This window comes from Heterodontus francisci, chromosome 27 (genome assembly GCF_036365525.1).
Source record: "Heterodontus francisci isolate sHetFra1 chromosome 27, sHetFra1.hap1, whole genome shotgun sequence".
NCBI classification, from domain to species: Eukaryota; Metazoa; Chordata; class Chondrichthyes; order Heterodontiformes; family Heterodontidae; genus Heterodontus; species Heterodontus francisci.
In genome coordinates this window covers 50,306,212-50,378,300 of record NC_090397.1, presented here as the reverse complement: position 1 = coordinate 50,378,300, position 72,089 = coordinate 50,306,212, and the positions used below count along the sequence as shown (strand labels likewise).

The 72,089-nt window shown below is 46.0% G+C and overlaps 2 protein-coding genes across 2 annotated transcripts in view; one reads left to right on the top strand and one right to left on the bottom strand.

Moving 5' to 3' along the window:
- Nucleotides 1–17,645, bottom strand: part of LOC137385021 (lectin-like) — a 93,884-nt gene extending 76,239 nt beyond the window's left edge. Inside the window, exons 1-2 of the mRNA XM_068059761.1 lie at nt 17,568–17,645; nt 17,407–17,489 (exon numbers count right to left, since the gene is read on the bottom strand). Of these exons, the coding sequence (XP_067915862.1) occupies nt 17,407–17,461 (55 nt within the window). The 5' untranslated portion in view covers nt 17,462–17,489; nt 17,568–17,645. The remainder of the gene's footprint in view (nt 1–17,406; nt 17,490–17,567) is intronic.
- Nucleotides 17,646–21,024: 3,379 nt separating this feature from the next.
- On the top strand, nt 21,025–58,545 carry LOC137385020 (C-type lectin BjL-like). The gene is made up of 5 exons (XM_068059760.1): nt 21,025–21,103; nt 26,825–27,009; nt 35,394–35,534; nt 35,964–36,072; nt 58,433–58,545. Exons 1-5 carry the CDS (start codon nt 21,049–21,051, stop codon nt 58,495–58,497), a joined length of 555 nt encoding a protein of 184 aa, XP_067915861.1. The 5' UTR covers nt 21,025–21,048; the 3' UTR covers nt 58,498–58,545.
- Nucleotides 58,546–72,089: the final 13,544 nt, after the last annotated feature.

Genomic DNA, 72,089 nt, shown 5'->3' with positions numbered 1-72,089 from the left:
TTATTAGACACTATTCCCCCCACCCGGTGTTATGAGACACTATTCTCCCAACCTCCGGTGTTATTAGAAACTATTCCCCCCCCCCCACCCCGGTGTTATTAGACATTATTCCCCCACTCCGGCGTTAATAGACACTATTCCCCCCCACCCCGGTGTTATTAGACACTATTCTCCCCACCCCGGGTTGTTAGACACTATTCCCCCACACCCTGGTGTTATTAGACACTATTCCCCCAACCTCCGGTGTTATTAGACACTATTCCCCCACTCCGGCGTTATTAGACACTATTCCCCCCCACCCCGGTGTTATTAGACACTATGCTCCCCACCCCGGGTTGTTAGACACTATTCCCCCACACCCTGGTGTTATTAGACACTATTCCCCCAACCTCCGGTGTTATTAGACACTATTCCCCCACTCCGGCGTTATTAGACACTATTCCCCCCCACCCCGGGTTATTAGACACTATTCCCCAACACCCTGGTGTTATTAGACACTATTCCCCCAACCTCCGGTGTTATTAGACACTATTCCCCCACTCCGGCGTTATTAGACACTATTCCCCCCCACCCCGGGTTGTTAGACACTATTCCCCCACTCCGGCGTTATTAGACACTATTCCCCCACACCCTGGTGTTATTAGACACTATTCCCCCACTCCGGCGTTATTAGACACTATTCCCCCACACCCTGGTGTTATTAGACACTATTCGCCCCACCCCAGTGTTATTAGACACTATTCGCCCCCACCCCGGTGTTATTAGACACTATTCGCCCCCACCCCAGTGTTATTAGACACGATTCCACCCACCGCGGGGTTATTAGACTCTGTCCCCCAACCTCGGTGTTATTAGACACTATATTCGCCCCCACCCCAGTGTTATTAGACACTATTCCCCCCCACCCCCGGTAATTAGAAACTATTCCCCCCGACCCCGGTGTTATTAGACACTATTCCCCCATTCCTTGGGGTTATTAGACACTGTTCCCCCACAGCCTAGTGTTATTTGACACTATTCCCCCAACCTCCAGTGTTATTAGATAATATTCCACCCCACCCCGGTGTTATTAGACACCATTCCCCCCCCACCCCGGTGTTATTAGACACTATTCCCCCATTCCCTGGGGTTATTAGACACTATTCCCCCCCACCCCGGGGTTAATAGACACTATTCCTCCCACCCCGGTGTTATTAGAAACAATTCCCCCACCACCCCAGGGTGAATAGACACTACTCCCCCCCATTCCCCGGGGTTATTAGACACTAATCCCCACACCCCGGGTTATTAGAAACTGTTGCCCCGCATCCCGGGGTTATTGGACACTATACCCCTCCACCCCTGTGTTATTAGACACTATTCCCCCCACCCGGTGTTATGAGACACTATTCCCCCCCCACCGCGGGGTTATTAGACTCTATTGCCCCAACCTCCGGTGTTATTAGACACTATTTGCCCCCACCCCGGTGTTATTAGACACCATTCCCCCCCACCCCGGTGTTATTAGACACTATTTCCCCCCACCGCGGGGTTGTTAGACTCTATTCCCCCAACCTCCGGTGTAATTAGACACCATTCTCCCCCCACCCCGGTGTTATTAGACACTATTCCCCATCACCCCGGTGTTATTAGACACTATTCCCCCCCACCCCGGTGTTATTAGACACGATTCCCCCCCCACCACGGTGTTATTAGACACTATTCCCCCACAGCCTGGGGTTATTAGACACTATTCCCCCACAGCCTGGTGTTATTTGACACTATTCCCCCAACCTCCAGTGTTATTAGATAATATTCCCCCCCACCCCGGTGTTATTAGACACTATTCCCCCATTCCCTGGGGTTATTAGACACCATTCCCCCCCCACCCCGGTGTTATTAGACACTATTCCCCCATTCCCTGGGGTTATTAGAAACAATTCCCCCACCACCCTGGTGTTATTAGACACCATTCCCCCCCCACCCCGGTGTTATTAGACACTATTCCCCCATTCCCTGGGGTTATTAGACACTATTCCCCCCCACCCCGGTGTTATTAGACACCATTCCCCCCCCACCCCGGTGTTATTAGACACTATTCCCCCATTCCCTGGGGTTATTAGAAACAATTCCCCCACCACCCCGGTGTTATTAGACACCATTCCCCCCCCACCCCGGTGTTATTAGACACTATTCCCCCATTCCCTGGGGTTATTAGACACTATTCCCCCCCACCCCGGTGTTATTAGACACCATTCCCCCCCCACCCCGGTGTTATTAGACACTATTCCCCCATTCCCTGGGGTTATTAGAAACAATTCCCCCACCACCCCAGGGTGAATAGACACTATTCCCCGCCATTCCCCGGGGTTATTAGACACTATTCCCCCCATCCCGGGTTATTAGAAACTGTTGCCCCGCATCCCGGGGTTATTAGACACTATACCCCTCCACCCCTGTGTTATTAGACACTATACCCCTCCACCCCTGTGTTATTAGACACTATTCCCCCACACCCCTGTGTTATTAGACACTATTCCCCCACACCCCTGTGTTATTAGACACTATTCCCCCCATCCCGGGTTATTAGAAACTGTTGCCCCGCATCCCGGGGTTATTAGACACTATTCCCCCACACCCCTGTCTTATTAGACACTATTCCCCCACTCCCCTGTGTTATTAGACACTATTCCCCACACCCGGTGTTATGAGACACTATTCTCCCAACCTCCGGTGTTATTAGAAACTATTCCCCCCCCCCCACCCCGGTGTTATTAGACATTATTCCCCCACTCCGGCGTTAATAGACACTATTCCCCCCCACCCCGGTGTTATTAGACACTATTCTCCCCACCCCGGGTTGTTAGACACTATTCCCCCACACCCTGGTGTTATTAGACACTATTCCCCCAACCTCCGGTGTTATTAGACACTATTCCCCCACTCCGGCGTTATTAGACACTATTCCCCCCCACCCCGGTGTTATTAGACACTATGCTCCCCACCCCGGGTTGTTAGACACTATTCCCCCACACCCTGGTGTTATTAGACACTATTCCCCCAACCTCCGGTGTTATTAGACACTATTCCCCCACTCCGGCGTTATTAGACACTATTCCCCCCCACCCCTGGTTATTAGACACTATTCCCCAACACCCTGGTGTTATTAGACACTATTCCCCCAACCTCCGGTGTTATTAGACACTATTCCCCCACTCCGGCGTTATTAGACACTATTCCCCCCCACCCCGGGTTGTTAGACACTATTCCCCCACTCCGGCGTTATTAGACACTATTCCCCCACACCCTGGTGTTATTAGACACTATTCCCCCACTCCGGCGTTATTAGACACTATTCCCCCACACCCTGGTGTTATTAGACACTATTCGCCCCCACCCCAGTGTTATTAGACACTATTCGCCCCCACCCCGGTGTTATTAGACACTATTCGCCCCCACCCCAGTGTTATTAGACACGATTCCACCCACCGCGGGGTTATTAGACTCTAGTCCCCCAACCTCCGGTGTTATTAGACACTATTCGCCCCCACCCCAGTGTTATTAGACACTATTCCCCCCCACCCCCGGTAATTAGAAACTATTCCCCCCGACCCCGGTGTTATTAGACACAATTGTCCCATTCCCCGGGGTTATTAGACACTATTCCCCCCCACCCCGGTGTTATTAGACACTATTCCACCAACCTCCGGTGTTATTAGACACTATTCGCCCCCACCCCAGTGTTATTAGACACTATACACCCCCACCCCAGGTAATTAGAAACTATTCCCCCGACCCCGGTGTTATTAGACACAATTGTCCCATTCCCCGGGGTTATTAGACACTATTCCCCCCCATTCCCCGGGGTTATTAGACACTATTCCCCCCCACCCCGGTGTTATTAGACACTATTCCACCAACCTCCGGTGTTATTAGACAATATTCCCCCCCACCCCGGGGTTATTAGACACTATTCCCCCAACCTCTGGTGTTATTGGACACTATTCCCCCAACCTCCGGTGTTATTAGACACTATTCCCCCCCACCCCGGGGTTATTAGACACTATTCCCCCAACCTCTGGTGTTATTGGACACTATTCCCCCAACCTCTGGTGTTATTAGACACTATTCCCCAACCTCCGGTGTTATTAGAAACAATTTCCCCCCACCCCGGCGTTATTAGACACGATTCCACCCCACCCTGGTGTTATTAGACACCATTCCCCCCCCCACCCCGGTGATATTCGACACTATTCCCCCCCACCGCGGGGTTATTAGACTCTAGTCCCCCAACCTCCGGTGATATTAGACACTATTCGCCCCCACCCCGGGTAATTAGAAACTATTTCCCCCTACCCCGGTGTTATTAGACACTATACACCCCCACCCCGGGTTATTAGACACTATTCCCCAACCTCCGGTGTTATTAGACACTATTCCCCCACCCCGGGGTTATTAGACACTATTCCCCCCCACCCCGGGGTTATTAGACACTATTCCCCAACCTCCGGTGTTATTAGACAATATTCCCCCCCACCCCGGGGTTATTAGACACTATTCCCCCAACCTCCGGTGTTATTAGACACTATTCCCCCAACCTCCGGTGTTATTAGACACTATTCCCCCAACCTCCGGTGTTATTAGACACTATTCCCCCCCACCCCGGTGTTATTAGACACTATTCCCCCACCGCAGCGTTATTAGACACTATTCCCCCCCACCCCGGTGTTATTAGACACTATTCCCCCAACCTCCGGTGTTATTAGACACTATTCCCCCCCACCCCCGGGGTTATTAGACACTATTCCCCAACCTCCGGTGTTATTAGACAATATTCCCCCCCACCCCGGGGTTATTAGACACTATTCCCCCAACCTCCGGTGTTATTAGACACTATTCCCCCAACCTCCGGTGTTATTAGACACTATTCCCCCCCACCCCGGTGTTATTAGACACTATTCCCCCACCGCGGCGTTATTAGACACTATTCCCCCCCACCCCGGTGTTATTAGACACTATTCCCCAACCCCGGGGTTATTAGACACTATTCCCTCACCACCCCGGTGTTATTAGACACTATTCCCCCACCGCGGCGTTATTAGACACTATTCCCCCAACCTCCGGTGTTATTAGACACTATTCCCCCAACCTCCGGTGTTATTAGACACTATTCACCCCCACCCCAGTGTTATTAGACACTATTCCCTCCCACCCCGGGTTTATTAGACATGATTCCCCCCCACCCCGGGGTTATTAGACACTATTCCCCCCCACCCCAGGGTTATTAGACACTATTCCCCCACCCCGGGGTTATTAGACATGATTCCCCCCCCACCCCGGTGTTATTAGACACTATTCCCCCCCACCCCGGGGTTATTAGACACTGTTCCCCCCACAGCCTAGTGTTATTTGACACTATTCCCCCAACCTCCAGTGTTATTAGATAATATTCCCCCCCACCCCGGTGTTATTAGACACCATTCCCCCCCCACCCCGGTGTTATTAGACACTATTCCCCCATTCCCTGGGGTTATTAGACACTATTCCCCCCCCACCCCGGTGTTATTAGACACTATTCCCCCCCATTCCCCGGGGTTATTAGACACTATTCCCCCCCCACCCCGGTGTTATTAGACACTATTCCCCCCCATTCCCCGGTGTTATTAGACACTATTCCCCCACACCCCTGTGTTATTAGACACTATTCCCCCCACCTGGTGTTATGAGACACTATTCTCCCAACCTCCGGTGTTATTAGAAACTATTCCCCCCCCCACCCCGGTGTTATTAGACATTATTCCCCCACTCCGGCGTTATTAGACACTATTCCCCCCCACCCCGGTGTTATTAGACACTATACCCTTCCACCCTTGTGTTATTAGACACCATTCCCCCACACCCCTGTGTTATTAGACACTATTCCCCCCACCCGGTGTTATGAGACACTATTCTCCCAACCTCCGGTGTTATTAGAAACTATTCCCCCCCCCACCCCGGTGTTATTAGACATTATTCCCCCACTCCGGCGTTATTAGACACTATTCCCCCCCCACCCCGGTGTTATTAGACACTATACCCCTCCACCCTTGTGTTATTAGACACCATTCCCCCACACCCCTGTGTTATTAGACACTATTCCCCCCACCCGGTGTTATGAGACACTATTCTCCCAACCTCCGGTGTTATTAGAAACTATTCCCCCCCCCACCCCGGTGTTATTAGACATTATTCCCCCACTCCGGCGTTATTAGACACTATTCCCCCCCACCCCGGTGTTATTAGACACTATTCTCCCCACCCCGGGTTGTTAGACACTATTCCCCCACACCCTGGTGTTATTAGACACTATTCCCCCAACCACCGGTGTTATTAGACACTATTCCCCCACTCCGGCGTTATTAGACACTATTCCCCCCCACCCCGATGTTATTAGACACTATTCTCCCCACCCCGGGTTGTTAGACACTATTCCCCAACACCCTGGTGTTATTAGACACTATTCCCCCAACCTCCGGTGTTATTAGACACTATTCCCCCACTCCGGCGTTATTAGACACTATTCCCCCCCACCCCGGTGTTATTAGACACTATTCTCCCCACCCCGGGTTGTTAGACACTATTCCCCCACACCCTGGTGTTATTAGACACTATTCCCCCAACCTCCGGTGTTATTAGACACTATTCCCCCACTCCGGCGTTATTAGACACTATTCCCCCCCACCCCGATGTTATTAGACACTATTCTCCCCACCCCGGGTTGTTAGACACTATTCCCCAACACCCTGGTGTTATTAGACACTATTCCCCCAACCTCTGGTGTTATTAGACACTATTCCCCCACTCCGGTGTTATTAGACACTATTCCCCCATACCCTGGTGTTATTAGACACTATTCTCCAAACCTCCGGTGTTATTAGACACTATTCCCCCACACCCTGGTGTTATTAGACACTATTCCCCCAACCTCCGGTGTTATTAGACACTATTCTCCCAACCTCCGGTGTTATTAGACACTATTCCCCCACAATCCGGTGTTATTAGACACTATTCACCCCCACCCCAGTGTTATTCGACACTATTTCTCCAACCTCCGGTGTTATTAGACACTATTCCCCCCCAACCCCTGGTTGTTAGACACTATTCCCCCACACCCTGGTGTTATTAAACACTATTCCCCCAACCTCCGGTGTTATTAGACACTATTCCCCCATACCCCGGGTTATTAGACACTATTCCTCCACACCCTGGTGTTATTAGACACTATTCCCCCACACTCCGGTGTAATTAGACACTATTCACCCCCACCCCAGTGTTATTAGACACTGTTCCCCCAACCTCCGGTGTTATTAGACACTATTCACCCCCACCCCAGTGTTATTAGACACTGTTCCCCCAACCTCCGGTGTTATTAGACACTATTCCCCCATACCCCGGGTTATTAGACACTATTCCCCCACACCCTGGTCTTATTAGACACTATTCACCCCCACCACGGGTTATTCACACTTTTCCCCCAAACTCTGGTGTTATTAGACACTATTCACCCCCACCCCAGTGTTAGTAGACACTGTTCCCCCAACCTCCGGTGTTATTAGACACTATTCCCCCATACCCCGGGTTATTAGACACTATTCCCCCCCACCCTGGTTTATTAGACACTATTTCCCCACACCCCGGTCTTATTAGACACTATTCCCCCAACCTCCGGTGTTATTAGACACTATTCCCCCACACTCCGGTGTTATTAGACACTATTCCCCCATACCCCGGGTTATTAGACACTATTCCCCCACACTCCGGTGTTATTAGACACTATTCCCCCAACCTCCGGTGTTATTAGACACTATTCCCCCACACTCCGGTGTTATTAGACACTATTCCCCCACACTCCGGTGTTATTAGACACTATTCCCCCACACCCTGGTTTATTAGACACTATTTCCCCACACCCCGGTCTTATTAGACACTATTCTCCAAACCTCCGGTGTTATTAGACACTATTCCCCCATACCCCGGGTTATGAGACACTATTCCCCCATTCCCCGGGTTATTAGACACGATTCCCCCCCATCCCGGTGTTGTTAGACACTATTCCCCCCCCCACCCCGGTGTTATTAGACACTATTCCCCCATTCCCTGGGGTTATTTGAAACTATTCCCCCACAGCCTGGTCTTATTAGACACTATTCACCCCCACCACGGGTTATTCACCCTTTTCCCCCAAACTCTGGTGTTATTAGACACTATTCCCCCAACCTCCGGTGTTATTAGACACTATTCACCCCCACCCCAGTGTTAGTAGACACTGTTCCCCCAACCTCCGGTGTTATTAGACACTATTCCCCCATACCCCGGGTTATTAGACACTATTCCCCCCCACCCTGGTTTATTAGACACTATTTCCCCACACCCCGGTCTTATTAGACACTATTCCCCCAACCTCCGGTGTTATTAGACACTATTCCCCCACACTCCGGTGTTATTAGACACTATTCACCCCCACCCCAGTGTCAGTAGACACTGTTCCCCCAACCTCCGGTGTTATTAGACACTATTCCCCCATACCCTGGTGTTATTAGACACTATTCTCCAAACCTCCGGTGTTATTAGACACTATTCCCCCACACCCTGGTGTTATTAGACACTATTCCCCCAACCTCCGGTCTTATTAGACACTATTCCCCCAACCTCCGGTGTTATTAGACACTATTCCCCCACACTCCGGTGTTACTAGACACTATTCACCCCCACCCCAGTGTCAGTAGACACTGTTCCCCCAACCTCCGGTGTTATTAGACACTATTCCCCCATACCCTGGTGTTATTAGACACTATTCTCCAAACCTCCGGTGTTATTAGACACTATTCCCCCACACCCTGGTGTTATTAGACACTATTCCCCATACCCCGGGTTATTAGACACTATTCTCCAAACCTCCGGTGTTATTAGACACTATTCACCCCCACCCCAGTGTTATTAGACACTGTTCCCCCAACCTCCGGTGTTATTAGACACTATTCACCCCCACCCCAGTGTTATTAGACACTATTCCCCCACACCCTGGTGTTATTAAACACTATTCCCCCAACCTCCGGTGTTATTAGACACTATTCCCCCATACCCCGGGTTATTAGACACTATTCCTCCACACCCTGGTGTTATTAGACACTATTCCCCCACACTCCGGTGTAATTAGACACTATTCCCCCAACCTCCGGTGTTATTAGACACTATTCACCCCCACCCCAGTGTTATTAGACACTGTTCCCCCAACCTCCGGTGTTATTAGACACTATTCCCCCCCACCCCGGTGTTATTAGACACTATACCCTTCCACCCTTGTGTTATTAGACACCATTCCCCCACACCCCTGTGTTATTAGACACTATTCCCCCCACCCGGTGTTATGAGACACTATTCTCCCAACCTCCGGTGTTATTAGAAACTATTCCCCCCCCCACCCCGGTGTTATTAGACATTATTCCCCCACTCCGGCGTTATTAGACACTATTCCCCCCCACCCCGGTGTTATTAGACACTATACCCCTCCACCCTTGTGTTATTAGACACCATTCCCCCACACCCCTGTGTTATTAGACACTATTCCCCCCACCCGGTGTTATGAGACACTATTCTCCCAACCTCCGGTGTTATTAGAAACTATTCCCCCCCCCACCCCGGTGTTATTAGACATTATTCCCCCACTCCGGCGTTATTAGACACTATTCCCCCCCACCCCGGTGTTATTAGACACTATTCTCCCCACCCCAGGTTGTTAGACACTATTCCCCCACACCCTGGTGTTATTAGACACTATTCCCCCAACCACCGGTGTTATTAGACACTATTCCCCCACTCCGGCGTTATTAGACACTATTCCCCCCCACCCCGATGTTATTAGACACTATTCTCCCCACCCCGGGTTGTTAGACACTATTCCCCAACACCCTGGTGTTATTAGACACTATTCCCCCAACCTCCGGTGTTATTAGACACTATTCCCCCACTCCGGCGTTATTAGACACTATTCCCCCCCACCCCGGTGTTATTAGACACTATTCTCTCCACCCCGGGTTGTTAGACACTATTCCCCCACACCCTGGTGTTATTAGACACTATTCCCCCAACCTCCGGTGTTATTAGACACTATTCCCCCACTCCGGCGTTATTAGACACTATTCCCCCCCACCCCGATGTTATTAGACACTATTCTCCCCACCCCGGGTTGTTAGACACTATTCCCCAACACCCTGGTGTTATTAGACACTATTCCCCCAACCTCCGGTGTTATTAGACACTATTCCCCCACTCCGGTGTTATTAGACACTATTCCCCCATACCCTGGTGTTATTAGACACTATTCTCCAAACCTCCGGTGTTATTAGACACTATTCCCCCACACCCTGGTGTTATTAGACACTATTCCCCCAACCTCCGGTGTTATTAGACACTATTCTCCCAACCTCCGGTGTTATTAGACACTATTCCCCCACAATCCGGTGTTATTAGACACTATTCACCCCCACCCCAGTGTTATTCGACACTATTTCTCCAACCTCCGGTGTTATTAGACACTATTCCCCCCCAACCCCTGGTTGTTAGACACTATTCCCCCACACCCTGGTGTTATTAAACACTATTCCCCCAACCTCCGGTGTTATTAGACACTATTCCCCCATACCCCGGGTTATTAGACACTATTCCTCCACACCCTGGTGTTATTAGACACTATTCCCCCACACTCCGGTGTAATTAGACACTATTCACCCCCACCCCAGTGTTATTAGACACTGTTCCCCCAACCTCCGGTGTTATTAGACACTATTCACCCCCACCCCAGTGTTATTAGACACTGTTCCCCCAACCTCCGGTGTTATTAGACACTATTCCCCCATACCCCGGGTTATTAGACACTATTCCCCCACACCCTGGTCTTATTAGACACTATTCACCCCCACCACGGGTTATTCACACTTTTCCCCCAAACTCCGGTGTTATTAGACACTATTCCCCCATACCCCGGGTTATTAGACACTATTCCCCCACACTCCGGTGTTATTAGACACTATTCCCCCAACCTCCGGTGTTATTAGACACTATTCCCCCACACTCCGGTGTTATTAGACACTATTCCCCCACACTCCGGTGTTATTAGACACTATTCCCCCCCACCCTGGTTTATTAGACACTATTTCCCCACACCCCGGTCTTATTAGACACTATTCTCCAAACCTCCGGTGTTATTAGACACTATTCCCCCATACCCCGGGTTATGAGACACTATTCCCCCATTCCCCGGGTTATTAGACACGATTCCCCCCCATCCCGGTGTTGTTAGACACTATTCCCCCCCCCACCCCGGTGTTATTAGACACTATTCCCCCATTCCCTGGGGTTATTTGAAACTATTCCCCCACAGCCTGGTCTTATTAGACACTATTCACCCCCACCACGGGTTATTCACCCTTTTCCCCCAAACTCTGGTGTTATTAGACACTATTCCCCCAACCTCCGGTGTTATTAGACACTATTCACCCCCACCCCAGTGTTAGTAGACACTGTTCCCCCAACCTCCGGTGTTATTAGACACTATTCCCCCATACCCCGGGTTATTAGACACTATTCCCCCCCACCCTGGTTTATTAGACACTATTTCCCCACACCCCGGTCTTATTAGACACTATTCCCCCAACCTCCGGTGTTATTAGACACTATTCCCCCACACTCCGGTGTTATTAGACACTATTCACCCCCACCCCAGTGTCAGTAGACACTGTTCCCCCAACCTCCGGTGTTATTAGACACTATTCCCCCATACCCTGGTGTTATTAGACACTATTCTCCAAACCTCCGGTGTTATTAGACACTATTCCCCCACACCCTGGTGTTATTAGACACTATTCCCCCAACCTCCGGTCTTATTAGACACTATTCCCCCAACCTCCGGTGTTATTAGACACTATTCCCCCACACTCCGGTGTTACTAGACACTATTCACCCCCACCCCAGTGTCAGTAGACACTGTTCCCCCAACCTCCGGTGTTATTAGACACTATTCCCCCATACCCTGGTGTTATTAGACACTATTCTCCAAACCTCCGGTGTTATTAGACACTATTCCCCCACACCCTGGTGTTATTAGACACTATTCCCCATACCCCGGGTTATTAGACACTATTCTCCAAACCTCCGGTGTTATTAGACACTATTCACCCCCACCCCAGTGTTATTAGACACTGTTCCCCCAACCTCCGGTGTTATTAGACACTATTCACCCCCACCCCAGTGTTATTAGACACTATTCCCCCACACCCTGGTGTTATTAAACACTATTCCCCCAACCTCCGGTGTTATTAGACACTATTCCCCCATACCCCGGGTTATTAGACACTATTCCTCCACACCCTGGTGTTATTAGACACTATTCCCCCACACTCCGGTGTAATTAGACACTATTCCCCCAACCTCCGGTGTTATTAGACACTATTCACCCCCACCCCAGTGTTATTAGACACTGTTCCCCCAACCTCCGGTGTTATTAGACACTATTCCCCCATACCCCGGGTTATTAGACACTATTCCCCCACACCCTGGTCTTATTAGACACTATTCACCCCCACCACGGGTTATTCACCCTTTTCCCGCAAACTCTGGTGTTATTAGACACTATTCACCCCCACCCCAGTGTTAGTAGACACTGTTCCCCCAACCTCCGGTGTTATTAGACACTATTCCCCCATACCCCGGGTTATTAGACACTATTCCCCCCCACCCTGGTTTATTAGACACTATTTCCCCACACCCCGGTCTTATTAGACACTATTCCCCCAACCTCCGGTGTTATTAGACACTATTCCCCCACACTCCGGTGTTATTAGACACTATTCCCCCATACCCCGGGTTATTAGACACTATTCCCCCCCACCCTGGTTTATTAGACACTATTTCCCCACACCCCGGTCTTATTAGACACTATTCCCCCAACCTCCGGTGTTATTAGACACTATTCACCCCCACCCCAGTGTTAGTAGACACTGTTCCCCCAACCTCCGGTGTTATTAGACACTATTCCCCCATACCCTGGTGTTATTAGACACTATTCTCCAAACCTCCGGTGTTATTAGACACTATTCCCCCACACCCTGGTGTTATTAGACACTATTCCCCCAACCTCCGGTGTTATTAGACACTATTCTCCCAACCTCCGGTGTTATTAGACACTATTCCCCCACAATCCGGTGTTATTAGACACTATTCACCCCCACCCCAGTGTTATTAGACACTATTTCTCCAACCTCCGGTGTTATTAGCCACTATTCCCACACCCCGGTGTTATTAATCTTTATTCCCCCCTCCCCGGGTTTTAGACTCTATTCCCCCAACCTCCGGTGTTATTAGACACTATTCCCCCACACTCCGGTGTTATTAGACACTATTCACCCCCACCCCAGTGTTAGTAGACACTGTTCCCCCAACCTCCGGTGTTATTAGACACTATTCTCCAAACCTCCGGTGTTATTAGACACTATTCCCCCATACCCTGGTGTTATTAGACACTTTCCCCCCCCCCCCCCACCCCGGGTTATTACACACTATTCCGCCACACCCTGGTGTTATTAGACAGTATTCCCCCCACCCCGGTGTTTTTAGACACTATTCCCCCACCCTGGGTTATTCACACTATTCCCCCAAGCTCCGGTGTTATTAGACACTATTCCCCCACACCCTGGTGTTATTAGACATTATTCCCCCCACCCCGGTCTTATTAGACACTATTCCCCCAACCTCCGGTCTTATTACACACTATTCCGCCACACCCTGGTGTTATTAGACACTATTCCCCCACCCTGGGTTATTCACACTATTCCCCCAAGCTCCGGTGTTATTAGACACTATTCCCCCACACCCTGGTGTTATTAGACACTATTCCCCCCCACCCTGGGTTATTCACACTATTCCCCCAAGCTCCGGTGTTATTAGACACTATTCCCCCACACCCTGGTGTTATTAGACATTATTCCCCCCACCCCGGTCTTATTAGACACTATTCCCCCACACCCTGGTGTTATTAGACATTATTCCCCCCACCCCGGTCTTATTAGACACTATTCCCCCAACCTCCGGTCTTATTACACACTATTCCGCCACACCCTGGTGTTATTAGACACTATTCCCCCACCCTGGGTTATTCACACTATTCCCCCAAGCTCCGGTGTTATTAGACACTATTCCCCCACACCCTGGTGTTATTAGACACTATTCCCCCAACCTCCGGTCTTATTAGACACTATTCCCCCAACCTCCGGTCTTATTAGACACTATTCCCCCACACTCCGGTGTTATTAGACACTATTCACCCCCACCCCAGTGTCAGTAGACACTGTTCCCCCAACCTCCGGTGTTATTAGACACTATTCCCCCACACCCTGGTGTTATTAGACACTATTCTCCAAACCTCCGGTGTTATTAGACACTATTCCCCCACACCCTGGTGTTATTAGACACTATTCCCCCAACCTCCGGTGTTATTAGACACTATTCTCCCAACCTCCGGTGTTATTAGACACTATTCTCCCAACCTCCGGTGTTATTAGACACTATTCCCCCACAATCCGGTGTTATTAGACACTATTCACCCCCACCCCAGTGTTATTGGACACTATTCCCCCCCAACCCCTGGTTGTTAGACACTATTCCCCCACACCCTGGTGTTATTAAACACTATTCCCCCAACCTCCGGTGTTATTAGACACTGTTCCCCCAACCTCCGGTGTTATTAGACACTATTCACCCCCACCCCAGTGTTATTAGACACTGTTCCCCCAACCTCCGGTGTTATTAGACACTATTCCCCCATACCCCGGGTTATTAGACACTATTCCCCCACACCCTGGTGTTATTAGACACTATTCACCCCCACCACGGGTTATTCACCCTTTTCCCCCAAACTCTGGTGTTATTAGACACTATTCACCCCCACCCCAGTGTTCGTAGACACTGTTCCCCCAACCTCCGGTGTTATTAGACACTATTCCCCCATACCCCGGGTTATTAGACACTATTCCCCCCCACCCTGGTTTATTAGACACTATTTCCCCACACCCCGGTCTTATTAGACACTGTTCCCCCAACCTCCGGTGTTATTAGACACTATTCCCCCACACTCCGGTGTTATTAGACACTATTCTCCAAACCTCCGGTGTTATTAGACACTATTCCCCCACACCCTGGTGTTATTAGACACTATTCCCCCACACTCCGGTGTTATTAGACACTATTCTCCAAACCTCCGGTGTTATTAGACACTATTCCCCCCACACCCTGGTGTTATTAGACACTATTCCCCCACAATCCGGTGTTATTAGACACTATTCACCCCCACCCCAGTGTTATTAGACACTATTTCTCCAACCTCCGGTGTTATTAGCCACTATTCCCACACCCCGGTGTTATTAATCTTTATTCTCCCCTCCCCGGGTTTTAGACTCTATTCCCCCAACCTCCGGTGTTATTAGGCACTATTCCCCCACACCCTGGTGTTATTAGACACTTTCCCCCCCCCACCCCGGGTTATTACACACTATTCCGCCACACCCTGGTGTTATTAGACAGTATTCCCCCCACCCCGGTGTTTTTAGACACTATTCCCCCACCCTGGGTTATTCACACTATTCCCACAAACTCCGGTGTTATTAGACACTATTCCCCCACACCCTGGTGTTATTAGACATTATTCCCCCCACCCCGGTCTTATTAGACACTATTCCCCCCTACCCCGGTGTTATTAGACATTATTCCCCCCCCCCACCCGTGGGTTATTAGACACTATTCCCCCAACCTCCGGTGTTATTAGACACTATTCCCCCCCACCCCGTTGTCATTAGACACTATTCCCCCAACCCCCGGTGTTATTAGACTTTATTCCCCCCCACCCCGGTGTTTTTGGACACTATTCCCCCCCACCCCGGTGTTTTTAGACACTATTCCCCCAACCCCTGGTGTTATTGGACACTATTCCCCCCCACCCCAGTGTTATTAGACACTATTCCCCCCCACCCCGTTGTCATTAGACACTATTCCCCCCCCCACCCCGGTGTTATTCGACACTTTGCCCCCGACCTCCGGTGTTATTAGACACTATTCCCCCCCCACCCCAGTGTTATTAGACATTATTCCCCCACACCCTGGTGTTATTAGACACTATTCCCCACCCCCCCCACCCCGGTGTTATTCGACACTATTCCCCCAACCTCCGGTGTTATTAGACACTCTTCCCACACTCCGGTGTTATTAGACACAATTTCCACCCTCCCCCCCCATCCCAGGGTTATTACACAATATTCATCCCCAGTCCTCTCCACTACAGCAGTTTAATCAGCTGATCAGTGAATGAAATCCAGTCGTCTGAACTCATCCAACATCAAATGAGGAATCTACTGGATCAGTTTCTACTGGTCGTTGCGATGGTAACTTGAGGCACAAATTAATAGTGAACTTTGACCCCACACTTGCACAGCTTCCCAACGCATTCCTGTTATAATTCCACAGGATTCGGACACAGGATTTTGGCCCAACAGGGGCCTGGAATCCAGGCCAGAGAATCAGTCTGGACCCAAAAGATCGAGTAGTGGGGCTGAAGGAGACACAGAAATGTATGTGGAGGGGAAGGAAGTGGGAACACCCTGGATGACAGAGGTTCCCATGTGTCAGGCTGTGTGGGGCCTGAGATGTTCCTAAAGTGGCACTACTGACTGTTGACTCAATGCAAACAAGGGGCCTCCCATTTACCCCCACCCCCTACTCAGGACAGGGTCAGTGCTGGAGTCACAGCGTCAGAGTCCAGATCGTGGACTGTGGCATTTCAGAGAATATTGCTTCACAGTGGATGGTGAGAATGTGCAACTCTGTGCCACAATTTGTAAAAGAAACAGAGCCCATCAATAATTCACAAACTAGAATTAGGTAACTGCTTAAAAATAGACTATTGGCGGTTGTGAGCAGGAGGGTGGGAGTGGACTGAGTAGGGTATTGAAATTGAAATGGAGTGAAGAGGAGAGTGGGATTGGACTCGGTGTGAAGTGAAAGGGTGCAGGGAATTAGTAGGTGAGTGATTTAGGCTGTGTGTGATATTAAAGGGCATGGGGAGTGAGAAGGAGAGTGTGTTCAAACAGGGTGTGATATTAAAATGTAGCAGATTGAGCAGAAGAATGAAATCAGACGAGACGAAAGACTTTATGTTATGCATAGGTGAGTGGAATTAGATTAGTAGAATATTGAAGGTTTGCAAAGTTATATTTGGTTCATTCTGGGACATTCTGTCAGGTGCTGCCCCTTTCCGTTCCCTGTAATTTACACAGCAGGTAAACCACTAACTCCTCACCTCACAGAACTAACCAGTCCTCACACATCATGTTTAATTGGCCCTACCTGTCACATCACTGATGAGCAATTCACTTAGCACCAAAACCATCACCAGCATCATGTCTGCAGTGAAGATCCTTTCCTCAAACCTGAAACACAGCAAAAAGATTCAACATTAGTGTGAAAGTTTCAAATTAAAGGTGGGGATTTCCTGCTCCCATTCCTACCTCTCTCTCTCCCAGTTGTCTGATGTGATGAGGTTTCGAGTGTTACTGTAAATATATAAATATCACAGATTGTGAAGACCTTTGGAACCATTGAAATCAGATCCAATTGGCTGGACCATTAATGATGTCAAAATTACTGCTGACCAATCAGTGACTGGCAGCTCAGAACAGGATGGAGTGGAAACCATGGGAATGTTCTGTGAGCTACACATGAGATTGTACAACGTGGCACTGTAACTGCTCAGTGAGAAATGGAAACTGCAGTCATGGTTCCTGACCCAGTTCATCGCCTGTAACAGAATGTATTTATGACAGTGGTTATCAAACTTTTCATCTGTGGACCTTTCAGGTGGGGTAAAAGACCCCATGGACCCACCTACTGGTCCTACCACACCCGCTTTCACTTGCCACAGCAAAAAAAGTATCAGAATGAATGGGATGAATGGTGCTGCTTTTGATGGACACCAATGAGGTGATGTCAGGTACCAGGCTGGAGAGCTTCAGTCTCATATCGGGCTCCACGTTCAGCTGGTTCCTCTCTTGTTTTCAGCCCCACAAGTATTGAAAATTCGATCTTGCAGTTGTATGTTGTAACAGTAAACTAAATCTGGCTTATAAACCTCATTGTTGTTGCTCACACTTATGATGACTCATGCCGCGCACGTGGGAGCCAGTTTAAATGTGTCATGCCATGCAAGTGGTGGTGGGGGTGGTGAGGGTTCTGGCCTGTCCTGTCGTATGGCCTCAACCTGGTGCGGCGCATCAGTGACCTGCATTTTTTAACAGCCTGCAGACCATCTGGATGACCCTTGTGGACCACCAGTGGTGTGCAGACCACACTTTGAGAACCACTGATTTATGATATAAGAATCTAATTATCATGGAGAACTTTTAGGTTTGGGTGACCATTATATTGATGTGAAGACCTCACAAATAAGGTGATATTAAAAGGATAGGGGGAGTGCAGAAAAGTCAGATTAGACTGAATTGGATATCTACGGCTTGACAAGATTGATATTTGCTCATTTTCAGACATTCCTTCAGTTGCCACTGCTTTCTGTTCCCTCTAAATTACACAGTAGGTAATCCACTAACTCCTCACCTCACAGCACAAACCTGTCCTCACACATCGGGCAATATTTTGTGGAGTCAGCAGGTGTCCTGACACTGGGTCAAAAGGTTGAGGGGAATCCTTGGGCCTTTGGAGACCCCTGGCTCAATTTAGTGGCACCCGGGCTATTAACTGCCCAGCGCCATGGTCCCTGTCCCTTTAAGGACTGGAATCCCACCCCCCAGAGATGTCAGCCAATCAGAAGGCCGGCAGCTCAGTAGTATCAGCAGCACCACTGGGTGAGGTGGCCATTGCTGGTACTACTAGAGGCCCAGGATCAGGCCCATCGCTGGAGCCCTGGACCCCAGATAACTGCAGCAGGGTCGCCGGGGCAGTGGGATGAGGGCTTAAGGGCCTCAATCAGCCTCTGGGTGAGAAGGGTGTCTTCGGCCTTTCGTTCTCCCAAACTAATCATAGGGTGACAGGAAGGTGACAGGCACACCACCCCTGCCTTCTGTCGCTATTTTATGGGTCCCCACGCTCCCATCCCATCTCCTAGGGGCCCATAAAATTCAACCCATCGTGTTTGGTTAACCCTACCTGCTCACTGATGAGCAATTCATTTAGAACCAAAACCATCACCAGCATCATGTCTGCAGTGAAGATCATTTCCTTAAACCTGAAACACAACAAAAAGATTCAACATTAATTTTAAGGTTTCTAACTAAAGGTAGGAATCTCAAAAACATGAGAATTTTTATGCCATTCAATCCAATCCTTTTTGTAATAGATCTAAACTCCCCCTGTTTCTCTCTCTGGCTGAAGGGCTGCAGTCAGATTGACCCTGTTCTTTGCAGCCAGAGCATGAAGGAGACCTTCTGTCACAGTAAAAAGCAGGGGAGTAGATGGAGTTCAGCTCCATTACAAAAGGATTTGGATTGTTCCGCATAAAAATTCTCATGTTTTTATGAATATTATCCCTTGATTTGGAGGTCTTTGCCACCATATAATGTTCACCACATTGTAAATGTTCTGATTGATAACATTCATTAAACCCTAATATGAGAAGATAAGGAATAAGAGCAGGAGTAGACCTTATGGCCCCTCGAGCCTGTTCACCGTTCAGTATGACCCTGGCTGATTTCTAGTCTCAACTCCATTTCCCACCTGCTCATTTGATTCACTGAGAGACCAAAAAATCTACCTCAGACTTAAATATATTCAATGATGGAGCATCCACAACCCTCTGGGGTACAGAATTCCAAAGATTCACAACCCTTTGAGTGAAGAAATTTCTCATCTCAGTCCTAAATGATCGGCCCCTTTTCCTGAACTGTGCCCCTGTGGATTTGAGTACTGGAGTAAAGAAGTCTTGCTGCAATAATATAGAGCCTTGGTAAGACGGCACCTGGAGTACTGTGCACAGTTTTGGTCTCCTTACCTAAGGAAGAATCTACTTGCCAGAGAGGTAGTGCAATGAAGGTTCACCAGACTGATCCTTGGGATGACAGGACTGTCCTATGAGGAGAGATTGAGGAGACTGGGCCTATATTCTCTAGCAGTTAGAAGATTGCAAGGTGATCTCATTGAAGCATCAACAGGGTAGATACAGAAAGGATCTTTTCCCTGGCAGGGGAGGCTCCAGAACCAGGGGACGCAGTCTCAGAATATGAGGTAGACCATTTAGGACTGAGATGAGGAGGAATTTCTTCACTTGAATGGGGTGAATCTTTAGAATTCTGTACCTCATAGGGCTGTGGAGACCTAGTCATTGAGTATGTGCAAGACAGAGATCAATAGATTTCTAGATATTAAAATTATCAAGGGATATGGGAATAGTACGGGAAAATGGCATTGAGGTAGAAGATCAGCCATGATCTAGTTGAATGGTGGAGCAGGCTTGAGGAGCTGAATGGCCTACTCCTGCTCCTATTTCCTATGTTCCATGTTCCAGATACCCCAGCCAGGGGAAACAACCTCTCCGTGTCTACCCTATCAAGTCCCTCTAGAATCTTATATGTTTCAATGAGATAGCATAAATGCATTCTCTTACAGGTTGATGACTGGGTCAGGAACCGTGACTGCAGTTTCCATTTCTCATTGAGCAGTTACAGTGCCACGTTGTACAATCTCATGTGTAGCTCACAGAACATTCCCACGGTATCCACTCCATCCTGTTCTGAGCTGCCAGTCACTGATTGGTCAGCAGTAATATTGAAATCATTAATGGATGATTCCAAAGGTCTCCACAATCTGTGATATTTATATATCTGCAGTAACACTCGAAACCTCATCACATCAGACACTAGGAGAGAGAGAGAGAGGTAGGAAAGGGAGCAGGAAATCCCCACCTTTAATTTGAAACTTTGACACTAATGTTGAAACTTTTTGTTGTGTTTCAGGTTTGAGGAAAGGATCTTCACTGCAGACATGATGCTGGTGATGGTTTTGGTGCTAAGTGAATTGCTCGTCAGTGATGTGACAGGTAGGGTCAATTAAACATGATGTGTGAGGACTGGTTAATGCTGTGAGGTGAGGAGTTAGTGGTTTACCTGCTGTGTAAATTACAGGGAACAGAAAGGGGCAGCACCTGGAGGAATGTCCTGAAATGAGCAAATGTATAACTTCAAAAATCTTCAATATTTCCCACAGTCCAATCCCACTTTCTGCTCATTCCCCCTACCCTTTAATATTCCCACTCATTCTAAAACAACTTCCCATACCTTTAATATCCCACCTAGTCTCATCCAAATCTACTTGCTCATAGCCAATTCCCTTTAATATTCCACCTTTCTTTCTTTGGCCTTCTTGTCTCGAGAGACAATGGGTAAGAGCCTTGAGGTGGTCAGTGGTTTGCGGAGCAGCGCCTGGAGTGGCGATAAAAGCCAATTCCAGAGTGACAGACTCTTACACAGGCACTAGCAGTTGGCAGGAAAAAAGACAGAAGTGCAAGGAGAGAGCCAATATCCCATCTGGTCTCATCCAAATCTACTTGCTCATAGCCAATTCCCTTTAATATCCCACTCAGTCCAATCATACTCTGCTACTCACTCCCCATACATTTTAATATCCCCCTCAGTCTAATCCCACTCTCCTGCTCACTTCCTATACCCTTTAATGTACCACCTAATCTAATCCTACCCACTTGCTCACTTTCCATCCTTTTAATATCTCACCCTGTCTGATCCTGTTCTCTTGATCACTCCCCAAACCCTCTAATTTTTACACAATCTACTTTTAACTTATCTTCCTTTGTAAATAATTCATGGGTTCTGCTTGGGGGCACCTCAGGCCTTACATTGCCCAAAGCAAACGCCTACTGCCATCCAGGGTGTACCCATTTCCTTCCCCACCAAAAACATTCTTGAATCCCAAATACTTGATCTGATGGAGCCCAGGTTGCGTCTCCTGCTTCTGGGTCCTGGATTTCCAGCCTGTGGAGGGCCCAGATTCTGTGAAATTACAGCCAGAATGTGTTGGGAAGCTGTGCCAATTTGGGGAGGTAGTTTATTATTCATGTGTGCCTCTTGTTACCATCACACTGACCAGTAGAAACTGATCTTGTAAATTCCTCACTTGCTGTTGGGTGAATTCACCTGACAGGATTTCATTCACTGATCAGCTAATTAAACTGCTGGGAGTAAGGGCAGTGTCTAATGAAGCTGGGGGTTGGTGGGGTAGTGTGTAATAGCCCTGGAGGTCGGGGAGGGGAATAGTGTCTCAGAACCCAGAGTAAGAGTGTGTGGATAACGTCTAATAAATCTGGGGGTGTATAGTAAGAAAGGAGATGAAATTAGCAGTTTAAAACGAGCTCATAGCGAATTGGCAGCTGATTTTTTTTTTAATCTTCCTTTGACTTGGAAAAGATTGTCAAGATTTTTAATTTCAAACCAAGTAAAAGTGACAGTGAGACTTGGAAACAAGTCTGCAAAAAAGTGCTTGAACTATTGTTCTCTGAACTTCAGTGGAAGGAAGATTGGGTGCCACGTGGTGAAAAATTGACTGCCAATTTGTTACAAACCCATTGTGCACTGCTGAAATAGACTAGTTTCACCCACTAAGAGCTGGATTTTATCCGCGGCGGTGCGCTTTAAACTCGGTGGCCTTCCGACATGGAAGGGCCGCCGCACAGCCCCCACGATATTACGCGTGGGGGCTGATTTAAACAGAGGGCGCGGAGTGGCCACCCACGATGAAGTAGAAGGGTCAGTCATCACGTTGCTGGCAACGATGTCCAGCACCACCGCGCAGGAGCTGGCACCATTTTTAAAGGGCTTCAAACCCTTCAGTAATATGTCAAAATTTAAAGGTCTCGGTCTCTGGGAAATAGCAGTAAAATTTTATTTACACGCTAAATTCCATCTCCCACCACCCCCAATGGGTAATTTATATACAAATTTCCCTCTCCCCCCATAATTAACTTGTTTTGATCTCCCAAACTTTCCCCCGAAATTTGGTCCCTTTGATCCACGAACCCATCCCACCATCCCCACAGAAAATAAAAATTGGTTTCCCAACTCCCCCACCCCTCCCACCCCGAAAATGTTATTGCTCCCTTCTCCCCACTGGGTTCTCACCGCGGAACTCCGTACAGAGTTCCGAAGGTGCGCGGGGTATGAACGGCGGTGGGAGAATCGGTGTGGGGCAGCCGGCGCCAGCAGGTAAGTTTATTTGCAAATCATTTAAGTTCATTTTAATATGCAGGTGAAGGGCCCATCGCTAGGCAAAGGGGTTGGGGGGGGGGGGGGGGGGTGCACCGAGGTCCCGCTGCCGCCAGTACTATGTGGCAGGCCCTTCCCGACATCACGGGTTGAGGCAGGCCTCTCCCCGCAGAATCTTACTGGTCCCTCCCACCACGGCGTTAAGGGGTTGGTAAAATTCAGCCCGAAGTGTCTAATAACCCAGGAAGGGGAGTGGCTGCAAGTTTGGAAAGTAGGAATAGTGTGTAATAACCTCTGGGGTGGGTGCAGGGGTGTTAGTGCTTAATAGTCTTAGGATTGAGGGTGGCGGGGGGAATGGCGGCAGTGGTGGAGGTGTTTAGAGATTAGTAACCTCTTTGTAACCGCGGGCCACCCGCACATCAACACGAGCAGAATTTCTCATCCACAGCTGTTACGTAAGTTTCTAAATTCACTTGAAAAAGCCCTTCAAAACACTCCCACAGGGGATCCAGGGACCAAGTGGGCCCACATCAGCGACACCATCAGCAATGACCACCTATGACAAACGTGAGAAGCGGAATGCAGACTGGTTTCAATCTCACATTGAAGAGCTGGAACCTGTCATAGCCGCTAAGCGCATCGCACTGCTGAACTACAAGAAAGCCCCCAACGAGTTAACATCCGTAGTTGCCAGAAGTGCGGCACAAAGAACAGCCAGGCGCTGCAGAAATGACTACTGGCAACACCTATGCAGTCATATTCAGCTGGCCTCTGACACAGGAAATATCAGAGGAATGTATGATGGCATTAAGAGAGCTTTTGGGCCAACCATCAAGAAGATTGCCCCCCTCAAATCTAAATCAGGGAACACAATCACTGACCAACGCAAGCGAATGGACCGCTGGGTTGAGCACTACCTAGAACTGTACTCCAGGGAGAATGTTGTCACTGAGACTGCCCTCAATGCAGCCCTGTCTCTGCCAGTCATGGATGAGCTGGACCTGCATCCATCAAAATCGGAACTCAGTGATGCCATTGATTCTCTAGCCAGCGGAAAAGCCCCAGGGAAGGACGGCATTACCCTGAAATCATCAAGAGTGCCAAGCCTGTTTTACTTTCAGCACTGCACGATCTGCTTTGCCTGTGCTGGGACGAGGGAGCAGTACCTCAGGACATGCGCGATGCCAATATCATCACCCTCTATAAGAACAAGGGTGACCGCGGTGACTGCAACAACTACCGTGGAATCTCCCTGCTCAGCATAGTGGGGAAAGTCTTCGCTCGTGTCGCCTTAAACAGGCTCCAGAAGCTGGCTGAGCATGTCTATCCTGAGGCACAGTGTGGCTTTTGAACAAAGAGACCCACCATTGACATGCTGTTCTCCCTTCGCCAGCTACAGGAGAAATGCCGTGAACAACAGATGCCCCTCTACGTTGCTTTCATTGATCTCACCAAAGCCTTTGACCTCGTCAGCAGACATGGTCTCTTCAGACTACTAGGAAAGATTGGATGCCCACAAAAGCTACTAAGTATCACCTCATTCGATGACAATATGAAAGGCACAATTCAGCATAGCGGCACCTCATCAGACCCCTTTCCAATCCTGAGTGGCGTGAAACAGGGCTGTGTTCTCGCACCTACACTGTTTGGGATCTTCTTCTCCCTGCTGCTCTCACATGCGTTCAAGTCTTCAGAAGAAGGAATTTTCCTCCACACAAGATCAGGTGGCAGGTTGTTCAACCTTGCCCGTCTAAAAGCGAAGACCAAAGTACGGAAAGTCCTCATCAGGAACTCCTCTTTGCTGATGATGCTGCATTAACATCTCACACTGAAGAGTGTCTGCAGAGACTCATCAACAGGTTTGCGGCTGCCTGCAATGAATTTGGCCTCCCCATCAGCCTCAAGAAAACGAACATCATGGGACAGGACGTCAGAAATGCCCCATCCATCAATATTGGCGACCACACTCTGGAAGTGGTTCAAGAGTTCACCTACCTAGGCTCAACTATCACCAGTAACCTGTCTCTCGATGCAGAATTCAACAAGCGCATGGGAAAGGCTTCCACTGCTATGTCCAGACTGGCCAAGAGAGTGTGGGAAAATGGCGCACTGACACAGAACACAAAAGTCCGAGTGTATCAGGCCTGTGTCCTCAGTACCTTGCTCTACGGCAGCGAGGCCTGGACAACGTACGTCAGCCAAGAGCGATGTCTCAATTCACTCCATCTTCGCTGCCTCTGGAGAATCCTTGGCATCAGGTGGCAAGACCATATCTCCAACACAGAAGTCCTCGAGACGGCCAACATCCCTAGCTTATACACCCTACTGAGTCAGCGGTGCTTGAGATGGCTTGGCCATGTGAGCCGCATGGTAGATGTGGTCACAAGTCGTGGGAGTCAGCTGCCAGCGATCACCAGAGCTGGCGGGCAACCATAAAGGCGGGGCTAAAGCGTGGCGAGTCGAAGAGACTTAGCAGTTGGCAGGAAAAAAGACAGAAGCGCAAGGAGAGAGCCAATTGTGTAACAGCCCCGACAACCAATTTCATCTGCAGCACCTGTGGAAGAGTCTGTCACTCTAGAATTGGCCTTTATAGCCATTCCAGGCGCTGCTTCACAAACCACTGACCACCTCCAGATGCTTACCCGTTGTCTCTCGAGACAAGGAGGCCAAAGAAGGAGAACCTCAGGAATTGTGTCTAAGCTCCCCGAGGTGGTAGGATAGTGTCTAATAATCTGGGGGTGTGGGGAATAGTGTCCAATAAACCCAGGGGGCTTGGGTGGTGCAGGGTTGGGGGTAATAGTGTCTAATAAGTTCATGGTGGATAGTATCTCGTTAACCCTGACTGTGGCTGAACTGGAATAAAAACATAAAGTGCTAGAAGTACTCAGCAAGTCTGGCAGCATCTGTGGAGAAAGAAACACAGTTAATGTTTCAGGTCTATGAACTATTATCAGAACTGAGTATTTCCAGCACTTTCTGTTTTTATTTTAGATTTTCAGCTTCCGCGGTACTTTGCTTTTATTATTGTGGTTGAACTGGGATGAAACTAGTCAGGCATGAACAGGCATTTAAATGGAATGCTAACAACATTGGTGCTGAGTTCAGATTTATCTAAAATGCAAAGATTGACAACAGTAAATCAGGAGTCATTATTTCCAGTGGCAGAGGGGTCAGTAACCAGAGGACACAGAATTAAGTAAATTGGCAAAAGAACCAGAGGGAGATGATGAGGATGTTTTTATGCAACAAGTCGTTGTGATCTGGAATGGTGGAAAAATCAGATTTAATAGAAATGCTCAAAAGAGAGTTGAATATATACTTGGAAAGGAAATGTTTACATGGATATAGGGAAATAGTAGGAGAGTATGAGTAATTGGATAGCTCTTTCAAAGAACAAGCACAGGCACAATGGGCTGAATGCCTCATTCTGTGCTGTGTCATTCGATGATTCTACGAGACCTTGGATCAGACATAAACTGTGAATGTTTGGGGATTGCTGGTGTGATTATTGCAGCTTGATTTAATCTAATTCTCTTTAACTGCAGCTGATGTTGCTCTGAACAGAGCATTGGAGAACAGGAAAACAAGGATAGAGACTGATCAGGGTCAGAGTCTTGACAAACCTGGTGTCCTTGGGAAAGGGCCTTGTGCCAATGGCTGGCTTCATTTTCCTTATTTGTTGACCTGTTTCCAGTTTGTCCCTCAGGCAAAGACTTGGATAGAAGCTGAGGTAAGGCCCTGGATTCTCCATTGTAACCACATTATTGTAAAACACACAAAGGATTGGAAGAGACTGATAGCACTAGAGTAAGAAATAGTAAGGTATTAGATGTCAGACTAAGAAAGAATGCAATGAGGTCTAAATTAGATCTACTGTGCATGTATGTCAACAAAAAAACACGTGGTAAGTAAGGTTGATGAGCTCCAGGCACAGATAGCCACATGGGAATATGATGTTCTAGCTCAAAAGAGGACAGATCCAGGTTCTAAATATTCCTGGATACAAAGTATTCAGGAAAGATAGGGAAGGAACGAAAGGAGGAGGGACGGCTGTAATTATTAAGGAGAATATTACAGTGCTGGACACAGAGAATGTCCTGGAGGGGTCAAGGACAGAATCTATTTGGTTAGAGATAAAAAAAAAATAGAGGTACCATGACATGGTGTGTATTCTATAGGCCACTGACTCGTGGGATAGATATAGAGGAGCAAATTTTCAGGGAAATTACAGAGAGGTGCAAAAAGACTATATCCTAATATTAATTATCATAATTATTCTAATATAGTGTAAAGGGCAGAGAAGGGGAAGAGTTTCTGAGATATGTTCAGAAGAATTTTCCTGCTTAGTATGTTTCTGTACAATGAGGATGGAGACATTGCTGGATCTGGTTCTGGGGAATGAGGTGGGTCAAGTGTCAATCGGAGAACATTTAGATATCAGTGATCATAGTATCATAAGGTTTAAGATCGCTATGGAAAAGGACAAGGAGCAATCAAAAGTAAAAATACTTAATTGGAGGAGGGCCAATTTCTACTGTATACCACTGTACCACCACATCTGGTGAGTCTGTCCTGCCGGTGGGACAGGACATATCCAGGGATGGATGTATCAACACGTCACCCCTCTCTACCTCTGTAGCCTCCTCCAGCCCTACAACCCTTCATGATATCTGCACTCCTCCAATGCTGGTCTCTTGTGCAAACCTGACTATAATCATCGCACCATTGATGACTGTACAGCTCAGCTGGTGAGGTCCTAATCTCTGGAATTTCCACCCTAAACCTTCCCACCTCTCAACCTCACTTTTCTCCTTTGAGACTGTCCTTAAAACAGATTCTTAAAATTGTCCCTCTTTGACCAAGCTTTTAGTCATCTGTCCTAATATCTCCGAACGTAGCTCAGTGTCAAATTTTGTTTGATTATACTACTGTGAATACTAGGTGTTACTATGTTAAAGGCGCAATCTAAATTCAAGTTGTTGTTGTTTTTGATTGGTCGGTAATGTCTTCCCAGGCCATTTTATTAAATGAGCAATAATTTTAGCCAAGGTGGCTTTCACTTAATGTCTCCCTGTGTTACTGTTATTGAATGGTCAGCTCCTCTGCTGTTGAAAACCTCATCCATGTCTTTATTGCCTCTACACTTGACTATTCCAATGAAGTCCAAGCTTGCCTCCCATCTTCCAGCCTCCATAAAATTAAACCCAACTCGCACAAAGTCCTGTTCACCCATCATTATCATGCTTGCTGACCTGCATTGGCTCCCCGCTAATGACCCGAGATGTTTTCATCAAATAGTTTGTAATGTCTCCATAGGTCACGCTCATTGATTCATTATGTCTCCCCAGGTTACTTGCTTTGAATGGGTAGTAATGAATCCCCATGTTATTTTCATTCAATGATCAGTAATGTACCACCAAAAAGGGTTAATTAATAATCTTAGTTTAGTTTAGAGATACAGCACTGAAACAGGCCCTTCGGCCCACCGAGTCTGTGCCGACCATCAACCACCCATTTATACTAATCCTACACTAATCCCATATTCCTACCACATCCCCACCTGTCCCTATATTTCCCTACCAATACTAGGGTCAATTTATAATTGCCAATTTACCTATCAACCTGCAAGTCTTTGGCATGTGGGAGGAAACCGGAGCACCCGGAGGAAACCCACGCAGACACAGGGAGAACTTGCAAACTCCACACAGGCAGTACCCAGAATTGAACCCGGGTCACTGGAGCTGTGAGGCTGCGGTGCTAACCACTGCGCCACTGTGCCGCCCTATCACCTTTAGGGATGATATGATAGAATTCTGCATTATGTTTGAAAGTGAAGCCAGGGTGTTAAATTTGAACAAAGGAAATTAGGGGCAAATTAGTTGAGATGGATTAGGAAAATACATGAAAAGGTATGACAGTGCAGAGGCAATAGATAGTCTTTGATGAATTATTACACAGTTTACAGCAAGTATACATTCGTTCAAGGCACAACAACCACAACAGAAAGGCAGTCAACCGTGGCTAATAAAAGAAGTTAAGGATTGTATAAGATTAAAAGAAAAGGCCTATAAAATTGCTAGAAATAGTAGTAAACCTGAGGAAATAGTAGTAAACCTGAGGATTGGGAGGATTTTAGAATACAGCAAAAGAGGACCATGAAACTGATAAAGAAAGGGAGAATAAAATATGAGTGTAAGCTAGCAAAAAACATAAAAACGACTGTAAAAGCTTCTATAGGTACGTAAAAAAGGAAACATTTGGCTAAGACAAATGCGGGTCCATTACAGGCAGAGTCAGGAGAATTTATAATGGGGAATAGAGAAATGGCAGAGAAGCTAAATGATTACTTTGTGTCTGTTTTCATTGAGGAAGATACAAGAAATCTTCCAGAATTAGAGATCCAAGGGATGAGGAATTGAAGGAAATTTGTATTAGTAAGAAGTTTGTATTGGAGAAATTAATGGGGCTGAAGGTTGATAATTCCCTGGGATCTGATATTCTACATCCCAGAATGTTGAAAGAAGTACCTATGGAGATAATGGATGGATTGGTGATCATCTTCCAAAATTCTATAGATTCTGAAATGGTTCCTGCAGATTGGAAAGTAGCAAATGTCACCCCACTATTCAAGAAGGGAGGGAGAGAGAAAACAAGGAACTACATACCTGTTAGTCTTACATCATTGGTAGGGAAAATGCGAGAATCTATTCTAAAGGATTTGATAAATGGACACTTGGATGATAATGATCTGATTGGACATAGTCAATGTGGATTTATGAATGGAAAATCATGTTTGACGAACCTGTTGGAGTTTTTTGAGGATGTTACCAACAGGATTGATAAAGGAGAGTTGGTGGACATAGCATACTTGGATTTTCGGAAGGCTTTTGATCAAGTCTCCCACAGGAGGTTGGTTAGCAAAATTAAAACACATGGGATAGGAGGTAATATACTGGCACGGATTAAGGATTGGTTAACAGGCAGAAAATAGAGAATGGGAATAAATGGGTCAGTCACACGTTGGCAGGCTGTGACTAGTGGGGTACCGCAGGGATCAGTGCTTGGGCCCCAGCTGTTCACAATATATATCAATGATTTAGATGTGGGGACCAAATGTAATATTTCCAAGTTCGCAGATGACTCAAAACTAGGTGGGAATGTGTACTGTGAAGAAGATACATATTGGCTTCAAGGGGATTTGGACAGACTTAGTGAGTGGGCAAGAACATGGCAGATGGAATATAATGTGGAAAAATGTGAGGTTATCCACTTTGGTCGGAGGAATAGATGTGCAAAGTATTTCTTAAATGGTAAGAAATTAGAAAGTGTAGATGTACAAAGGGAACTGGGAGTCCTCATCAATAAGTCACTAAAAGTTGGCATGCAGGTGCAGCAAGCAATTAGGAAGGCTAATGGTATGTTAATCTTTATCGCAAGAGGATTTGAGTACAGGAATAGTGAAGTTTTGTTTCAATTGTATAGAAGCTTGGTTTGACCTCACTTGGAGTACTGTGTGCAGTTTTGCTCCCCTTATCTTAAGAAGGATATTATTGCCATAAAAGGAATGCAACGAAGGTTCACCAGACTTGTTCCCGGGATGGTGGGACTGTCCTTTGAAGAGAGATTGGGGAAACTGGGCCTGCATTCTCTAGAGTTTTGGAGAATGAGAGGTGATCTCATTGAAACCTACAAAATACTTAAATGGATAGACAGGGTAGATGCAGGTAAGATGTTTCCCCTGGTTGGGAAGTCTAGAACCAGGGGACACAATTTCAAAATAAGGGGGAAGCCACTTAGGACCGAGATGAGGAGAAATTACTCAGAGGATTGTGAATCTTTGGAATTCTCTACTCCAGAGGGCTGTGGAAGCTCAGTCGTTGAGTATGGTTAAAACAGAGATTGACAGATTTCTAAATGCCAATGACATAAAGGAATATGGGGTCCGTGTGGGGAAAAAGGCATTGAAGTGGATGATCAGCCATGATTGTATTGAATAGCAGAGCAAGCTTGATGGGCTGAATGGCCTAGTCCTGTTCCTATGTTCCCAAGTAACTTTCATTTCATGGGGCAGGAATAAATTTATTAAAGGCCAATCTGATAAACGTTGTTTGAGTTCTTTGATCAAGTAACACAAAGCGTTGATAAGATTAATACTGTTGAGGTTTTGTATCTGAATGCTCAAAAAGTCATTGATAAAGTATCACATAACAGACATGTTTGCAAAATTGAAGCCCATGGAATTAAAGGGGCACTGACAGTGTAGGGGAAAAAATTGATAAGAGACAGAAAGCAGGGAGTAGTGCTGAATGGCTGCTTTTCTGTCTGGAGGGAAATATACAGTGGAGTCCCCCACTGGTCCAAATTAGGGCCACTGCTCATTTTGATATGCATCAATGAACTGAACTTAGGTATTCAGAGCATCATTTCTAAGTTTTCAAATAACACAAAAGTCAGAAATATTGCAAACAATGAGCAGGACAGCAGCAGTCTTCAAGATGATATAGACAGATTGGTGAAATGGGCAGACACATGGCAGATGAAATTTATCGTCGATTCATGGAATGGTTACAGCAAAGAAAGAGGCCATTCAACCCATCTTGTCTGTGCTAGCTCTCTGCAAGAGAACTCACCCAGTCCAACTCCCCAGCCTTTTCCCCATAGCCCTGTAATTTTTTTCTCCTCAGGTAATTATCCAATTCTCTTTTGAAGGTCTCGATTGAATCTGCCTCCACAACACTCTCAGGCAGAGCAACCTCTCACTGCATAATGTTATTCTTCTTGTCACCTCTAATTTTTTGCCCATCACCTAAATTTGGTGTCCTCTGGTTCTTAATCCTTCAGCCAATGGGAACAGTTTTTCCCTATTGACTCTGTCCACACCACTCATGATTTTGAACACTTATATCAAATCTCTTAATACAGAGAAATGTGAAATGATGTATTTTGGAAGGAAGAATGAGAGGCAAAATAAACTAAATGATACAATATTAATAGGGTGCAGGAACAGGTACACAAAGGTTTTCTAAAGCTAAATCTTTGAAGATAGTAGGACAACTTAATCAGACCGTTTAAAAGGCATACAGGATCCTTGGCTTTCAAAATACTCTGAGTACAAATGCACGATGTTATGCTAAATCTTTATAAATTACTGGTTAGGCCTATTCTTTGCACCACACTTCAAGAAGGATGTCAAGGCCTTGAAGAGGGTATGTAGAGGAAATTTATTTGAGTTCAACCAGGGATGAGGGATTTCAGTAATGTAGAAAGACTAGAGAAACTAGGATTGTTCTCCTTAAAGCAAAGAAGATTCAGGAGAGATTTATTAGAATTGGCCACAATTTTGAATTGTTTTGATAGAGTACATAGCCATAAACTGTTTCTATTGGTAGAAACTGGGAAACAGAGATTCAAGGTAATCGGCATAAGAACCAGAAGGGAGATGAGGAGACAAAAACAAGAAATGCTGGATTCACTCAGCAGGTCTGGCAGCATCTGTGGAAAGAGAAGCAGAGTTAACGTTTCGGGTCAGTGACCCTTCTTCGGAACTGACAAATATTAGAAAAGTCACAGATTATAAACAAGTGAGGTGGGGGTTGGGCAAGAGATAACAAAGGAGAAGGTGCAGATTGGACCAGGCCACATAGCTGACCAAAAGGTCACGGAGCAAAGGCAAACAATATGTTAATGGTGTTTTGAAAGACAAAGCATTAGTACAGATTAGGTGTGAATATACTGAATATAGAACATCAGCAAGTGCAAACCTGAAGAAAAACAACCTGAAAAAAACAGTGGGTAAGCAAACTGAACAAACTAAGATGAAATGAAATAAATGCAAAAAATGTAAAAAGGAATGCAAAAAAAAGGAAGTAAAAATGAAAGTAAAGTGGGGGGCTGTCATGCTCTGAAATTATTGAACTCAATGTTCAGTCCGGCAGGCTGTAGTGTGCCTAATCGGTAGATGAGATGCTGTTCCTCGAGCTTGCGTTGATGTTCACTGGAACACTGCAGCAATCCCAGGACAGAGATGTGAGCATGAGAGCAGGGGGGAGTGTTGAAATGGCAAGCAACCGGAAGCTCAGGGTCCTGCTTGCGGACTGAGCGGAGATGTTCCGCAAAGCGGTCACCCAGTCTGCGCTTGGTCTCCCCAATGTAGAGGAGACCACACTGTGAGCAGCGAATACAGTATACTACATTGAAAGAAGTACAAGTAAATCGCTGCTTCACCTGAAAGGAGTGTTTGGGGCCTGGGCTAGTGAGGAGAGAGGAGGTAAATGGGCAGGTATTACACCTCCTGCGATTGCAAGGGAAGGTGCCCTGGGACGGGGACGAGGTGGTGGGGGTAATGGAGGAGTGGACCAGGGTGTCGCGGAGGGAACGATCCCTTCGGAATGCTGACAGGGGAAGGGAGGGGAAGATGCGACTGGTAGTGGCATCACGCTGGAGGTGGCGAAAATGGCGGAGGATGATCCTTTGGATATGGAGGCTGGTGGGATGAAAAGTGAGGACAAGGGGAACCCTGTCACGGTTCTGGGAGGGAGGGGAAGGGGTGAGGGTAGAGGTGCGGGGAATGGGTCGGACACGGTTGAGGGCCCTGTCAACCACAGTGTCCGACCCATTCCCCGCACCTCTACCCTCACCCCTTCCCCTCCCTCCCAGAACCGTGACAGGGTTCCCCTTGTCCTCACTTTTCATCCCACCAGCCTCCATATCCAAAGGATCATCCTCCGCCATTTTCGCCACCTCCAGCGTGATGCCACTACCAGTCGCATCTTCCCCTCCCTTCCCCTGTCAGCATTCCGAAGGGATCGTTCCCTCCGCGACACCCTGGTCCACTCCTCCATTACCCCCACCACCTCGTCCCCGTCCCAGGGCACCTTCCCTTGCAATCGCAGGAGGTGTAATACCTGCCCATTTACCTCCTCTCTCCTCACTAGCCCAGGCCCCAAACACTCCTTTCAGGTGAAGCAGCGATTTACTTGTACTTCTTTCAATGTAGTATACTGTATTCGCTGCTCACAGTGTGGTCTCCTCTACATTGGGGAGACCAAGCGCAGACTGGGTGACCGCTTTGCGGAACATCTCCGCTCAGTCCGCAAGCAGGACCCTGAGCTTCCGGTTGCTTGCCATTTCAACACTCCCCCCTGCTCTCATGCTCACATCTCTGTCCTGGGATTGCTGCAGTGTTCCAGTGAACATCAACGCAAGCTCGAGGAACAGCATCTCATCTACCGATTAGGCACACTACAGCCTGCCAGACTGAACATTGAGTTCAATAATTTCAGAGCATGACAGCCCCCCACTTTACTTTCATTTTTAGTTATTTTTTCTCTTTTTTTTTTTGCATTCCTTTTTACATTTTTTGCATTTATTTCATTTCATCTTAGTTTGTTCAGTTTGCTTACCCACTGTTTTTTTTCAGGTTGTTTTTCTTCAGGTTTGCACTTGCTGATGTTCTATATTCAGTATATTCACACCTAATCTGTACTAATGCTTTGTCTTTCAAAACACCATTAACATATTGTTTGCCTTTGCTCCGTGACCTTTTGGTCAGCTATGTGGCCTGGTCCAATCTGCACCTTCTCCTTTGTTATCTCTTGCCCAACCCCCACCTCACTTGTTTATAATCTGTGACTTTTCTAATATTTGTCAGTTCCGAAGAAGGGTCACTGACCCGAAATGTTAACTCTGCTTCTCTTTCCACAGATGCTGCCAGACCTGCTGAGTGAATCCAGCATTTCTTGTTTTTGTTTCAGATTTCCAGCATCCGCAGTATTTTGCTTTTATTTTAGGGAGATGAGGAGAAATGTTTTTACGCAGTGATTTATTATGATGTAGAATGCACGCCTTGAAAGGGTGATGGAAGAAAATTCGATAGTAACTTTTGAAAGGGAATTAGATAAATACTTGAAAAGGAAAATTTTCAGGGTTACGGGTAAGAGCATGAGAGTGGGATTATTTGGATAGCTCTTTTAAAGGGCTAGCACAGGCATGATGGGCCAAATTGCCTCCTCCTTCACTGTATGATTCTCCGATTCTACAACAATGTTTCAACATGAAACATATTCCACGGAAAAGGGTGATAAACAACAAACTGTATTTTCTTTTTATTTAAAGTTGTACTGCCAAGGACTATCTCGAGGTGGCCATCTTGCCTCCATTCACTGGAACAGACAGAACGAGTTCATTGGACAGGTGATATTGACAAAGAACAACGCATCTCCTCCGTCTTGGATCGGTTTGAGTCAAAGCCACAAGGTAATGTTGTCTGAGCTATTATGTTGCAGATTGTTTGTTTTTTTTTCTTGTATTCATTCACTGGATGTGAGTATCATTGCCAAGGCCAGCACATATTGTCCATTCCTAATTGTTTTTGAACAGGTGGTAGTGAACCTCCTTCTTAAACACCAACAGTTCATCTGGTGAAGGTACACCCACAGTGCTGTTATGTTGGGAGTTCCAGGATTTTGGCCCGGAAACAATGAACAAACGGTGATGTATTTCCAAGTTAGGATAGTGTGTGATTTGGGGAGTGTAACTTGGAATTTGCAATGTTCCATGTGCCTCCTGTCCCTGTCCTTCTAGATGGTAGAGGTCGTAAGTTAGTGAGGTGCTGTCAAAGAAGCCGTGGTGAGTTGTTGTAACAGAAATACACATTCTTAAACAATGACTATTTCTCTCCCTCAGGAGTGGGTTTTTCTTTGGAATGATGGATCTTCACTTGATTTCACAAACTGGGATGTCAATCAGCCCGATGATTATCAGGGGAAACAAAAATGTGTGCAAATCGATCGGGGTAAGTTCGCACAAGTGTTATGGAAACAGTGTTTTATTGGAAATCAATGTTCTTGCTGGAGGTTCGGGAGCATACATTTAATGCAGGTGCAGAGAGAGTGACATAGAGCATCACAAAGCAACCATAGAATTGGAGTATTTAGGATGAGTATTTGGTGGTTAGTGTTAAGTTAGCTTAAGTGTTTAATTTATTTGTTGGTGCTTTTAGTGGTTAGTGTTCTTATTAGTAGCTAGAGTTTTACTGTTCATAGGGTCAAAGTCATAGAGTCATAATGCCACAGAAGGAGACCGTTCAGCCCATTGAGGCCATGCCGGCTCTCTGCAAAATAATCCAATCAGTACCATTTCCCGGCTCTCTCCCTGTAGCCCTGTAAGTCTATTTCCCTCAAGTGTCCATCCAACTTCCTTTTGAAACCTTTGATTGTCTCTGCTTCTACCAACCTTGTAGGCAGCAAGTTCCACGCCATTATCATTTACTGTATAAAAAGTTTTTTCTCACATCCCCCCCCCCCCCCCCTGCATCTCTTGCCCAAAACCATAAACCTGTGTTCCTTAGTCCTGGTACAGTCAACTAATGGGAGCAACTTTCCTTTGTCTGCCCTATTCAAACCTGTCATAATTTTGTACGCTTCTATCAAATCTCCCCTCAATCTCCTTTGCTCCAAGTTGAACAAACTCAGCTTCTCCAACCTAACCTTGTAGTTAAAATCTCTCATCCCTGGAACCATTCAGTTAAATCTCCTTTACACCCTCTCAGGGACCCTCGCATCCTTCCTAAAGTGTAGTGACCAGAAGGGGACACAATGTGCCAGTTGTGGCTGAATCAGAACTTTCGAAAGGTTCAGCATAACTTCCCTGTTTTTGTCCTCAATTACTCTATTTATGAAACCCAAGATCCCATATGCTTTGCTTTCTACTTTCTCATTGTGCCAGATTTTTAAAGTCCACTGAGTGCAGGTAAAGAAGTGAGTGCGATTTGAATGTTGTGTTCACAGAGGTTGGGACTGGAACCTGCCTCCTCCAGAACATGACACCATTTTTAAAGGGACGCCAGCATTGAGGGAACAGCTTGGGCATCGGCCTCCAATTAATTGCCTGTTGAGCTCATGGAGGAGCACATTAACAGGCTTGTCAGCAGCAGGTTTTAGTTTTTAAAGGCTGAGAATGTGAAGGACGCCATGGGGGAACACAACAGTGTATTCAAGATGTGAACACACCAGGGGTATTGGGTGGGGGGAGGGGGGGAGCTATGAGAGGTATGGGAAAGACTGATTAAAAGACTGCAAAGGCCCTAGAGAAAGCTCAACTACTTCAAAAGTGCCTCAGAGTGGCAATTTCTGCAGCGGTAAAACTTACTTTTCTCAGCGGTGAGTTGCAGGAAACTGGAGAGGAATCATTTGGGCAGCTGGGTTTGGCAGGGGATGGCCTGGTGAACAAACAAAGCCCAGCTGAGGGGGTTCAGATGGGAACAGGCTACTCTGACATTGGACAGAGCAGCCAGGATGAGCTGTGACACATGTAATCACCTGGACAGCAGGAGGCCAGAGGAACACAGGGGGAAGCTGCATGGGGAGGAAAGCACTACCCAAGACATTGAGTGCACAGCCCAAGAATCAGCTACCTGCAAATTATTGAGCACCAGTGCCATAGGAACCTGTGCCACAATAACCTGAGGCCTCATGGCTCCCATGGCAATCCTCTATCCGCAGCTGTCAAGGCCTCCGTCACCCTAAATTTCTATGCAACTGGGTCGTTCCCAGCGATCGGCTGTGGACCTAGGTGGTATCTCACAGTCAGCATCTCATTATGGCCATCAGGCAGGTCAGGATACCATTTTCAGGAGGGCAAGGCCTGCACCCACTTTGACACAGAAGGGCCAGCACAGGCACAGAGGGCATTGGGTTCAACCTCCATCGCTGGATTCCCCCAGGTTCAGGGCATCATCGTTTGCGCCCATGTGGCCATCAAGGTACCCAGCGACTGTCCAGTGAGATCCATCAACCTAACAAAATTAATTCGCACTTGGTGAAGCATGGGTGACAGTCAACATGGATTTATTAAAGGCAAATCATGTCTGACTAACCTGATTTGAGTTCTTTGATGAAGTAACAGGGAGGGATAATTAATGCAGTGCAGTAGATGTTGTATATATGGACTTTTAAAAGCATTTGATTAAGTACCATGTAACAGATCTATTTGAAAAATAGAAGTGCATGGTATTAAAGAGACAATAGTAACTTGGGTGCAGAATTGGTTAAGGGATTGGAGACAGAGAGTAGAGGTGAACAGATAGTTTTCTGACTGGAGAGAAGTGTGCAATGGGATTCCCCAGGATTCAGTATTAGCACTATTGCTTTTCTTGTTATATATAAATGTCCTGGACTTGGTTATAGGGTATAGAATTTTGAAGTTTGTGGATGATACAAACTTGCAACATAGTGAAGAGTGATAAGGATTGTAACAGACCTCAGGAGGATATAGACAATCAGATGAAATGGGCAGACACATGGTAGATGCAATTTAATACGGATAAGAGTGAAGTAATGGACTTTGGGTAAAACAACATGGAGAGGTAGTATAATCTAAATTGTTCTCTTTTGAAAGGGGTGCAAAAACAGAAGGGCCTTGGTTTGTGCATTCACAAATCACCGAAGGTGGCAGGACACATTGATAAAGCAGTTAAGTAAGCACATGGGATATTGTCTTTATAAATAGGGGCATTGAATACAAAAACAAGGAAGTCTTACTGAACCTTTTGTAAATTTCTGGTTAAGCCTCTGTGGGAGTATTGTTTACAATTCTGTACACAATACTTCAGGAAGGAATTCAGGGCCTTGGAGAGGGTATAGAGGAGCTTTAGCAGAATGATACCAGGAATGAGTGACTTCAGTTATGTGGACAGACTGGAGAAGCTAGGATTGTTCACCTTGGGTAGAGCAGGTTAAGGGAAGACTGAATAGTGGTATTCAAAATTATGAGGGGTTGTGATAGAACAAGTAGGGAGAAACATTTTCCTCTGGCAAGTAGGTCAGTAACCGGCAGTCATAGGTATAAAATAATTAGCAAAATAAATAGAGGGGAAATGAAGAGAAATTTCTTCACACAGCAGATACGTTGTTAAGATCTTGAATGCATCACCCGAAAGGATGACGGAATCAGATTCCGTGGGTGGAATCTTAACAAAGCTGACATGCACACTACAGGGAGGCTGGTCTAGATTCGAGGAATTTGCCTCAGGCATGGCATTAGTATCCCGCTTCTGGGTTCAAACACAGAGTACGGCCGTGATGATGACCCACATTCTGTCAATGATGTCTCTGTATTAAAGGGACCCTGGCAGGCGTCTGAATGGCTGCAGAAAAGCATAATGCAGAAACAATCTGAAAGAAGGAAGATGGAAGGAAGACATGGGAAGGCTGTTCCCCAGTTCTCTGACTCTTCCCTGAAGGTGACAACTGTCAGTCGCCCAAAAGAAGCAGACGAGGCTGGAAGTAGCAGAGGCTGTGAACAACAGGAATGTGGTGTCCAGGATCTGGACACAGTGCGGGAAAGGTTTAATGGCCTCATTAGGTCTAGAAAGGTGAGGGTCATATCACTTTCAAGTGGCATTCATCATTCTCTGACCTCGATAGTCTTCTCCTTCACCACACTCCTCTCACTGACACACCTTGCCATCCCACAAATTCCTTTCTTTCCAGGCATCTACTCACATTTCCATCTGAACAGCCAACACTCAGACTCACCCTCATCATATTGCCCTCTCGCACCTATCCCCCCACAATCAAATGTTGTCATTCTATCCTCAGCAGACATGCCATTTCTCACACTGATAACTCTCACTGGAGGGGAAGATAACTCCAGGGAGGGACAAAGAACCGGGGGTGCAGAGATGCAGAACAGCCACCCTGACTGCATTGGAGGAGGACACCCTAGAGATCGGCAGGGAAGCACACACACTAGGTGTCAACGATGGAGAGATGGGGGTGGGCCAGAGACCTGTGGACAGTATTCGATGATGCACTGCCACTTGGCACTTAACAGTCACTCATGTTGAACTGATGTCATCACTAACTGAAATGTCCTGATCCGCGCTATGCTGTATTTGTACCATTTCTCAATGTCAGCACGAACTGATGTCTTTCATCTCCCACAGGGCCTTCATGGGTAACAGAGGAGCTGATGAGGCAGGAGCTGAGGAGTCCTCAGAGGGGGATGCACCATCACATGGCTCATGCGCACCCTCCACCAGCTCAGATACACATACCTCAGTGGCTCGCAGTAGCAATAGTTAGATTGTTGCATGGTGAGGAGCACATCACATGTGAGCAGGAGCAGGTGCTGGAAACAGGGTCAGGAGTGGCGAGTCCCCGTCAGAGGGTGCAAGACACTCCAAGCTCTGCTAAGCAGGTTGTAAATGCTAAGCCTCAGCGGTCATCCATGAAAAGGGAACGTGAAGCAGCAATGGGAAATGTGAGTGCTTTTGTCAGCATTTCCAGAGGCATTGTGCACCCTTGGAGAGAGATCAGAGGAGTCTATCTCCAGCATGAGTGCCATGATGTCTCGGGTATTTGCGCTGATATCCACCTCGATGGAAAGAGTGGCCATCTGCAGGGAGAATTAGACACAGCAGGACACTGAGTGCAGGCTGGCCTGACCAATGGCCTGCACACTCAGTCTTCCACTTTACACGGGATAGAGGAAAGCCTCGTCTTGGCCATTCAGAACCTCTCTGACATGTAGTAAGGTGCTCTCCAGCTCCCAGCTAGCAGGGAAGTTTGGGTGGACCATGAGAGGGAAGATGGAGAAAGAGCACCTGGCAGTGGGGACATTTCTCAAGGCGTTCCCATTTCTCATCCCTTGTCCCTCTCCACCTACTCAGGCAGAGTTTCATGTGCTGCCCTCTGCCTCGATGACCAAATCTGGCCCTGCACAGGTACAAGTGGGACAGTCTTTAACAGGGCCTTCACAGGCTCCAAAGCCCAGAGGACGTTCACCACGGACATCTCATGTGTCAGAGCAGGGGAATGATTAACCTGTCCCCAGCACAGCTGAAGCTGCAGGGGTTGCATCATGTAGGAGTAGGAGGAAGCAGGTAAGAAAGATTTAATAGCAGAAAGGGATTCACTTAGGTGTGTATACCAATGTTAATACTGTCATACTGAAGTTTATTTCAATGAATGATACACTTTATTTGCACTTCTCATCCTCCTGGCCTCTACTTTGTTGCATCCCCCATTTACCCTGGACAGTAGCCTTTAGATGAATAGTCTGCATGAAGAGGAAAGGATGTGAATGTGATGGTTGGCTGGTTGACTGTTGGAATTAAGTATGTCTTGGGGTGTTGGGGCACAAGGTTTCTGATGGCACTCTCAGATGGACTCACAGACACATATTAAATGGTGTGCCTGGATCAGTCTGTTACGTGCTTCTTTGGCAGCCCTGTATGCAGCTGCAGGCTTAATGTCCACATGTGGCTCCACCTCCTCCTTCTCTTCCTGCTCCTGTTTCTCGGATGCTGGGCACTCTGCACCTTCCACTTGCTGCAGCTCCACTCTTCTCTGCAGTGCGATGTTATGCAGGACACAGCAGACCGCAACCGTTCTCAACACCTTTGATAGGACATACTGAAAGGTGCCTCCAGAACTGTCGAGGCTCCTGAAGAACAGTTTCAGCAACACAATGGCTTGTTCTATTATTGCTCATGCTGATGTGGCTGCTGTTGTATCTCTCCTCTGGCCCACTGGTAGGTTTCCTTACAGGTGTCTACAGCCAGGTCTTCAGAGAGTAACCTTTGTCTCCCAGGAGCCAGCCACTGAGGCTGTGTGGAGGAGTGAAAACCTGTGGGAGATGTGACATGCATGATAACCTTCTGGTGGTCATGGAGGGCATGGAATGCCTTGTGACAAACACTGCTTGTTGATCTGAGGATGCCTTGATTGCCACATATGTGCAATCTATGACCTGCTGTACCTGTGGGAACCAGCCACTGCAGTGAAGCCAACAGCCCTCTGTATTTGACAGGGCTCATCCATGGCAAAGTTCACATAACTGGTGGCCTTGGAAAACAAGGCATCAATGATGTGGGAGATGCACTTATGGGCAACAGATTCAGAAATCCTTGAGGTGTCATCAGGAGCTCCCTGGAAGGAGCCAGAGGCAAAGAAATTCAGGGCTGTGGTGACCTTGATGGCCGCTAGCATCACCTGCCCACTTGGTCCTCTTGGAAAGAGCTCTTCTTCCAGAAGGTAGCAGATGTCAGCAATGACCGACTGTGAAAGCCTAAACCTCCTGAGGTACTATTGTCCAGGAAGCGGACCCTGTGCTGGGACTATCACCTCTTTCAAGCTAGAGCTCAGTGTCCATTCCCTCTGCCATGCAGAGCAGTATGTGGATGCAGAGAAGGCATGTTGTGCTAGTGTTGTGGCTACTCCTGGTGCTGTTGGTGTTGCTGCTTTACAGAGGTCCAGGCCACTGCTGCAGATGTTGCTCCCATGCTGCAGTGAAGGTTGACAGCTAGGAAGTTGAGATATAGGTGAGTAAACTCCAAGGCAGTTGAAAGCACCTCCAAAAATTGACCCTCACAGTAGTAAATTCAAGCTCTCAGAAGTAATTCTGCAAGCACACACCTTTCACTGTGGTTGGCCACAATCTTTGCTGTTTTACTCTTTAAAGTCTTCCGAGCCTTTCAATTTCATTAATCAATCACTCCTTGCTGTGGTCTTGCCTCTTGACCCTGGCTAGTTGCAGAGACCTCAGGAAACCTAGGCACTGGTTATTTAAGTTTAAAGTTAATTACCTGTTTCCATATTATAATGATGTTCCCAACAGCTCCACGAGGGTTCCCCATTTGCCTTCAAAACCACCCAGGTCAAACCAGGAAGTAGAAGGATCACAATGCCACTTTTCGGGAATTTAATCCCTCCGCCCACATCTGAGCACACCTCCCTTAAAACTTTACCCCAGAGAAGCTTTCAAATTAAAATTGGACACATACATGAAGAGGGATAACTTGCAGGGTTATGGGGAAAAAGTAAGCTTGTTGGAATTAAATAGTACAGATATACTGCAGAAGACCTAGAGGAGTACAGAAAATGTAATGGTGAAATTTAAAAGGAAATTAGGAAGCAAAGAGAGGGCATGAAAAAATATTGGCAAGTAAAGTCAAGGAAAACCCAAAGATTTTTTATAAATACATAAAAAGCAGAATGATAACTGAAGAAAGGGTAACCGATCACTAGAGGCGAAGGACATTGGTATAGTTCTTAATGAATACTTTGCATCTGTTTTCACAAAAGAGAGGGACAATACAGACAATGCAATCAGGGAGGAGAAGTGTGAAATATTCCATGAAATTAAAAAAGTGAGAAGTAGTATTAAGGAGTTCAACATCTTTGAAAGTGGATAAATCACCAGCCCTGGTTGAAATGTATCCTAGACTGTTCTGGGAAGTAAGAGAAGAAATAGCAGAAGCTCTTGTTGTGATCTACGTTAAGAGCAGGCCACCTTAAGAGCTGTTGGTGAAGATCACCAGAGGAAGTGATGTCGTGTCACACATGACCAGTTAGTTGTGAGTGGAGCCCAACAGAGTGAGCCTTGTGTAGGTGTGCTCATGCAGTAACTGTCTAGGTAAGTTGTAATAAAACCCATGTTTTCTTTGGATACTACTTGTAGTCGTGTGACTCTTACAATAGTTCACATACTCTCGAGAGACAATGGATACGTGCCTGGAGGTGGTCAGTGGTTTGTGAAGCAGCGCCTGGAGTGGCTATAAAGGCCAGTTCTAGAGTGACAGGCTCTTCCACAGGTGCTGCAGAGAAATTTGTTTGTTGGGGCTGTTACACAGTTGGCTCTCCCCTTGCGCCTCTGTCTTTTTTCCTGCCAACTACTAAGTCTCTTCGACTCGCCACATTTTAGCCCCGTCTTTATGGCTGCCCGCCAGCTCTGGCGAACGCTGGCAACTGACTCCATATGAACTTCACATACTAAAGGGATAAGTAATATTACATGTTGGCAACATTTGGGGTATTTTTTTTCTGATGACCACTAAATATTACATCATGGAAAGGTTTGATTTTTTCTGATGAACGAAGAACAGCAGACTGCCTACCTGGAGTGGCTGAATATTTGATAGGAGAGCAGTTAGCAGGAGACCTCACAGCACTGCAGTGAGCTAGGCTATGAGAGGACCCCGGGAGGTGTTGAAATTCTATGAATACAGCAGGCAATTTTCCAGGAGATTGGAGCCTTCACCTAACCTGGCAGTGGGTTGAAAAATTTGAAAAGCAGCAGCTGAAGCCATCACCGTTTTAGTTTTCCTGTGTTTTTCTGCTTCATGGGTGGGGCTTAAACCAAAAAGAGTGGGAAGAACCCAACAGTGCCCACTGGAGGCCCAGTGCAAAGTAAAAGGCTTGTTGTGGTAGCTGCCAGTACTGCAAGCTGCAGCTCTCTCAGAAAAAATCAGTTAATAAAAGCTCTGTGAGTTTAAAAAGAAATCAAACAGCTATGTAATCAATGATCTGATCACTGGGTTTAAAAAGTAACAAACTGTGTAAACAATGAAAGCTGTAGTCTCTCACATTTAAAGGAGCAGGTCTGCAAAAGAAAAAAGAATCTGTCTACAAAAGGAAACAAAAAGAAGATATAAAATCTTGATCGTGGTCAGGGCCAGGAGGGTGTGACTGTAAGTGAGGCAGGTATGGTGATCCAGAATTTAGCTTTGGAGGAGCCTCAGTCAGTGCCCTTATCCAATAGGTACCAGGTTCTTGTTCCTGGTGTGGACGAGGGCACAGACTGCAGAGATGATGAGTGATTTGATCACAGCACCATGTTTCAGAGTGCCATTCAAGTGGGGGGAAGAAAAGAGAAATGTAGTAGTAATAGGGGATAGCATAGTTAGGGGAATAGATACTGTTCTCTGCAACAAGGACGGAGAGTCCCAAAGGCTGTGTTGCCTAGCTGGTGCCAAGGTTAAGGACATCTCTTCTGAGCTGGAGAGGAACTTGGAGTGGGAGGGGAAGGATCCAGTTGTCGTGGTCCACGTAGGTACCAACGACATAGGTATGACTAAGAAAGAGGTTCTGCTGAGGGACTATGAGCAGCTCGGGGCTAAATTTAAAAAGCAGAACCACAAAGGTAATAATCTCTGGATTGCTACCTGAGTCATGTGCAAATTGACGTAGGGTAAATAAGATTAGAGAGGTAAACGCGTGGCTCAAAGATTGGTGTGGCATAAATGGGTTCCGATTCATGGGGCTCTGGCACCAGTACTGGGGAAGGAGAGCACTGTTCCATTGGGACTGGCTTCATTTGAACCATGCTGGAACCAGTGTCCTGGCAAATCATATAACTAGGGTTGTAGATAGGACTTTAAACAAATTATTGGGGGGAGGGTTCAATTGAAGGGAAGTTTAAAAAATCGAAAAGAAACAGGAGAGCAGAGGTGCAGGGTAGTGAAGTGGCGAATGGTAATCAAAGTGTGACAGGAAGGGGCAGAAAATATAAGCAGGGGAGTGCAGCAGAAATTAGAACCAGATTGAATAATAATGGCAAAAAGTCAACGCTTTATCTTTATCTGAATGCACACAGCATTTATAACAAGATAGATGAGTTGATGGCACAAACAGAAATAAATTAATATGACTTGATAGCTATTACAGAGACGTGGTTGCAGGGTGACAAAACTGGGACCTCAATATTCAATATACTCAATATTTGACATTCTGGAAAAATAGGCAAAAAGGAAAAAGAGGTGGGGTAGCTTTGTTAATAAAGGAAGGTATCAGTGTGATGGTGAGTAGTGATAGAAGTGCAAGAGATCGTGAATTGGAATCAGTTTGGGTGGAAATGAGGAATAGCAAGGGGAAGAAGTCATCGGTGGAAGTCACCTATAGGCCCCCGAAGAGTTGCCTCACTGTAGGACAAAGTATAAATCGGGAAATAATGGAGGTGTGTAAGAAGGGTGCTACAATTGTCATGGGTGATTTTAATCTGCATATTGACTGGACAAATCAGAACGGCAGAGGTAACACGGAAGACGATTTTGTAAAGTGCATCAGAGAGTCGGGATTAATGGATCTTTTTCAGTTTGGAAAGCCGTAACTAGTGGGGTGCCACAAGAATCGGTCCTAGGGCCTCAACTATTTAGTATCTATATTAATGACTTGGAGGAGGGAGCAGAGTGTGATATATCCAAATTTGCTGACAATACAAAAATAGGTGGGAGGGCCTGTTGTGATGAGGACATAAGGAATCTGCAAGGGGATATAGATAGGTTGAGTGACTGGGCAAAAACTTGGCAGATGGAGTTTAATGTAGGAAAGTATGAGGTCATGCACTTTGGTAGAAGAATCAAAAGGCAGGCTATTATTTAAATGGAGAGAGACTCCAAAAAAGTGCAGCACAGAGGGATCTGGACGTTCTTGTGCATGAAACACAAAAAGTTAGCATGCAGGTGCAGAAAGTAATGAAGAAGGCAAATGGAATTTTGAACTTTCTTGCTAGGGGGTTGGAGTTTAAAAATAGGAAAGTCTTGTTACAACTGTACAGGGTGTTGGTGAAGCCGCACCTGGAGTACTGTGTACAGTTTTGGTCCCGATGTTTAAGAAAGGATATACTAGCATTGGAGGCAGTTCAAAAGAGATTCACTAGACTGATTCTTGGGATGAAGGGGTTGACTTATCAACAACAGGTTAGGCCTTTATTCTTTAGAGTTTAGAAGAATGAGGGGTGATCTTATTGAAACATACAAGATTCTGAGAGATAGATGTTGAGAAGATGTTTCCACTAGTGGGGGAATCTCGAAGTAGGGGCCATAGTAACAGAAAATAAGGAGGCACGCATTTAAAACTGAGATGCAAAGTAATTTTTTCTCTCAGAGGGTGGTAAATGTCTGGAATTCTCTACCCCAGAGGGTTGTGGAGGCTAGATCACTGAAAGTATTTAAAGAGGAGGTAGATAGATTTTTGAAATATTGGGGAGTTGAGGGCTATGAGGAGCTGGTACGAAAGAGGAGTTGAGGTCTGGGGCAGATCAGCCTTGATCTTATTGAATGACGGGGCAGGCTTGAAGGGCCGAATGGCCTACTCCTGCTCCTATTTCTTATGTTATGGTCTAATGTTCTGTGAAAAAGAAAATCTGTACAAAGCCCTATAGTTATAAAAAAGCAGGATCATTAAGTCAATGACTTTCAGATATCCAGCTGTAGATTGGAAGGCGTTGGACAGAGTGTCTGAACATAAAATGTTCCAACAGCGGATGGAACTGTGTTTCCTGGATCAAGAAGTGAGTGAACCAGAGAATAAACCACCAAATTTAAGATTGCACTGGGAAATGAGGGTTTGCAATGGATCAACACATCAGGATTGTCAGCTGAATATCAGAAAGACCCTAGAAAGCTATGGATATTTCTGGAGCAACACTGAAGGTAAAGGTAAATTTCTGAGTACATGGGCTTGAGCTTATGACTTACCGGCAAAGGCAAGATGGTTCCATTGACTAGTTTGTTACAAAGCACCAAGACAAAGCTCAAGAATGCCGACTTTGCAGATGTTGAATTGTCAGAATGGGTTACAAAGCTAGTAATCATACCTACCCCACTATAGGCCTTTCAAAAAGACCTGCCAGAATAAAAAAAAAGGGCACACCATAGATGCACTACTCAATGATGGAAGGAAATTTGAAGCCATCATGGCTGGACACCAACAGTTACAAGTGTTGGGGGCAACTATGACAATTGGTATGGTAACCAAGGCTCAGAAGTCTGCTAAGCCTTGAGCCCTGCCAGGGCGGCACAGTGGCGCAGTGGTTAGCACCGCAGCCTCACAGCTCCAGTGACCCGGGTTCAATTCTGGGTACTGCCTGTGTGGAGTTTGCAAGTTCTCCCTGTGTCTGCGTGGGTTTCCTCCGGGTGCTCCGGTTTCCTCCCACTTGCCAAAGACTTGCAGGTTGATAGGTCATAGCAAATTGGCCATTATAAATTGCCCCTAGTGTAGGTAGGTGGTAGGGAAATATAGGGACAGGTGGGGATGTGGTAGGAATATGGAATTAGTGTAGGATTAGTATAAATGGGTGGTTGATGGTCGGCACAGACTCGGTAGGCCGAAGGGCCTGTTTCAGTGCTGTATCTCTAAACTAAAACTAAACTAAACAAATGTGGTCTGAGCCACCCAACGCACAGTTGTCTGGCATACCAGGACTGACGCAAAGCTTGTGGCATGCAAGAACATTGGACAAGGCAGTGCAGAAGGCCCGAGCTCCGATATTGCACACAGAAATGGTGGCAGATCACATGCAGAGAGAATGTCTGCATGACAGGAGGGCAGATGCAACACACAACGAAAGCCCAAGCAAGTGCATCAGTTTAGCAGAGAGACAGATTGCGTGGAGGACATGGATGAATAGTGCACTTGTGCGAACAGTGAGCAAGCATTTCACATAATTAATTTGGATCAGCATGTGAATGCTATTATGCAAATGGAGGCATTTGACATAATCAGGATTATATGTCCACAGGAGAGTGACAAGCATAAGCTCAGAGTGAAAATTGACACTGGAGCAAGTGCAAACATTCTACCCATCCATCGACTGAAGGACATGTACTTAAAGAAATGGGAATTTGTGGTATGACCCACCACAGCTAGACTGACTGTCTCCAATCAAATGCATTGGAATGATAATCTTACAGTGCAGCGATGGGAGCTCCGAATGACTACCACAAATGCTTTATATTGTAGACACAACTAGACCAGATGTTGTAGGACTTCCATTATGCTGAGATTTACGAATTGTCACAATAGATGAAGTCAGTAACGCACCAAAGATAGCAGAAAATATCCAGGTCAAGTGTATGGAGTTGGTCCAAGTAAAGGATTATACAAAGGCTTGGAGTGTTTACTCAAAGAGGCAAATTGACTGAAAACCTCTCCTCTGACTTCAGTTCATTGCAGCAAGTACCCGGAGGCCAGAGGGATTGCCAGTGATTGGTAATGTTACCACTCATCATTTTTCTAAGCTTTCTAAACAAGGGAAGATGAAGACATCTTATGACAGGCAAATAGGACCAGAATTGGCTCAATTGTGAATAGGCCAGAAGGCCAGAGTCCTCAATCATGTACTGGGAACTTGGTATCCCTCAGAGGTTGCGAGGATATGCGACCAACCCAGATCATACGAAGTCCCAACACTCAGTGGTGCAATTCTCAGACAGAACTGAAGTCAACTCAGAGAGCTGTATGACAACATTACATGTGACAATCATGTGGCATTGCGGATACTTTCAAAGACAAAGTTTGAAGATGAATGTACAGAGGCAACGAGCACAAAGGAAGAGCATGCTAACCTGAGATCCGAGTCACCGGAGTTTTTTTTTAGAACATTACAGCGCAGTACAGGCCCTTCGGCCCTCGATGTTGCGCCGACCTGTGAAACCATCTGACCTGCACTATTCCATTTCCATCCATATGTCTATCCAATGACCACTTAAATGCCCTTAAAGTTGGCAAGTCTACTACTGTTGCAGGCAGGGAGTTCCACGCCCCTACTACTCTCTGCGTAAAGAAACTACCTCTGACATCTGTCCTATATCTTTCACCCCTCAACTTAAAGCTATGTCCCCTCGTGTTTGCCATCATCATCCGAGGAAAAAGACTCTCACTATCCACCCTATCTAACCCTCTGATTATCTTGTATGTCTCTATTAAGTCACCTCTCCTCCTCCTTCTCTCTAACGAAAACAACCCCAAGTCCCTCAGCCTTTCCTCGTAAGACCTTCCCTCCATACCAGGCAACATCCTAGTAAATCTCCTCTGCACCCTTTCCAAAGCTTCCACATCCTTCCTATAATGCGGTGACCAGAACTGCACGCAATACTCAAGGTGCGGCCTCACCAGAGTTTTGTACAGCTGCATCATGACCTCGTGGCTCCGAAACTCGATCCCCCTACTAATAAAAGCTAACACACCATATGCCTTCTTAACAGCCCTATTAACCTAGGTAGCAACTTTCAGGGATTTATGTACCTGGACACCAAGATCTCTCTGCTCATCTACACTACCAAGAATCTTCCCATTAGCCCAGTACTCTGCATTGCTGTTACTCCTTCCAAAGTGAATTAGCTCACACTTTTCCGCATTAAACTCCATTTGCCATCTCTCAGCCCAGCTCTGCAGCCTATCTATGTCCCTCTGTACCCTACAACACCCTTCGACACTATCCACAACTCCACTGACCTTCGTGCCATCCGCAAATTTACTAACCCACCCTTCTACACCCTCATCCAGGTCATTTATAAAAATGACAAACAGCAGTGGCCCCAAAACAGAACCTTGCGGTACACCACTAGTAACTAAACTCCAGGATGAACATTTGCCATCAACCACCACCCTCTGTCTTCTTTCAGCTAGCCAATTTCTGATCCAAAGCTCTAAATCACCTTCAACCCCATACTTCCGTATTTTCTGCAATAGCCTACCGTGGGGAACCTTATCAAACGCCTTACTGAAATCCAAATACACCACATCCACAGCTTTACCCTCATCCACCTGTTTGGTCACCTTCTCGAAAAACTCAATAAGGTTTGTGAGGCACGACCTACCTTTCACAAAACCGTGCTGACTATCGCAAATGAACTTATTCTTTTCAAGATGATTATAAATCCTATCTCTTATAACCTTTTCCAACATTTTACCCACAACCGAAGTAAGGCTCACAGGTCTATAATTACCAGGGCTGTCTCTACTGCCCTTCTTGAACAAGGGGACAACATTTGCTATCCTCCAGTCTTCCGGCACTACTCCTGTCGACAATGACGACATAAAGATGAATAATAACGGCTCTGCAATCTCCTCCCTAGCTTCCCAGGGAATCCTAGGATAAATCCCATCTGGCCCAGGGGACTTATCTATTTTCACACTTTCCAAAATTGCTAACACCTCCTCCTTGTGAATCTCAATCCCATCTAGCCTAGTAGGCTGTATCTCAGTAATCTCCTCGGCAACATTTTCTTTCTCTACTGTAAATACTGACGAAAAATATTCATTTAACGCTTCCCCTATCTCCTCTGATTCCACACACAACTTCCCACTACTATCCTTGATTGGCCCTAATCTAACTCTAGTCATTCTTTTATTCCTGATGTACCTATAGAAAGCCTTAGGGTTTTCCCTGATCCTATGACTTCTCGTGTCCTCTCCTTGCTCTTCTTAGCCCTCCCTTTAGATTCTTCCTGGCTAGCTTATAACTCTCAAGCGCCCTAACTGAGCCTTCACGCCTCATCCTAACATAAGCCGCCTTCTTCCTCTTGACAAGCGCTTCAACTTCTTTAGTAAACCACGGCTCCCTCGCTCGACAACTTCCTCCCTGCCTGACAGGTACATACTTATCAAGGACACGCATTAGCTGCTCCTTGAATAAGCTCCACATTTCGTTTGTGCCCATCCCCTGCAGTTTCCTTCCCCATCCTACACATCCTAAATCTTGCCTAATCGCGTCATAATTTCCTTTCCCCCAGCTATAATTCTTGCCCTGCGGTATATACCTGTCCCTGCCCATCGCTAAGGTAAACCTAACCGAATTGTGATCACTATCACCAAAGTGCTCACCTACATCTAAATCTAACACCTGGCCGGGTTCATTACCCAGTACAAAATCCAATGTGGCATCGCCCCTGGTTGACCTGTCAACATACTGTGTCAGAAAACCCTCCTGCACACACTGGACAAAAACAGACCCATCTAAAGTACTCGAACTATAGTATTTCCAGTCAATATTTGGAAAGTTAAAGTCCCCCATAACCACTACCCTGTTACTCTCGCTCCTGTCGAGAATCATCTTCGCTATCCTTTCCTTTACATCTCTGGAACTATTCGGAGGTCTATAGAAAACTCCCAACAGGGTGACCTCTCCTCTCCTGTTTCTAACCTCGGCCCATACTACCTCAGTAGACGAGTCCTCAAACGTCCTTTCTGCCGCTGTAATACTTTCCTTGATTAACAATGCCACACCCCCCCCTCTTTTACCCTCTTCTCTGTTCTTACTGAAACATCTAAATCCCGGAACCTGCTACATCCATTCCTGCCCCTGCTCTACCCATGTCTCTGAAATGGCCACAACATCAGGATCCCAGGTACCAACCCATGCTGCAAGCTCACCCACCTTATTCCGGATGCTCCTGGTGTTGAAGTAGACACACTTTAAACCAAGTTCTTGCTTGCCAGTGCACTCTTGTGTCCCTGTAACCTTATCCCCTACCTCACTACTCTCAACAGCCTGTACACTGGAACTACAATTTAGGTTCCCATTCCCCTGCTGATTTAGTTTAAACCCCCCCGGAAGAGCACTAACAAATCTCCCCCCCAGGATATTGGTACCCCTCTGGTTCAGGTGAAGACCATCCTGTTTGTAGAGGTCCCACCTACCCCAGAAAGAGCCCCAATTATCCAGGAAACCAAAACCCTCCCTCCTACACCATCCCTGCAGCCACGTGTTCAACTCCTCTCTCTCCCTATTCCTCTCTTCGCTAGCACGTGGCACGGGCAACAACCCAGAGATAACAACTCTGGTTGTTCTCGCTCTAAGCTTCCACCCGAGCTCCCTGAATTTCTGCCTTAAATCCCCATCTCTCTTCCTACCTATGTCGTTGGTGCCTATGTGGACCACGACTTGGGGCTGCTCCCCCTCCCCCTTAAGGATCCCAAAAACACGATCCGAGCCATCACGTACCCTGGCACCTGGGAGGCAACACACCAACCGTGAGTCTCTCTCGTTCCCACAGAACCTCCTATCTGTTCCCCTAACTATGGAGTCCCCAATGACTAATGCTCTGCTCCTCTTCCCCTTTCCTTTCTGAGCAACAGGGACAGACTCTGTGCCAGAGACCTGCACCCCATTGCTTACCCCTCGTAAGTCATCCCCCGCAACAGTATCCAAAACAGTATACCTGTTGTTGAGGGAAAAGGCCACAGGGGATCCCTGCACTGCCTGCTGGTTCCCTCTCCTTCCCCTGACGGTAACCCATCTACCTACTTCTTTTACCTGAGGTGTGACTGCCTCCCTATAACTCCTGTCAATAATCCCCTCCGCCTCCCGAATGATCCGAAGTTCATCCAGCTCCAGCTCCAGTTCCCTAACGCGGTCTGCGAGGAGCTGGAGTTGGGTGCACTTCCCGCAGATGCAGTCAGCAGGGACACTCTTGGCGACCCTTACCTCCCACATTCTGCAGGAGGAACATACAACTGCCTTAACCTCCATTCCCACTATTCTAGATTCCCAACAAATCTACTGAAAAACCAAAAAAAAAAAGTCAAAACTTGTTCGCTTAGCAATCCGACGGACTGAACTTTTTAAATAAAAGCTTACCTTATCAACACACCAGAGTCCTTTTTTTTTGGTTAGAGGAGGAGGGTGGGTGGGAGACACTACACGTGTAGTGTCTCGGGTACTGCCACTGCCCAAATAAATAGTTTTCCCTTACCCAGCAGTCCCCTGGTCCTCCGAAACAAAAGGGGATTAACTTGTAACTTACACTGAAATTGCTGTAAGTTCGCTCCGCACCGCCTTCTGTCCAAGCTGTTCCTCGCAAAAAGAAAATGATTTTAAAACTGCCCAAATAAATAGTTTTCCCTTACCCAGCAGTCCCCTGAGTCTCAGAGGAGTCATTAAGATGAGCTTGACTCTGGGAATTAGATTGCAATAACAACCTTGGGATGAATAAGCAAACCTCCTCTATGTTTTAGAGACTGTTAAACTTACTAATTTGCAAATAACATTTTGTTTTAATCATGTATAGTTAGTCTGAACCACAACATCATTGTACATATTGTACATATTGTCATGAACATGTGCTATGCTGAATGATGATTTTTTTAATCCATCAACTGGAAACCTGAATTTTTTTTTTAAAAGATGACTGCTAGCAGTTAAAATGGTCACTGAAATTTGCATCAAAATCCCCTACATTCCAATGTATCGAGAGGGAGTCAAATTATCTGGTCAGTCCCCTCCAGAACAATGACTTGGGAGTTTGGAGTGCATCATCTGGCTGGTCCCCATTAACAAGACATTTAAAGGTAAACACTTGGGACATTAAATTGGTGGAAATGAACTACTCAAAGGCAATCACTTGAACAATGGGCCCTTGATTGAGAGAGGGAATTCCTGGACATGAACTAGCTAAGTTGCAAGAGGAAATGCACACTGAGCCATTAGGTGACAGGCTCACCATCTGTGTGTTTTAAGTTGTCTTTTCTCTGCAGCAGACAAGCAACTAGACACTGATCAGAGGAGATCCAAGTGGGGCCCCTCTCTCTCTCTCTCTTTTCCCAGTCCACCTGGCAAGTTTTGAAGCCTGCCTGCTGGCCGTAGCCACCTAAGCTTATCACTATGGCAGACAGAGACCCCATGAAGGAATTCATCAACATCGTTGCTTCCAGGAGGACCACCGAACCTGCTGGCCACATCTACAAGCTGCTAGCCTCAGGACCACTGAGTTCAGGTGGTAGCCAGCTGAGTCACCAAATTCTACAGACTTACATGCCTTTTTATTGCACCAGACTCTAATCCAACCAATCTATCCTTCCCCACTCTGTAACCCATTTGTCTGTATGTGTGAGACCCTCGAAAGTGTGTGTGTGTGTGTGTGTAAGTTGGAGTGTAGTTTATTATTTTGCTTAGATCAGTTTCAGTTCAATAATCTTTCTCTGTGAAACTCAAGAAAACATGTCTGACTGGTTATTTTATGATCATAGCTTGTGAGTTGTTAAAGACTCTCTGAATTGGCAAGTACATTCACTTTCTAAAAGAAATAAACCTTGTTGCGGTCAAACAAGGAGGGGTACAAGAGGGTAGCCCTTTGACCCCTCCTCACCTGATCATAACAATATGTTTTTATCTTTGGAAAAAGGGAGATTTTGTGGGACAACCTTAAGAGCTGTAAGTGAAAGTCACCAGAAGAAGTGATGTCACAGCACACGTGACCAGTTAGTTTTGGGTGTAGCTCAACAGAACAAGACGTGTGTAGGTGTGCTCATGCAGTAACTGCTTGTGTGTATATATATATATATATATACTTACACACACACACATACATATATATATCTTCTAGTTAAGTTATAATTAAACCCATGTTTTCTTTAGATAATTCTTGTCGAACTGTGAAATCTTACAACAGTTTACATACCAAAGGAACAAATAGTATTACAGCTCTGACCATCATTTTTCAATTCTGTCTGGCTACAGGCATGATTCCAAAGGGCTGGAGGACAGTTATTGTTGCACCATTGTTTAAAAAGGGAGAAAGGGATAGGCTGAACAATTATAAGCCAGTCTAACCTCGCTGTTGGGAAAATTATTCAAAAAAATTCTGGGGGACAGGATAAATCTTCATTAAGAAAGACACGGATTAATCAAAGACAGCATGGATTTGTTAAGGGAAGGTCATGTCTGACTAACGTAATTATATTTTTTGTGGAGTTAACAAGATGGGTCGATGAGAGTAATGCATTTCATGTAGTCCATATGGATTTTAGCAAGGCTTTTGATAAAATCCCAAATGGCAGACTGGTCATGAAAGTAAAAGCCAATGGGATCCAAAGCAAAGTGGGAAGTTGAATCCAAAATTGGCTCAGAGGCAGGAAGCAAAGAGTAATGGTTGATGGGTATTTTAGTGATTGAAAGGCTGTTTTCAGTTGGGTTCCACAGGACTCAGTACTAGGTCCCTTGCTTTGTGTGGTATATATCAATGATTTGGACTTGAATATAGGGTATATGATTAGAAATTTGCAGACAATACAAAAATTGCCCATGTGGTTGATAATGAAGAAAGCTGTCGGCAGCAAGAAGATATCAATGGACTAGTCAGATGGATGGAACAGTGGCAAATGGAGTTCAATCCGATGAAGTGTGAGGTAATGCATTTGGGGAAGGCTAACAAGGCAAGGGAATACACTATGAATGGTAGGATACTGAGAAATGTAGAGGAACAGAGGGACCTTGGAGTGCATATCCACAGACCCCTGAAGGTTGCTGACAGGCAGATGAGGTGATCAAGAAGGCATACGCGATACTTGCCTTTATTAGCCGAGGCATAAAATATAAGAGCTGTGAGGGTTATGCTGGAACTGTATAAAATACTAGCTAGGCTACAGCTGGAGTACTGCATGCAGTTCTGTTCACCACAGTCTAGGAAAGGTATGGTTGCATGATAGATGGGACAGAGGAGATTCACGGGGGTGTTGCCTGGACTGGAGAATTTTAGTTATGCATAAAAATTGGATAGGCTATTTTTTTTCTTTGGAACAGATGAGGCTGAAGGGAGACCTGACTGAAGTGCATAAAATTATGAGGGGTCTAGATAGAGTGGATAGGAATGCCCTATTCCCATTGATTGAGGGGCCCACCATCAGGGGACATAGATTAAGCGGTCGGATGTTTAGAAGGGAATCAAAAGGAATTTGTTCACCCAAAGGGTGGTGTGGATCTGAAACTCACTGCCTGAAAAGTTGGTAGAGGCAGAAACCCTTATAACATTAAAAAGTAATTGGATGTTCACTTGAGTTGCTGTAACCAACAAGGCTACAGACCAAGAGCTGGAAAGTGGGATTAGGCTGAATGAATGCCAAATGGTCTCCTTCCTTGCTGTAAATTCCTATGATTCTATGATTTCAAAGATCTGGCAGGCACGATGGGTCAAATGGTTTCATTCTGTGCAGGGAGTTTCTATTCATTGATTCTAAGAATGACTGATGAGTTAATGAGATTCTAACTGGACTTATTGTAGTTGAGTTTTGGAGTTTTACAGGACTCCACTTCTTGCCCCTTTTGAAGCAGCATGCAGCCATTTTCAAGGTAAAGCTGTTTAATGGATGAACCTATACGGGTCATGCACTGTAAATAAAGGAACATACACTGGGTGTAACACTGCAGATAGAGGAATGTATGCTAGGTATAACATTTCAGATAGAAGAATGTATAGTGGGTCTAACATAGCAGGTAGAGGAACATATACTGGGTGTAACACTGCAGGTAGAGGAACGTACACTGTGTGTAACACTGCACATGGAGGAACATAAACTGGGTGTAACACTACACAGCGAGGAACATATACTGGGTGTAACACTGCAGAAAGAAGAATGTACACTGGGTGTAACACGGCAAATACAGGAACATACCATGGGTGTAACATTGCAGATAGAGGAATGTACACTGCGTGTAACACTGCACATGGAGGAACATAAACTGGGTGTAACACTACACAGCGGGGAACATATACTGGGTGTAACACTGCAGCTAGAAGAACATACACTGGGTGTAACACAGCAGGTAGAGGAACATACACTGAGTGTAACACTTCAGACAGAGCAATGTACAGTGGGTGTAACACTGCAGATAGAGGAACATATACTTGGTGTAACACTGCAGATAGAGGAACATATACTGGGTATAACCTTGCAGATAGCGGAACGTACACTGGATGTAACACTGCAGATAGCGGAATATACACTGGGTGTAACACTGCACATGGAGGAACATAAATTGGGTGTAACACTACACAGCGGGGAACATATACTGGGTGTAACACTGCAGATGGAGGAATGTACACTGGGTGTAACATGGAAAATAGAGGAACATACCATGGGTGTAACACTGCAGATAAAGGAATGTACACTGGATGTAACACTGCAGTTTCTCCCTCTGTTCAATTGTCCATCTCTGTGGATTCTGCAGTGACAAGGTTAAACCGAGACCAGCATTGTAACTGCCCCCATTTTATGAGCTGATCCTGACATGTCCCGGGCTGCAGCTGTGCTGTCAGTGGGCAGGACTCTGCTCTGTCTTTACACAACATTCCCAGAAAAATAGTCAACCTTCCTGTATCCAGCCCTAACTTTACTAATGCACCAACATCCCTCCCACTTTCCACAGAGGGTTCAATTACCAGATTTAAGATGATCGAATCCACACAGAGACATTCTAACTCTAATCAGACTTTGCTCCAATCGTGTGAAGTCTGTGCACTGGGGAAGGGGACTGTTTAACCCTGGGGGTGAGGCCTTGCTGTCCACCCCACACAGGGAAATCCAGCCCAGGGTGAGCTCAGCATCTCCAATCAGGAACTGTCCAAACCCCCACTGAATACTGTAAGGTTTTCAAATTTCAGTGACACATACTGAGTGCACACAGTAACAGAACAGGAAGTACCTCACTCTATTTACAAGGTGAACTCATGGGTTAAGAGACAGGTAAAGTTAATGGATCACAGACACTGACTCTCTCAAAATGGAAAGGATAAACCAATTAGAAAAATTGCTGCCTGATTCATTGATGAATTGTGTTGTGACATGTTGGATTGAATGTTTTTCTTTTTTTAGATGTTTGGAATGACCAGCCCTGTGATAACCAGAAACCTTTCATTTGTTCCTACACACTGCACTGAAGTTAGAAGAATCTGGCGATGCTCCACAGATCCTTTCCAGGAGTTGATTCAGTGTCTCGATTTGTTTGTAGCTGCAGTCACTGCCTGTGGTGACTGGACTGACTTAGTCTCTCAGTCAATAATAAATGTAATTGCATCTTGAGCTGTGTGTTTGCTGCTGTGTGGGTCTAGTTTATCACAGTCTTCCTGTCCCACTGTAGCTTCCGACCCACCTCTTCATTCAATACTGCATTGGGGAGAAAGTGACACAGACTTTGTAAAATGAACTTTCAATATTAGGTGGCATTTTGGTTTCAGCAAAACAATTTCAAAGAAATGAGATGAACTGAAAGAAATGAACTGGGAAATATTACTAAAAGGAACTTGTCAATGGAAATTGGAATTGTTTTAAACCTGCACTAATCTGTGCAACCGATAATCCTAAATCTGTGTCGCTGATAAACCTCAATCTGTATCCTGATCATCATTAGCTTGGGTCTCAGATGATCCTCAATCTGTTGCCCTGATAATGCTCAATGTGTGCCACTGATAATCCTGAACCTGTGCCCTTATAATCTTAATCTCAATCTCTGCACCTGAGTGCAAGAGGCAAGACTGATGCATTTCCTACTATCTTCAGTCCAAGTCAATGATCCACCTCTGTCTCTTCCTGAGGTCTTCACCATCCCAGATGCCAGTCTTCAGCAAATTTGATTCATTCCACATGGTTAGACCACACCTGGAGTACTGTGAGCAGTTCTGGCCCATGCGCCCCCCCGCACCCCGCCCACCTTAGGAAGGTTATATTAGCCTTGGAGGGAAGGCAGTGTACATTTACTTGAATGACTTCTGCATTCCACGTGTTACGATATGAGGACAGATTACACAAACTAGGATTGTATTCCCTAGAATAGGGAAGATTAAGGGGTAATTTGTTTAAAGTTTTCATGAAAGCAAGAGAGCAGATAGGGTTAATTGGCAGAAACTATTCCTGATAGTTGGGGAGTATAGGACAAAGGGACACAGTCCAAAAATTAGAGCCAGACCTTTCAGAAGTGTAATTAGGAAACAGTTCTACATGCAACAGGTTTGGAACTCTTTTCCTTCAACAGCAATTGATCTTAAAACTGAGATTGATAGATCTTTGTTAACCAAAGGTATTAAGGGACATGCAACAAAGGTGGGTATATGGAGTTAGGTCACAGATCAGCCATGATCTCAAGGAGCTAAATGGCCTACTCTTGTTCCTATGTTTCTATGTTCACTGCAGCAACTCGGCAAGACTTTTTCAACTGCATCTTCCAAACCCACGATCTTTACCACCTAAAGGAACAAAGGCAGCAGGCACGTGGAACACACCATCTACAGTTTTGCCTCCAGATCACTCACCATGCTGACATGGAAATGTATTGCTGTTACTTCATCATCGCTGAATCAAAATCCTGCAACTTGCTGCCATGCACTACAAAGACTTCAGCAGTTCAAGAAGATGGCTCACCACCACCTTCTCAAGTGCAATTAAAGATGGACGATAAATGCTGGTCTTACCAGCGATGCCCACATCCCATGAGAAAAAACCTCAATGTAAGACCTTAAAATCTTCATTCATGTTCCTGATAATTCTTCTACTCAAGGGGATGTTTGGTCTACTCCTGCTCCTATTTCTTATGTTCAAATGCATCAATTATAATTTTCAATCAGACTGATAACTTTCACTGTGTTGCCATGATAATCCTCAATCTGGGTCATTTACAGTCCTCAATCACTGTCTCTGATAATCCTCATTCTGTGTCTCTGATAATCTTCACTCTGTGTCCCTGATAATCCTCAATCTGTGTTTCTGATAATCCTCAATCTCTGTCTCTGATAATCCTCAATCTCTGTCTCTGATAATCCTCAATGTCTGTCTCTGATAATCCTAAATCTGTGTTTCTGATAATCCTCAATCTCTGTCTCTGATAATCCTCAATGTCTGTCTCTGATAATCCTAAATCTGTGTCTCTGATAATCCTCACTCTGTGTCACTGATAATCCTCACTCTGTGTCCTTGATAATCCTCGATCTGTTTCCCTAATAATCCTCACTCTGTGTTTCTGATAATCCTCACTCTGTGTCCCTGATAATCCTCAATCTGTTTCTTGGATAATCCTCAATTTGTGTTCTTGATTATCCTCAATGTGTGTCCCTCATTACCCACAGTTACTGTCTTGTCCTCAATTAACCCCTCTGTTAATCCACAATCTTTGACTTGATAATTCTCACTCTGTGTCTCTGATAATCCTCAGGCTGTATTCCTGATAATCTTCACATGTGGTCTCACCAAGGCCCTATATAATTTCAGTAAGACTTCTTGGCTGCAAAATTCAGCTCCCTATCACCCATAGTTTCAGTGCTACGGGTGCCCTTTTTCGTACAAAAATGGCATCTGTGCTGCTGCTGCACACTTTTGCCGTGGCCTGCAAAAAGCACCATCTTGTTGAGGGTGTTAGTCCGGGCATTTGGAGCATGCACCAGATGTATGCAGAGTAGGCAGATCATGACATCAGTGTATAACACTGATTTGATACTAATGCTGCTATTTTCAACCTTGCCGCTCTAACCAACACCCCCTCTTACACTCACCTAGCTGAACTTTCTAATTGTTCTATTTGAGTTTGTGGAAGTGCTTAGTGTTTTGAGGAGTTGGGTAAAGTTGGTGAAATTGACAGGGAGTGGTTGCTATATGTGGAGAAGGCCTTGGTTGTGACTGCAAGGTTTCTGGGCACACCATTTGCTCCCAGACATGGGTGCTATAGTTGCAGATACCCTGGGGCAGCAACATGAGAGAGAGATGGAGCAGAGGCAGCAAAGCAGATGTTGAGCTGCTTGCAGAGGGAGGCGGAGGAAGAGGGGAAGGGTTCTCAGCAGGAGGCTTTATCCAGCTAAGGTCTCTCAGGAGTACATCTCTTATCTTCATCTAACTTAGCACCTGTGTCTGTGTCGCCTGTGCTTTTCGAAGGAGGTGCTCACAGATCTCTCCCACCTCTTGGAATCAAACCTGCAGCCTTAGAGCAGAACAAGGTTGGCGCTGCCAATAGCTGTGAATGTGACCGTGGCCCTGAATTTCTTCACATCAGGATACTTCCAGCTGGCTAGAGCAGGTAACATATAAAACATTTCCCAGTTTTCTGTCTATTGCTGCAGCAGAGAGGTGACAGAGCTCTTTATACCAGGAGAGGGGAGATCATTGTGTTCTGTCTGACCAGAGAGAAGCAGATGGAGTGTGCACATAGATTTGCTAGGGTAGCAGGATTCCCATGGTGCAGGGTGCCTCCAACTGAACACATGTTGCTTTGCAGGTGCTGATTCTTAATATGAGATGTACCAAAACCACAAGGGTTACCGTTCTTTGGATGTGCAATTGGTGTGCGACCACCCTCAGCATGTCATGCTGGTGAATACCCACTGGTCATGATGCTTTTGTTTTGCACTAGTGCACTGTTTCCTCAATCTTTCAGCAACTACATCAAACCAGAGGATGGCTGCTGGGCATCAAGGGCTATCCACTTTAAACTTGGCTCATGACTTCACTCCAAAAGCCAATGTGTACAATGAGAGCCATGCTGCCACAAGAAACATCATATAGTAATGAGATGCTGAAGCAATGGTTTCAATGTCTCAACTGTTTTGGAGGAGTCCTCCAGTACTCGATGGTGCGGGGGTGGGGGGTGGGTGGTGGTGGTGTTGTCCTGATTCTTGGTGGTCCACTGTATCCTCTATACCTTGGCCATCCTGAGGGCACAGCCCTTGCCACAGCAAACACCTCAGAAGGCTGAGGAGGAGGAAGAGGAGGAGGAAGGGTGGAGGCTGCTACCACATCTAAGCTCAGTTTGGTAGTCTATGGTTGCCTCATTCAACTCCGGTTCCAGTGAACACAAATCCAAATCACCAGTGTACAGCAGTCCCACATAGTACCATTCCTCTTATATGCACCTCTTGGTCATAATGCTGAAATAAAAGTCACAGAGCAACCATTCCCTACCAGCTTTATCAAACAGAACATCCAATATTCTATATAAAAGTCAACTATTCACCCTTGGGCATTCCTTTTGTGCCTGTCTTGCTGATGTCCTTGCCAGGCTTAGTACTCCTATGTAGTGATACCCCACTATCCAGCATGGCTCGCGGAAGGCTGCTGGCTTTCACTGAGGGAGAATGTAGATGACCCTGCAGGATGTCCTCGAGCAGTTCTGGGGCTAGAATCTCTACCTTTGGACCGCACCATCTCGGCATCGGCAGCAGAGGTCTAGTTGACTGACTGATAGGCAACAGCAGTGGCACTGGCGGACTGGCAGTTGTGGGAGCCCGAATGCTGTCATCTTGGGAGAGAATAGCAGGTTCATGCTCCACAGAGCCACTGTCACTCCCCCAGTGTGGTGCCTCAGCCAATCTAGTAATCTCCTGAAATTGTCTCACAGCTGTTCTGGCTAGAAAAGGCCTTCCCTGACTGTTCTGCCTCTCTCTCTTTGGACGGATACCTTTTTTATTTTTGCTGCCAAAGTGGACAACCCTTATATATTTAAAGTCGAAACTTGTCAAGTTGGGGTGTTGGTCAGGTGACAAAGGGCTCTCTCCCCTGGTGTGATTCATGCAATATTCCAGGATATTGGAACCATTATTACATGATGGTGTCTGAATGTAGTTCATTCTGCTAAAGTGGGGCTAGTTCACTCCTATGATCTTAGTCTTGGCTGCAGTGTCAGTCTGTCTGCAAAAGTCTGTGTTAGCTCCATTCCTGCAGATAGGAGTTGTTATCATGGAATGGGCTGTTGTCCACTTCAATGTGTTTTCCCCAAAGCTAATTCAGATGTGGATAATGGGTTTCATCTTCAACAGACAAACTTGTTTATCGGCAGTAGAGGAGAGGTCACCTGACCTCTTCTCCAACTTGCCTGTAGCACAAATCTGTCCATTTTGTGTAGTTCAGTTCAACAGTTGACTTTTATTTTATAATTCTTCCAGTTCATTTCATATTTCATCATTGTTCCCTCTGTGACATGACACCCCCATAACCCTTGACTCCCTTATAGATCAAGAATCTGTCTCGTTCAGCCTTGAATATATTCAATGACCCAGCCTCCACTGCTCTCTGGGGAAGAGAATTCCAAAATTAATGACACTCTAAAAAAATAAATTACGCCTCATCTCTGTCTTGGAAATGAAACCCCTTATTTTGAAACTGTGCCCCTAGTTCTAGATTCTTCCATGCGGGGAAACATCCACTCAACGTCTACCCTGTCAAGCTCCCTCAGAATCTTATACATTTCAATAAGATCACCTCTCATTCTTCTAAATCCCAATGATTCTAGGCTTGACCTGCTCACTTTTCCTCATAAGACAACCTCTTCATCCCAGAAATCAACCGAGTGAAACTTCTATCTCCAATACAAGTATATTCTTCTTTAAATAAGGAGACCAAAACTGTGCACAGTACTCTAGGTGCAGTCTCATCAATGCCCTGTATAGTTGTAGTGATTTCCCTACTTTTATACTTCATTCCCCCTGCAATAAATGCCAACATTCTATTTGCTTTCCTAACTATTTGCTGTGCCTGCATGCTGACATCTTGTGATTTATGTACAAGGATACCCAGATCCCTCTGTACCACAACATTCTGCAGTCTCTCTCCAGGTAAATAATATTCTTTTTTTTATTCTTCCTGCCAAAATGAACAACCTCGCATTTTCCCACATTATACTCCATCTGCCAAATTTTTGCCCATTCACTTATCTATATCTTTTTGCAGACATTTTGGGCTGAATTTTACAAGTATGCCGCCAATCTTATAGATGGCGAGCCTGTGAGATGGCAGCTTTCACATGCGGCTTTTACTCCGCGGAGTCACTGTGATATAGAGTGTGGCGGCTCATTTACATGGGCGGGGTGGATGGTAACTCCACCCCCAATGATGTGGAGGAGGAGGGCGCTCCGTCCCCGGCAATGGCGTCTGGCGACAGTGTGCAGGCGCCGGCGCCATTTTTAAAGGGCTTAGAGCCCTTACTGACATTTTTAACTTTTAAAGCAAGAGTGCATTTTAAAATATTAAACATTTTACAGATATCTTTCCAGCCCCTCTCCCGACCACCCACCCCCACCCCCCTGATAGCCTTACACATATTTGTGCCCTCTCCACCCACAAAATACTTACCTTGAGTATCTGACCCTTCCCACCCCCAAAGGTTAGAAGCTTTTACCTTTACCCCTTCCCATCACCCCCTCGACCAATCAGGTACGTTTTTTCTCTCTCTCCCCTTCCCCATCAGTATCCCGCATCAGATCTATGCTCAGAGATCCCACGGCACGGGAGTACCGGTCACCGACGGTAATATGGAAGTGGGACGCTTGGCGTGACAAGGTAAATAACTATACCTTGATTTTAATAAATTAACCTATTGTAATAATGCTCCCCTCGCTGAGCAGTGGGGGAGCTGCCACGAGGCCTCTTCCCGCCAGTAATATGGGGTGGGGCCTTCCCAGCGTCGAGGCCCGTGGAGGGCCTCTCGCAGAAGCATTTTCCAGGCTCCCTACTATGCCCCCGCCTTCAGGGGGGCCAGTAAATTCCAGCCCTTTGTGTCGTCCTCACAATTTGCTTTTCTACCTATCTTTGTATTGGCTGCAAATTTGGCTACATACACTCAGTCCCTTCATCCAAGTCATTAATATAGAGCGTAAATAGTTGAGGCCCCAGCACTAATCCCTGTGCCACTGCGCTAGTTACAGTTTGCCAACCAGAAAATGCCCCATTTATCCTGACTCTCTGTTTCCTGTTAGTTAGCCAGTCCTCTATCCACTCTTATATTACCCCCAACACCATGAGCTCTTATCTTGTGCAGCAACCTCTCCAGAAAGCATTTGACGAGGTGCCACATAAAAGGTTATAGCGAGAAGTAGGAGCTCATGATGTAATGGGTAGCATATTAACATGGATAAAAGATTGGCTGCTGGCAGAAAACAGAGAGTATGCATAAATGGGTCCTTTTTTGATTGGCAGGGTGTGACGAGTAGAGTCTCGCAGGGGTCTGTGCTGGGGCCTCAACTTTTTACAACTTATATCAATTACTTAGATGAGGGGAGTGATGGTATGGTAGCTAAAGTTGCAGATGACACAAAGTAGGTAGGAAAGTATATTGTGAAGAGGGCATAAGGAGCTTGCAGACTGATCTAGATAGGTTGAGTGAGTGGGAAAATGAGTATAATGTGGGAAAATGTGAAGTTGTTCACTTTGGCATGAAGAATATAAAAGCAGAATATTTCTTAACTAGAGAATGACTGCAGAATTCCAAGGTACAGAGGGATCTAGGTGTTCTAGTGCATGAGCCACAAAAAGTTAGTGGGCGGGTACAGCAATAAAGAAGACTAATGGAACTCTATCCTTTATTACAAGAGGAATTGAAAATAAAAGTAAGGATGTTATGCTTCAGTTATACAAGGCATTGGTGAGACCACATCTCGAATACTGTGTGCCGTTTGGTCTCCTTATTGAAGGAAGTATATGAATGCGTTGGAGGCAGTTCAGAGGAGGTTTACTAGATTCATACCTGGAATGAGTGGGTTGTCATATGAGGAAAGGTTGGACAGACTGGGCTTGTTTATACTGGAGTTTAGAAGAGTGAGGGGAGACTTGATTTAAGTATATAAGATCCTGATCGGTCTTGACAAGGTGAATGTGGAAAGGATATTTCATCTTGTGGGTGAGTCCAGAACTAGGGGGCACTGTCTTATAATATGCGGGCGGCACAGTGGCGCAGCGGTTAGCACTGCAGCCTCACAGCTCCAGGGACCCGGGTTCGATTCCAGGTACTGCCTGTGTGGAGTTTGCAAGTTCTCCCTGTGTCTGCGTGGGTTTCCTCCGGGTGCTCCGGTTTCCTCCCACAAGCCAAAAGACTTGCAGGTTGATAGGTAAATTGGCCATTATAAATTGTCACTAGTATAGGTAGGTGGTAGGGAAATATAGGGACAGGTGGGGATGTTTGGTAGGAATATGGGATTAGTGTAGGATTAGTATAATTGGTTGGTTGATGTTCGGCACAGACTCGGTGGGCCGAAGGGCCTGTTTCAGTGCTGTATCTCTAATCTAAAATCTAATCATAATTAGGAGTCGCCCTTTTAGGACAGGGATGAGGAGCAATTTTTTCTCTGATGGTTGTGCGACTTTGGAACTCTCTGCCTCAGAAGGTGGTGGAGGTGGGGTCACTGAATAATTTTAAGGCGGGGTAGATAGATCCTTGTGCAGCAAGGGAATCAAAGGTTATCGGGGGTAGATGGGAGTGTGGAATTTGAGACACAAATAGATCAGCCATGATCTTATTGAATGGTGGAGCAGGCTAAGGGGCCGAATGACCTTCTTCTGCTCCTAATTCGTATGTTTGTATGTTTGTAACCTTTTATGTTGTACATTATTGAATGCCTTTTGGAAATCCAAATACACTACATCTACTTGTTACATCCTCAAAGAATTCTAATAAATTTGTCAAACATGATTTCCCTTTTACAAAACCTTGTTGTCTCTGCCTGATTTCATTATGATTTTCTAAATATTCTGCTACTACTTCCTGAATATTAGATTCAAGCATTTTCCCAATGACGAATGTTAGGCTAACAGAACTATAGTTTCCTGCTTTCTGTCTCCCTCCTTTGAATAGCGGTGTTACATTTGCAGTTTTCCAGTCCATTGGAACCTTTGCAGAATCTAGGGAATTTTGGAAGATTACAACCAATGCATCCACTATCTCTGCAGTTTCTTCCTTTAAGGGCGGCACAGTGGCGCAGTGGTTAGCACCGCAGCCTCACAGCTCCAGCGACCCGGGTTCAATTCTGGGTACTGCCTGTGTGGAGTTTGCAAGTTCTCCCTGTGTCTGCGTGGGTTTCCTCCGGGTGCTCCGGTTTCCTCCCACATGCCAAAAGACTTGCAGGTTGGTAGGTTAATTGGCCATTATAAATTGCCCCTTGTATAGGTAGGTGGTAGGGAAATATAGGGACAGGTGGGGATGTGGTAGGAATATGGAATTAGTGTAGGATTAGTATAAATGGGTGGTTGATGGTCGGCACAGACTCAGTGGGCCGAAGGGCCTGTTTCAGTGCTGTATCTCTAAACTAAACTAAACTAAAGACCCTAGGGTGCAGTTATTCAGGTCCAGAGGACTTTGTCAGTCTTTAGTCCCATTAGTTTTCCTTTCCTCACCAGTCTTTCAGCCACACATTCACATCCCTGATCTGCCCATATTTGTTTGTATACTTCTCTCCAATCAGAAAATCAGACATTCATGACTACTTTCTGCTTTCTGTCCTTTAGCCAATTGCACATCCATATTGCTACTGTTCCTTTAATCCTGGGGGTTTTAATTTTGCGAGCAAATCTATTATGTGGTACTTTGCTCAACATTTTTTGAAAGTCCATGTAAACAATGTTAACGGCACTGCCAATGTCAACCCTCCATTATTTCACCAAAGAACTCAAATTAGTCAAACATAATTTGCCTTTAATAACTCTATTCTGAATTTGATTTATTAGCCCAAACTTTTTCAAGTGCCGATTAATTTTGTCCCGGATTATTGTCTCCAAAAGTTTCCCCAGCACCAACATTAGGCTGACTGTTCTGTAATTGCTGGGTTCATCCCTTTCCCCTCTGACTGAAGTGTCAGCATGGATTATGTGCTTAAGTCTCTGGTGTGAGACTCAGAGTGCTGCCACTGAGTTATGCCTGCCACCCAACATGATTCAAACAGAGAATAATACAGAGCTTTCCGTGAATAAAAGGGGGAGATTCAGCCCCACTTCACCCAAAGCCATTTCAAATGGGCAGGAATGGGTTCTAAGGTTCTGAAGCCCTTTTCCTCATTAATACTTTTCAAAGGGCTTAAATTACTTAAGAAACCCAAAGTCTCTTCCCATTCCTGCTCAGCAGGACCTCAGCTTCGGTGCCATGAGTACCAGGATGTGGGGGATGTGGCTGGTAGTCATGGTGGAGAGTCAGGAAAGCCTGAGATACTGTCTGGGTCAGCGGGAGCAGCAGGCAGGACCTGGTCATTGAAAAGACTTAGTGAGAGTGGGACGACCTGGAACATTAGAGCAGGAAATGGGGAAGGAGTAAAATATAGCTGCTGAGACCTGCTGGTGGAGTTAGGCCTGTTAACCTTCCTGAAAACTGGGAACACCAAGGCTGTAGTTGATCACATGACTCAGCCAGGCAATCAGGGATGTGTAGATTGAATACTGAAGTGTCACCTATTGGTCAGCTCAGAAACCTGAATCAGGGCTCAGTGTAATAGAAACATAGAAAAATAGGAGCAGGAGTAGGCCATTCAGCCCTTCGAGCCTGCACAGCCATTCAATACGATCATGGCTGATCATCCAGACTCAGTACCCTGTTCCCGTTTTCTCCCCCTATCCCTTGATCCCTTTAGCCCTAAGAACTATATTTAACTCTTTCTTGAATATATTTAATGATTTGGCCTCAACTGATTTCTGTGGTAGAGAATTCGTGCAGTTCTGGTTGCCACATTACCAAAAGGATGTAGATGCTTTGGAGATCTTCAGAGGAGGTTCACCAGGATGTTGCCTGGTATGGAGGGCGCTAGCTATGAAGAGAGGTTGAGTAGATTAGGATTATTTTCATTAGAAAGACGGAGGTTGAGGGGGGACCTGATTGAGGTGTACAAAATCATGAGAGGTATAGACAGGGTGGATAGCAAGAAGCTTTTTCCCAGAGTGGGGGATTCAATTACTAGGGGTCACGAGTTCAAAGTGAGAGGGGAAAAGTTTAGGGGGGATATGCGTGGAAAGTTCTTTACGCAGAGGGTGGTGGGTGCCTGGAACGCGTTGCCAGCGGAGGTGGTAGATGCGGGCACGATAGCGTCTTTTAAGATGTATCTAGACAGATACATGAATGCGCAGGAAGCAAAGAGATACAGACCCTTAGAAAATAGGCGACATGTTTAGATAGAGGATCTGGATCGGCGCAGGCTTGGAGGGCCGAAGGGCCTGTTCCTGTGCTGTAATTTTCTTTGTTCTTTTCTTTGTTCTTTGTTCACCACTCTCTGGGTGAAGAAATCCCACCTCTTCTCAGTCCTAAATGGCTTACCACTTATCTTTAGACTGTGACCCCTGGTCCTGGACTCCCCCACCATCGGGAACATCCTTCCTGCATCTAGTCTGTCCAGTCCTGTTAGAATATTGTAGGGTTCAATGAGATCCCCTCTCATTCTTCTAAACTCTAGCAAATACAAGCCTAATCGACCCAATCTCTCTTCATACATCAGTCCTGCCATCTCAGGAATCAGTCTGGTGAACCTTCACTGCACTCCCTCTATAGCAAGAACATCCTTCCTCAGATAAGGAGACCAAAACTGCACACAATACTCCAGATGTGGTCTCACCAAGGCCTCGTATAATTGCAGCATGTAATTGCTCCTGTACTCGAATCCTCTCGCTATGAAGGCTAACATTCTTAACTGCCTGCTGCACCTGCATGCTTACTTTCAGTGACTGGTGCACAAGGACACCCAGGTCTCGCTGGACCTCCCCCTTTCCCAATCTATCGTCGTTCAGATAAAATCTGCTTTCTGTTTTTGCCACCAAAGTAGATAACCTCACATTTATTCACATTATACTACATCTGCCATGTATTCGCCCACTCACTCAACCTGCCCAAATCACACTGGAGCTTCTCTACATCCTCCTCACAGCTCACACTGCCACCCAGCTTTGTGTCATCTGCAAATTTAGATATATTACATTTAATTCTCTCATCTATATCATTAATATATATTGTGAATAGCAGGGGTCCTAGCGCTGATCCCTGCGGTACCTCACTAGTCACTGTCTGCCACTCGGAAAAAGACCTGTTTATTCCTACTCTTTGTTTCCTGTCTGCCAACCAGTTCTCTGTCCATGTCAGTACTTTACCCCCAATTCCATGTGTTTTAATTTTGTACGCTAATCTCTTATGTAGGACCTTATCGAAAGCCTTCTGAAAGTCCAAATACACCACATCCACTGGTTCTCCCTTATCTATTGTATTAGTTACATCCTCAAAAAATTTCAGTAGATTTGTCAAGCATGATTTCGCTTTCGTAAATCCATGCTGACTTTGTCCGATCTTGGCATTGTTTTCCAAGTGCTCTGCTATTACATCTTTTATAATGGACTCTACCATTTTCCCCACGACTGATGTCAGGCTAACCGGTCTGTAATTCCCTGTTTTCTCTCTACCTCCTTTTTTAATACATAGGAAGATTGAAGTGTGAGAGGAAGCAAGAGTGACGCTTACAGGAAATGTGTGTATATGGAAGACTTTGAATATATTCCTGATGTGGATAACACTGGAAGAATGAATCACAGAATAATACAGTGCAGAAGAGGCCCTTCAGCCCATCGCGTCTGCACCGATGCATTAAAACACCTGACCTGTCTACCTAATCGTCAGTATTTACAGTAGAGAAAGTAAATGTTGTCGAGGAGAATACTGAGATTCAGACTACTAGGCTAGATGGGATTGAGGTTCACAAGGAGGAGGTGTTAGCAATTTTGGAAAGTGTGAAAATAGATAAGTCCCCTGGGCCAGATGGGATTTATCCTAGGATTCTCTGGGAAGCTAGGGAGGAGATTGCAGAGCCTTTGTCCTTGATCTTTATGTCGTCATTGTCGACAGGAATAGTGCTGGAAGACTGGAGGATAGCAAATGTTGTCCCCTTGTTCAAGAAGGGGAGTAGAGACAGCCCTGGTAATTATAGAGCTGTGAGCCTTACTTCGGTTGTGGGTAAAATGTTGGAAAAGGTTATAAGAGACAGGATTTATAATCATCTTGAAAAGAATAAGTTCATTAGCGATAGTCAGCACGGTTTTGTGAAGGGTAGGTCGTGCCTCACAAACCTTATTGAGTTTTTCGAGAAGGTGACCAAACAGGTGGATGAGGGTAAAGCAGTGGATGTGGTGTATATGGATTTCAGTAAGGCCTTTGATAAGGTTCCCCATGGTAGGCTATTGCAGAAAATACGGAGGTATGGGGTTGAAGGTGATTTAGAGCTTTGGATCAGAAATTGGCTAGCTGGTGGTTGATGGCAAATGTTCATCCTGGAGTTTAGTTACTAGTGGTGTACCGCAAGGATCTGTTTTGGGGCCACTGCTGTTTGTCATTTTTATAAATGACCTGGATGAGGGTGTAGAAGGGTGGGTTAGTAAATTTGCGGATGACACGAAGGTCGGTGGAGTTGTGGATGGTGCCGAAGGATGTTGTAGGGTACAGAGGGACATAGATAGGCTGCAGAGCTGAGCTGAGAGATGGCAAATGGAGTTTAATGCGGAAAAGTGTGAGGTGATTCACTTTGGAAGGAGTAACAGGAATGCAGAGTACTGGGCTAATGGGAAGATTCTTGGTAGTGTAGATGAACAGAGAGATCTTGGTGTCCAGGTACATAAATCCCGGAAAGTTGCTAGCCAGGTTAATAGGGCTGTTAAGAAGGCATATGGTGTGTTAGCTTTTATTAGTAGGGGGATCGAGTTTCGGAGCCACGAGGTTATGCTGCAGCTGTACAAAACTCTGGTGAGACCGCACCTGGAGTATTGCGTGCAGTTC

Coding starts and splice junctions, on each gene's coding strand:
- LOC137385020 (XM_068059760.1), top strand. CDS start 21,049: ATGATGCTGGTGATGGTTTTGGTGCTAAGTGAATTGCTCGTCAGTGAT. Junction 35,535..35,963: donor GTTTGAGTCAAAGCCACAAG/GTAATGTTGTCT, acceptor TCTCTCCCTCAG/GAGTGGGTTTTTCTTTGGAA. Junction 36,073..58,432: donor ATGTGTGCAAATCGATCGGG/GTAAGTTCGCAC, acceptor TTCTTTTTTTAG/ATGTTTGGAATGACCAGCCC.